The following is a 51,094-nucleotide window of genomic DNA, read 5'->3' as shown; positions in this document are numbered from 1 at the left end:
TTGGTGTTTACAGCAGCTATGTCAGACTGTTCTCTTGTCCATTATGGACAGCTGCAGAGCTGACACTGATAAAGACCACTCGGATTTTCTGTCTCTGGACCTACATCCCCTATATCTGTGCAAGGGGCTGATTTCGGCCAAGCTCTGTCTTTACAGTACAAAAGACCGGTGACATTTTACAGCATCTACTCCCACACTCTGTACTAATTTATTTGCATAATAACCCGGCAGCTTAGAAGTTGGCTCCTGTGCTGGGTTGTCTTGAAATTCAACAAAAAATAATTCAAGCTGCTACTTTAAAAAGGGCATCTCGGGATTTTCCTTGGAAATTAACTTTTTCCACGTCTGCCAATCCCAGAGCTTCCTCCTCTCCCTCTCCCCGTCCTGCCGGGAGGGGCAGCCGCAGGCCGTGCCTCTCCCGCCGTTCGCATCCCCCGTGCCCGGCCGCGACCCTCCCGCCCCGTTATTTCCGGCGGCTCCGAGCCCCGCCCGCGGCCGGTCCCAGCGCGGAGCGATAACGGAGCGGCCCCGGCCCCGCCTGGGGGGAGTCCGGGGGCGCCGTGTCGCTTCGTGTCGCCCCGTGTCGTGTCGCACCGTGTCGCTTCGTGTCGCTTCGTGTCGCTTCGCTCAGCTGCACTGAGCGCGCAGCCGCCGCCGCGGGAGCCGCCGAGTCCCGGCCCCGGGGAGCGCCGTCCGCTGCCGGGACGGAGATGGACCAGTCGGTCGCCATCCAGGAGAGCCTGGCGGGGGGCGAGACCTGCCGGATCGTATCCTTTGACGGGCCCCGGTGGCGCGGAGCCGTGCGGGGCGGGGGGGCCCCTCTCCCTGCTCCCTCCGGTTTGTCGCCGCCGCCCTCTGGCGCTGTCCCCGCTCCCTGCCGCTGTCCTGCCGTTCCTTGACCCGCGGCCGCAGGCGGTGCAGGGCCTCCTGTCTGCGGGGGAGAGCGCGGAGAGCCGGCTGCTGGGCCTGGTGGAGCACCGCGGGCAGCACGCGTGGGTACCGGAGCGGGGCGGGCGGGGAGAACATCCGAGAGACGCGGGAGCTCTGCGGGTCCCTCACGAGCCTCGGGAGCCGCCTGAGAACCCCCTCCCATCCCAAGGGCTTTCCCCCCGGGGGCGGTCCCGTAGGGCAGCCGTTTGAAGGCATGATGCCTTGATGTTATGGGTGGTTAGTAAGAAACCCCAGGCCGACGAGCTGCTCTGCTCTGCCAGTAATGTGAACACGTTATTTAAGTGATGGGGTGAGCAGGCGGGTGGTACATGGTTGAGAAGTTACTTTGGGGTTTGCATGAGGCTACGCTAGCAGGTGCTGCTGGTGGGATGGGGTCTGTGACTGCCTGCAGACATGCCAGAACTGAGGAATCTTTGCCTCCATGTCGGCTCCGTGCTTGCAGGATCTACGTGTACACTCACCGTCGGATGGCCATCACAGCTGAGGATGTCTGGCTGGAGAGAGTAATCCCCATCACAGATGGGTTTGCAGTGGAAGAAGGTACTGACACACTGTGGTGGCTCAGTGGCCACCTCCAAAGAAGAGGATGGAGGGGTTTGGAGCCCATACTTTGTTGTTCTACTTCCTTAAGTTTGGAATCTATTCTGCCTTCACATTTCTTCTTTAGTTTGTAATCCCTGGTGACACTTGCCCTGTGTCACATGGCATTGCTGGCAGGGCTGTTCAAGGTTCAGAGCACCCGTGTCCCACCGGGCCCCAGCCATGGCCCCTGCCTGGCAGGTTCGCTCTGCTGGCTCTGTTCCTGCCAGGAGTGTTTGGGGCTGGAGGAACTTGCTGAGCTCCCTGACCTCAGAGTATCAGCACAGTCTGCAAATCTGTTGCTTAGCTTTCAACTGAACTTTGTTTTACTTTTGCAGTTGTACTTGACAGTGACCGTCACATCATTGGTGAGTTCTGTGCTTGTTTTTAGTGCCTGTGTTACAGGCACTCTGGGCCCTGTGCCAGCTGCAAACAGTGAGGCAGGACTGGGGGCTCTTGTCCTGGGGGGGCTTGCCAGGGCAGGGATTGATGTCCTGCTCCTCTTGGGGCACTTGCCGTGCTGTTGGCCACGGTTACTTAGTGCTAACAAGCATTGTCAGCCCCATTCAACCAAGGGAATGATTTTTCCAAACGCTTTTAAACTGCTGCTGGAAGATTAATTATTGTCACTGAACGAGCAGAATAAAAATTATTATAAATGGTCGCCTTTATATTTTTAAATGGCATTCTCATGTAAAATGTTGGAAAGGAACATGTTAAGGCATCATGGGGAGATGTTGCCGAAGGCTGCATGCACGTGTGCATCCACCAGTGTAGAGTGGAGAAACGCTCGGTTTCTGAAGGCTTGGCAGCACGACCCACAGGAGCTCTTTCTCCTGATGTCCTCAGGCTCTGATGTGACTGTCCAGATGAGCTCAGCAGAGGACCGGCTGACCGTGCGGCTGCCCTTCGGCTCCCACACGCGCACGTTCCTGCAGGAGCTCAGCAGGTGCAGCCCAGGTACGAGCTCTGCGGGTGCGGCTGGGACAGGGGAGGGTCCGGCGGGGCAGGAATGTTGCGTTTGCTCGTCTCTTCTGCGTGTGCGAGAGCAGCGCTGGCCTCTCTATGCTGAACCTCGCTCAGCGCTCACCCCTTCCCCGTGACGATTCCCCGCCGTCGGACGGCTCGGCAGCGACGGTCGGTGTTTTTTTTGCGGGCAGAGGCGGGTGCTCTGTGCCGAGCCGAACGGGCTCCCGGGGGCGGGCCGGGGCGGGCCGGGGCGGGCGCTGGGGCCGGGCCGGGGCCGAGCTAAGGGCCGGCGGCGCCGAGCTGCGGCGATGTCCGCGGGCGGGCGGCCCCGCCGAGGTGAGCGCGGGGACCCGCCGGGGCGGGCGGGGGGGCCGCGCTGCCCCGCCGGCGTCTGTCCGGGGCGGCGGGACGGGGCCGGGGCGGGAGGCGGAGGGGCAGCGCCAGGCTCGGCTCCCGCTGCCCCGGGCAGGTCAGTTCCGCCGCGGGCGCGGAGCCGCCGCCGAGGCTCCGGCGGATTCGCGACCCGGTTCCTGTGCCCGGCTCGGCTCCGCCGGTGGGGACGGGCCGCGCCGGCCCCGCCGCGCCCGGGGCCCTTTCCCGCTTTGCAGAGTGCACGTGTGAGAAGATTCCGAGCTAAAGCAATTCCTGGAAGTCAGTGTGGGATTCAAAACCTGAGTGTTGCCGTGTCTGCTGCATGCTGCTTCGTTTAGGCTGGGCACCTCTCGCTGCATGAAGACTAATTTAATTCTCCCCTTTGGACACTAAGCATGGATCCTGCCTTATCCAGGAGATATGATATATTTTCTTGCTGTAAAGCAGTATACTATAATGTCACTGCACATTCTTAACAGGAACGCCTTTATTACTGCTTAAATCTCATTTAACTGCAAATCCTGTCCGAGACCTGCTGTAACCTCTGCACGTAGCTCTGCATTTCTGTGCTCAGTTCAGTTATTGAACAAGGTCATTATTCCACTTCAGAGTGCTACCCTCTGAAGATACCTCTGGCTACAGCAATCAGTGGCTAGATACACATTTATTTAAAGGAAATAGCCCTTTTCCAAGGCTAATCTCTTTCTTAGGAGAATCCTACCTAAAGCCGATTTCCATCCTTGAGGTTACAATGGAAGGTGTCATATGTGACTGTGATCTTTGGATCACGTAGCAGCTGTGTCAGCAGCAGGTTCACACGTCTTTCCATTCTGCACTAATGCCTTCTGCATGCTGCTGAGTGGCATCATCCCATGTGGGTAATAAGGCCTGGGATTCTGCTCTGTTCCTGGCACAAAAGTAACCATTGTCCACTGAGTTGAAAGTTCAGGTTGGTTCCTGTCACTCTCAAGGGATGTTGCATGGTCGTTATGGGGAGAGCTTGCAGAGGTTCAAGGAGCACTGACTGAGAGCTCAAGGCCCATGGAGAAAATGCTGTGTCCCAGCTCCCCAGGCCCACACTCCCCAGGGCATCTCCGTGTGCTCCTGGTCAATGCTGCGTGACTTGGGCTGTGTGATTTGCAGCGAGGCTTGAGTCATGTGCTCTTCTGCATCAAGCTCTGATAAATCCTCTTACACAGTCTATTCTCAGAGGGTTCTTGGGCAGGAGAGGTTTTTCAGGCTGAGAACTTGGCCACCTCTTGCTAGCTGGTTTATGTCCTGAGAGCCTGGGTGAAGTACTGCAAGTTCTATTTCTGGTTTGTGCTTTTGTCCTGCAGAATGTTCTATGACAGCAATAACATCTTAAATTTTTCTGGGTTGTGCTTTGAAGGAGAAGCTCAGCTGAATGCCTAGAATCTGACAATCTTAACGATTTCTACATCACCATTAGTGTGCTAAGGAGCATGATCTTAAGATTGCTGTTTGTGCATCTTAAACGCAGAGACTCACCCCTAGAATCCTCTTTGTTATTTTGTCACTTGTAGGAGCAGAATGTTGTAACTGAAACAAAAAGCTGAAAGACTGGTCAGATTTTGCTAAGGTAGTGTGATGTGATTCATGTCACACCTGTGGTGAGTTAGATTTGTGTGGTAGCAGCCCTGTTACTGTTTTAGGAGTGTGCAGTTTGCATTAAGGCAGATGTTTCTGCTGAGGTTCAGTGGGTCCGTGGGGTGACTGTACTGCCCAGCCTCAAGGGGGGAGACGCCTGTGCCTTGCTGGGTATTTGCAGACAGGCAGAAACCCTTTAAAGAGTACTGTGATTTTTTTTTGTTTGTTTGTTTGTTTCCCCTTTTTATTCCTTGCTTTGTACTTCCTGTCTTGCTTCAGAAAGGAAAAATCTGTTATTAACATACATTTTTCAGATTCCCAGGGTAAAGCCCTGGATTTTGTGCTGCTAAGTTCTGCTTTGGCTTAGCTGTGTAAGGGAGAGCCAGCAGCAAGCACTCCCATAGCAGGCAGAAGTTCTGCTGCTCTCTGAGGCTTCTGTGAGTTCTTCCTCTGCAAGGCAAGCTGCATCATCACAGAACAGTTGGGTCAAAGTAAGCTAAAACTCTCAGATAACTGAAGGAGAAACTGCAGGGCTCTTTGTTTTTCCACACAGATCTAAATTATATTCTGCCCACAGATTTTTGCCAGTGTTTGTATAATCGTGTTGATAAACTGAAGAACACTTTGTGTTTAAAGTGAAACTTTGTGTTTTTTTTTTTTTCCAGAAGTGGTTGGCTCTGAAGGTATCAAACAGAATGGAAAAAAGGCTGCATTCAGTGAGAGCTGCAGCCACAACACCACCGACAGAAGCTCTCCCAGGTAGGAGGTCTTGTGTGGTGTGCAGCTGAAGGGAGCTGTGCACATCAGCTCTTTGTGCAAGGTCGAGTGAGGAGTGATGGTGGAGGCCACATTTCTGTGCCAGTTTAGCCGTGCCTCCCTCCTCAGAGGGTCTCTGTGTAGGGCCAGCGGGTGAGCTCTGCACCCCCACATTGCAATTGTGTAGCTGCATTACCAGTTCCATCAGCTGTGGTGGGTCAGTGCACAGAGGAGGGGGGTCTAGAGCGGAAGTTGGCAACTTTTTGAGATGAGAATCTGCAGATTTAAGAGAGAAAAAAGTTCAGCATAAGCATGCTGTCAAAACGTTAGTGGAAATTTCATCCCAGTCCCTCAGAGACAGCCCTGCCAGTCCCCTACTTGGGCATACTTTGGCTGTTGAGTGGGACAGGACCTGCTAGCATTGCTTGTTTTGAATTCAGAGAACTTTGGCTTAGGGCCACTGTGTCTCATAGATACACTCTTAGTTACAGTTTCATTTTCCAGTTCCCAGGACTTTGTGGACCCTGCTGCATATCCTTCAGAGTCTGTCTGTGTGCTGTCCTTGGCACTGGTGTGCAGGTTCTGACCTTAAATTTATGCTGTCCACTTGCTGGTGGGAACTCCCAAGCTGTGGCATTATTGTTGTTGCAAAAGGAGTTTCAGAGCCAGGAGACACAAAGTCAAACCACCTCTACCTCCACCCACTCTGGGCAGAGCTGGAAGTTTTCCACAGAAGGCTTTTTAAACAAACACAGTTCTTCATTCTCCAGCTGAGGTCAGAAGGGCTGAGCAGAGGCACCAGGAAATGAGATTTCCATCTCCTTGCTACAATAAGCAGGGAAAGTGTACAGTTTTTGTATCAATATCCAAGTGTGAGTAAGGCCTGCTCTGCATTGACAGGCTGAACCAGAACAGTGAAAACCATTTGTTATTTCAGTTAGTTAAACTGGTTTCCTCTCGAGATCTGAACCTTGCTAAGAAATGCTCATTTCAGTCTTCTCGGCTTATCTCAAATATTATCTGTCTTTAGTGAACAGACAGAAAAATGTGAATCAAGGTCTCGGTGGAAGAAATAAGTTAGTTAAGGTGTGTGGATAGCCTGGGCTTCATCTGCAGTTTTGCTTTCATTTACAGGCAAAATAAACTCAAGCCTGAAGTGAGAACTGAACAAGTCCGGCCTTCCCACCTCATGGCTTCGAACAAGGCCTCGATCATATCAGAACCAAAGTTTGGACTAAGAGATACTATTGTTAAATCTCAGCTTGCACAAATGGAGGATTCCTACACACACATCCAGAACTACAGGTGATGATCATTCCTGAGAAGAATTTATTTTTGTGGGTTGTAAGTTAGCACAGTGTCAGAATAACTCATGTCCGTTATTTCATCCTGTGTCCCCGCAAACAGGAAACTCTGTACAAAAGTATGATCCATACCTTCCAGAATAGTTTTCTTTCCTCATTTACGCATTAGCAGAGCAGAATTTCATTCATGTCTTTGTCAAGGCTTGCCTCATGGTTCTTGTGGAGAAAATGGCCTTCTTGAAATCACTTTTTTCTGTGCTTATTTCAGACAGTCTCTGGAAATGCATCAGCTCTGTGCACTTCAGCCTTCTCCCTCTCCACTTCTGTCCACTACTTATCCATGTAATTGTTCCAATAAGCACATAAGAAAGATCTTGGATAAAATATATAAATAGGACCAAAACATTACTGTGTTTGAAATTGTTTTATGCATCTCATTCTGTGAATTTATCATTTCAAATTGCTACTGCGCAGCTCCAGTCTTATTTTTATTTTTTTCTTTAATTCTGTGTATCTGTGTATACAATGTGTGTCCTTCCGTAAAACGTGTCTGTAAAGATGCTGCTGTTGTTAAATCATTTTAGGGATTTAAACTTTGTCACATTTTCTTAATTTCCCCTGGAAATATGTTAGTTCTAGGTACCCATAAGTACTTGGCTGATAGCAGTGGTATTTCCTGTGCTCTGCAGTTTGTGGCTCTGGGATTCAGTCACTGTCTTTGCAGGGTTTTTGTCGGGACATACAACGTGAACGGTCAGTCGCCCACGGAGAGCCTCCAGCCCTGGCTGAGCTGTGATGCTGAGCCTCCAGACATTTACTGCGTGGGGTGAGTGTCTCTCCCTGGCCCAGTGTCCCAAACCTGGGCTGTGCTGGTGGATCTGTCACAGAGAGGAGTTCTGGCAGGACACCACAGGGATGTTGGCACTGCTGTGGTGCATTGCACAGCTCCAGGGCGGGTGTGTGCACAGCCAGAAAGGGCTGTTGGTCTGGCCTCTCAGTATTACAAAGTCCTTAGTGCTATTTGATGTAATATGACAGTAATTAAGCTTTACATTTAACATACCTCTACAATCAGCATAACTGAATTGGAGTTTTCAGTTATAAATTGAGTGTAAATTGATTTAGTTCTTTCCCAGAGGAAAGAGCTGGAGAGTTATAAACAAGTGCATGCATCCATGAGTTCCTTCCTCTAACACAGTTTCCAGGAGCTTGATCTGACTAAAGAAGCCTTCTTTTTCAATGACACACCGAAGGAAGAAGAATGGTTTAAAGCTGTAACTGATAGTCTTCACCCAGATGCCAAATATGCAAAGGTAAATGTGGCTTTTGGGGAGGTTTGAGCGTGGACTCATTTTCCACTTAGGCCTCTTTTCCCTTTGCTTTCTCTCATTCTCAATGGCTGTGTCTTCCAGAGGCTCATGGTCTTCAGGCTCTGCAGGTACCATAGGTAGTGTTGCTGTGCAGGTGCTGAGGCAGGGGCAGGACGCAGACCAGAGCCAGGCTTCCCCACATAAAGGGAGCTCCTGCTGTCTTGGGGGAGGAGAACAGGGAATTCCGTAGCTTCTTCCATGTCTGTCTCCACAATGCATGGTGGAATGAGTTGTGAAGGTATTTTGGGAGGAATACTGCTTGGTTTGGCTCCTGCTCCTTAGATCTGCTTCCTCTCTTATCTCTGTTGTTGAAGGGAAGCTCCTTTCATGTGCTTATCCTTGTGCTGAGACTCCTGCTTTGGGCTTCCTATACTGGGATATTGCTCCCTGACCCCTTCCTGGGCTGTGCTGCTGGGGGCCTGTGTCCTGTGAGCCCAGCTGGTGCATCGAATGAACCTGGAACTCTCTTCTTGGTGACCCATGTTACAAATGGGGAGCAATGTGCCTTCTCTCAGCAAACCTCTTCCATTCCAGCATTTAATGGACAAGGGTCTGTTTTTCAGGTGAAGCTTGTGCGGCTGGTGGGAATTATGCTCCTCTTATACGTGAAGGCAGACCTTGCTTTGAACATCTCTGAGGTGGAAATTGAGACTGTGGGAACTGGAATCATGGGGAGGATGGTAAGAATGGCAACTGTGCACAAGAGGGGGTGAGATTTGGAAGAGCCCCTCTCCTTGGATGCCATGGTTGTACCTCCAGCTAAAGGCTGTGGCTGCCTTTAGAAGCAGATAACCCTATCCCTGTGCCAGCTCAGGGCACTGTGAGAGGGAACTGCCATGTGCTTGCCAGTGCTCAAAGCAGTAATCACTGATTGGCATTTTCAGCCTTTTCCTTCCTCTGGAATTAAACAGCCTGTCTCAAAGTCTTCTGGCTTGTGCACTGCCAGTAACTCATTTGTGGATTCATCTGCGGTGTAGAAGCTTCTGACCAGTGTCTTTGTCTTTCAGGGTAACAAAGGTGGTGTTGCCATCAGGTTTAAGTTCCATAACACCAGCGTGTGCATTGTGAATTCTCACCTCGCAGCTCACACGGAGGAATATGAGCGGAGGAACCAGGACTTCAAAGACATCTGCTCTCGAATGCAGTTTTGCCAGTCAGACCCAAATCTGCCCCCTCTCACTATTGGCAAACACGAGTATGCTTCCCATCTGGCTTTGGGAATCATGGCATGTGGCAAGGGAGCACCTTAACGTGCTGGGGTTGAGGAGGGGTCCCCAGTGACCTGAATGTCAGCTGGAAGGGCCAGAAATGCCCTTGTTTGGAGAGTGCTCACCCTCATGGTTCTGACAGGCTGCTTGTTGCCTTATGCTCTCCCAGGCCTTGTTTTATTCTCAAGCATAGAGTGGGAATGGGGCAGTAATCAGCATTGATTTCCCCAACTGTGGAATGGTAACAGCACCAGTTATTAAGGGGTAGTGACAAACACGCAGAACAGTAATTAAAAATGGCAAAGGTAGAAAATGTAGTTTCTCTTTGAAGTGCTCACTCTTGTCTCTGAGAGCAGCTGCAGCACCCAGGGGGTTGTGGTGGGGAGAGCCCATGGAGCTGCCACCCATGGCCGGGCTCCAGGGGAGCCTCAGGTCTCTCTGCACATTCTGGGATATGTTCTCTCTCAGTGTGATCCTGTGGCTGGGGGACCTCAACTATCGGCTGGAGGAACTGGATGTGGCACAAGTGAAGCAGCTCATAGAGGAGAAAGCATTTCCAGAGCTTTGCCAGTATGACCAGGTACCGATGTCTCACCTGCCTGCACACGGTGCTGAGGGTGCTCAGTACAAACTGCACGACTCCTTGGCCTCCCTTTTAGCACGTGTGGGAATTGTGCTTGAGCTTACCTAAAATGAAACTTTTTGTCTTTTCTTCTTTCATAGCTGAAGAGGCAAATGAAGGCAAATGCAGCCTTTGAAGGCTTCACAGAGGGAGAGATCTCTTTCCAGCCAACATACAAGTATGATGCTGGCTGTGATGACTGGGACACAAGGTACAGTGATCGCCTCAGATGTGATGCCACCAATGGCTGGTGTTACCTCTGAAGGAATTAAAAACAAGGCTAAAAAAAATTGCAGGATCTCTTATTTGCTTATCTCTGCTGTACCTGCTCAGGTGAGACTAGCCAGGGTTGACTTGGAGTGTTTGTGCTGTTCTCTAAACGCATGTGAGAACCACAATTCCCATAATGCTCTGTTCACAGAGCAGCTCACCTGCTGCTACCAAACCAGGAACTTCAGCTGCAAGTGCAGAAATGAAATCTGTGCAGCAGTCAGTGAAAAAAAATAAATGCAAACTTTAAGCATAGAGCCTGAATTCTTGTTTTTCATGGCTCTTATGGTCAAAAATATCTGAGTATTGCTTTGTATGTTAATTGTATTTTGCACTTTTGAAGAAGAAGGAAGTAAAGCATGAGCTAGAGAGACCTCATAGTAGACAATCAGTTTTTATATCTACTCAAACAAACTGTTAAAAATACCACTTTGATAGAGAATGAGCTCCAGGCCATGGCAGGAAACCCTGAGTCTCTGGGAGAGCAGTGTTACTGCTCCTGAACTGTGCCTGGAAACTGTGATCTTCCCCTCTGTTTCAGTGAGAAGTGTCGTGTTCCAGCGTGGTGTGATCGCATCCTCTGGAAAGGGCAGAATGTTGCCCAGCTGAGCTATCGCAGCCACATGGCCCTGAAGCTCAGTGACCACAAGCCGGTCAGCTCCGTGTTCGATATTGGGGTAAGGAAATACCTCTGCTGACCTGGTCCTCTGTGTGGGGAGGGAGGTTCTCCTGCTGATTTCCCTCTCCTGCTTTTATGGCACCCCCAGAGAACAATGGCTTGAAAGGTGGGCTGGATCAGATACAGAGGTGGGATTGTTGGTCACAGTGAGCAAGGGCTGTGTGACTGATACTCAAGTTAAGCAGGACAATGCCTGAATATCTGTCGGTGTTCTTTGAGAACACAGTAGTGTGTTGTCAAACCTTTTTTTTTTTTCTGAGACTTAGAAAAAGGCTGATCTGATACTGAGTGGCTCTTGTTAGTTATGGCAAGGTCCTTTACTGTTGGATCCTGAGAAGATCTTGGGGCATTACTGCTCCAAGTGGCTCTGCCCGTTACGTGGGTTTTATACTCTAGTGTGCTGCTAGAATCAAACCACTTCCCATGTTTCCAGCTGTGTCCCAGCTGTCCTGCAGAGGCACAGCAGATGCCAGCTGGTGTGGTGTATGTCCTTTTCAGGTGAAGGTTGTGAATGAGGAGCTCTATCGAAAAGCCTTTGAGGAAATAGTCCGCTCCCTGGATAAGCTGGAGAACGCCAACATTCCCTCTGTGACGCTGTCCCGCAGAGAGGTGGGGCATGGCCATGTGCCAGCACTCCCTGAAGGAACTGAGCAACCCCAGACCCCAGCAGCAGAAGATGGATTCTAGAGCCTGGGGTCTGGTTCCAAAACCTAGAATATTTTGACTTCCAGCTTCTCTCTGTTTACAAGCCCTAGGAATCTTTGTTCCTGTTTAGATGCTGGTAAATTCTGATCACAGCCCAAGGCTGAAAGGCAGGGTGTGTTACTCCTGAGGCGGAGAGAGAAAAAGTAAAAGGGTAATTTGTGACCCTTGCTCAGACTTGTTCTTTGAAACGTAAAATGTAGAATCTGAACGATTTGGAGGTCAAAGACCAGCATTTGCTTTGTGTGTTGGGGACTATAAAGATGAGCCCAGGATACATTTGAAGCTACAGCTATCTCACTCTCGATTTCATGTTTGAGGGGAGTATTTGGTAATCCTCTGGAGTCCTGGAAGAGATGGGATGTGGGAGCAAAGGGTTAATCTGGGTGTCTTGCTGCTTAATGATTAAACCATGGGACAAGAATTGCTGCTGGGGCTTGGCAAGGTGAAATGGCTGATGATGTTGACTGACGTTTGTTTCTAGATCCATTTTGAGGATGTTAAATACATGCAGCTGCAGGTAGAGAGGTTTACAATCCACAATGGCCAAGTGCCCTGCCAGTTCGAATTCATCAGCAAACCAGACGAGAAAACCTACTGCAAGGAGTGGCTGATTGCTAATCCCAGTAAGGGCTTCCTGCTTTCAGGTGAGCTCCTCTTTGTTCCCCTCATGTTAATGAGTTGATATTGTCCACTTCTGGCTTAGTTCTCTCTGCTCTTCTGAGAGTGCTGTGCCTGTTGACAGGCTGTTGGTTTAATACCGGTTGTAACTGAGTCTGGGTTTTTTATCATCTTCTGGCAGATGCTGAGATCACAGTTGAGCTGGAAGTGTTTGTTAATAAATCAACGGCTACTTGCTTAAACTCTGGAGAGGAAAAACTTGAAGATATCTTGGTCTTACATCTTAACAGGGGGAAGGATTATTTTCTGTCTGTAACAGGCAATTATTTGCCAAGTTGCTTTGGGTCTCCCATCCATACTCTGTGTTACATGAGGGAACCAATCCAGGACATGTCAGCAGAATCCATTCGGAGACTTGTGAGTTAAAGACAAGATTCCTTTCCAAATCCACAAGAGCCATTAAAACTGAGGCATGTTTGTTGTTATTAACAAGTTTCAATTCTCAGGTATAAGCTTTGTGAAGTCTTTTTACTGAGCTGAATAAGAACTTGCCTAGCTGTGTGTTTGTCTCCCCTCCCCACAATGCCTTCCCTCAGACTCTGATGCCACTAGAGAAGAGTGATGATCCTGATCCTGCTCAAGCTGAAAAGCCTATGGACATCCCAAAAGAGCTGTGGATGATGGTGGATCATTTGTATCGCAATGCTTCCCAACAGGTTGGCAGTGTTTGTACTGGAAACACAAAATGAACTGCTTGGGTTTTTTGAGTTTTGAAGAAGATATTGGTAATAGCAATCACTGTGAGTTGGGGGTGTTTGGCCAAAGGCCTTCGGACATAAGTGATCCTGGTGCCCTGGGTTGCACTGTTTGATGCTGGTGCCTGTGCTCTGTGTGTGCAGGCATCAGCAGAGTCCTCCTGCACTGCCCTCACTGCAGTGCCACAGCCTTACTAGAGCTGCTCTTGGTGAGACTTGTGTGATAACCACCAGTTTGGAGAGGTTTTTCAGGCAGATTATAAGGATGCTCTATTTACCCAAAACCCTTCTATTTTCCTTGGACTGACCAAGGGTTGTCTTTGCAGGAGGACCTGTTTCAGCAGCCAGGCCTCAGATCCGAGTTTGAGCAGATCCGAGACTGTTTGGACAAGGGAATGCACGATACCTTCCGTATCCTTTTGGGTGATGCCCAGGCAGGCTCACTGTGCTGCAGTGGTCAAAGCTGAGAGAGGTTTTTAAATTGCTGCCTCTCCCCTGGGGTAGCTGAGCTCTACAGTTCCTGTGGCTCCAAAAACCTCCTCTGGGTCCTTGTGATGCTGATGAATTTCACAAGGGTCCAACAGCAGCAGCTCCCCATGTGGAGTCCAGGGCATTAACCCAAAGCTGGGAGCAGTAGGAGGAGTTTGGGGAGACCTAAGCAAAGGTTCATGTTTCAGCAGAAATAGGACCAGCTTAGATCCTGCTGTGCTTGCCTCTTCCTTAATCATGTTTGGATCAGTGGGCAGCAACCACTCAGTGGCAGAAGCCCTGCTGCTGTTCCTGGAGAGCCTGCCTGAGCCAGTCATCTGCTCCAGGTTCTACAGCACCTGCCTGGAGAGTGCCAGCAGCTACTGGCTGAGCAGCCAGGTATGGCCAGCTTCCCTGTGGGACTGGCTCAGATTCCGGAAGGAGGGGAGGCAAACTGGCCTCTGTCACACCACTCACAGGGTTTTGCTCTCAGTAACTCAGTCATCTGGTCATAGAAAGGATCTGGAACTGGTGTTTCTGGGTTATGAAGAGCTGTTGGCACTTGCAGAGGGGGATGTTTGGAGTAGGTAAAGCTGGAAGCCATTGCTGTGTCTGCAATATAAATGTTGGGTTTTTCCCTCCTCAGATTATCTCTAGCCTGCCAGTGTGCCATAAAAATGTATTTGAATATCTGATGGCATTTCTACGAGAACTACTGAAAAATTCGGGGAAAAACCACCTGGATGTGAATATTCTTGGTAAGGCAATCACAATAACCTCTCTGTTCAGAAGGGTGATAGAACATTTCCCACCTGAGTGCAGTCGTGGTCTACACTGCTTTGAAGCTTCGAATAGTCCATAGAAAAAAACACTAACCTAGAAAAGTGGGGAAGTGACCCAGAGGTGTGGGGGGCCGTGAGCTTTGTCCCAGCCCAGGCACCGTACCCCGAGGTTGGTGGGATGGCCACTGATGTCCTGCTGCTCTCACTGTGCCTCTGTGGCTTTGCCCTGCAGCCAGTGTGTTTGGGGGCCTGTTACTGCGCCCTCCCCCCGGACATCCCACCCCTGACATAGCCGAGAAGAGGAAAGCCCAGCAGTTCATCCGCCAGTTCCTCAAGAGAGAAGACAATTCACCGTGAATTCCAGATGCAGCCAATCTGGATTTTTGGATATTGAATTACTGTAAAAATATTTTTTGTACATTATACCGGCTTTTTGTTTTTTTGGATATCACAGTATTTTATACAATCTGTTGCTTTTGAAGGCACAGGTCAGGCTGTTTGACACCTGATTATGCTGTAAAGTATATAAAATTTTTAAATAAGCTGTATGTAGACAAGCAAAAGATATAAAAGCTGATATTTACACTGTATTTTATTTAACTTGTTTGAAACCTTGGGATTTTTAAGCCCTCGCTATTTAAATAAAACGCTCTGGAGCCGTTTCGCGTTGTGGGCCGTGACTCGCGCCCCGCTCCCAGGTGGCGCCGCGCCGTGCCCGCCACCTTCCCATGAGCCCCTTCGGCGGGCGCGGCGCTCCCGGTGGGCGGCGCGCGGCCGGAAGCGGAAGTGAGCGGCGCGATCATGGTGCCGCTGGGGCGGGGAGGGAGCGGCCGCCGGCGCCCGGTGAGCGGGGGGGAACCGAGGGGAACCGAATCGACCGGGGCGCAGGGGCCCATGCGGGGCACGGGAGCGGCTCTGCGCGCGGCCGGGCCTGGCGGGGGCAGCGCAGCGCTTGGGGCGGGCCCGCGGCGCTCAGGCCGACCCGGCCCCGCCGCCACTACCCGCCCCGGGGCTGCGCCCGCGAGCGGAGCCGGGCCTGGGCCAGCGGAGCCGCCTGACCCCCCGCCCGTCCTTGCGTTGCAGATGAGCCGTTGGGGCCGGAGCTCCCGGTAGCGCGGAGAGAGGCGCGGAGCCATGGGCGAGAACAGCCCCGAGGGCAACGTCATCTACTATGAGGTGGAGGAGGACGACCTGGCCCAGGATGACAATATGATGAGGTTTGCTGACAAAAACGGGCTGGTGTCCTCCTCCTCCGGGACGGTCTATGACAGGACAACTGTGCTCATCGAGCAGGACCACAGCGTGCTGGAGGAGGAGGAGGATGAAGGACAGTGTGGCGATCACTTGCCTTTTTTACCAGAGGGTCACGAAGAAGGATTTCACTTAATAGCAGATCATGAAGGAATGTCCCAGGGTTATGTGCAACATATTATTTCTCCAGATCAGATTCATCTAACAATAAATCCTGGGTCAACTCCCATGCCCAGGAACATCGAAGGAGCAACCCTCACTCTGCAATCTGAATGCCCAGAAACCAAGCTCAAGGAAGTGAGTAGCTAAGTGTGATCTGGGATTTGTGCTTCTTGTCAGTGGTTTTCACCTGGTGAACTAAAGAGTTTGAAAAGGTGTTTTTCCAGAGCTGTTTGCTTGGGGACAGGCTGAGTTCTGCTTGTTCTCCAAGGTTTTTGTGTAGTGGAGTGAATTGCCCTCCACTGAATCTGCTCTATGTGCTGGGCAGAACCATGTCCCAGCAGAGCTGCCAAGGTTGTCCCTTTTCCCTCTGACTCCACCTGGGAACCTGCCAGGAGGCACCACCGTGTGACACTGGATGGCAGGAGGGTGTGGCACTGACACAAGTCAGTGGTGTGATTTTAGTGATCTTCTGGTTTTCTTCTGGTTGGGTCATTGTTTTGTGGGTTCAGAGGTAACTGAAATACTCTGAGCTCTGTTACTCTGAGGTTGGCCACGTTCTCCAGAGAAGCACATCCAGGTCACAGTTAAGGGCCAGGCCATTGGTGGGAGCTGGAGTACCAAACTTGAGATGCCAAACTTTAAATTGCTTGTAGTTTTATTTTGCCACTCACTGGGAAACTGAGAGAGGAGAATAAGGGAAGCTTTAAGCTGCCATCTGTTGTATTTTGAAAGTTCGGGTCAGCTTACACAGTTAAAATGGAGTTTACTCTTAATTCTGTTTTCCTGATGAATTTTCCCTGCACACACAGTGGTGAGGGCTTCTCCTGGGGTTCTTGCATAGCAAGGTTGACTGTGACACCAGCATGGGGACAGCTTTGTGCTCCTTTTTTGGCCCTTCTGAGTTAGGCAAGGGTCAATGTGTCCAAATATTTGTGCCACTGTCAGTGGTAGCAGCATTGTGTAACCAACACTGAGAGTGAGAGAGCTGCAGCACCGAGCCCTGGCAGTGCCCACCGAGCCCTGGCAGTGCCCACCGAGCCCTGGCAGTGCCCACCGAGCCCTGGCAGTGCCCACCGAGCCCTGGCAGTGCCCACCGAGCCCTGGCAGTGCCCACCGAGCCCTGGCAGTGCCCACCGAGCCCTGGCAGTGCCCACCGAGCCCTGGCAGTGCCCCTGAGCCCTGGCAGTGCCCCTGAGCCCTGGCAGTGCCCTGAGCCCTGGCTGTGCCCACTGAGTGATTCCCATCAGGCCGGAGCCACCGTTACCGTGGTGAGGAAATGGGGCTGGCCGGGGTCAGCTCTGCAGCTGGGGAACTTGTGGACTGAGGCATGTTCAGCAAGCCCATTTGAGTCTCCTTTTGTCAGTTATCCATGTCAGCAGCTGCTGCAGCTGCTCAAGTGTTTCACTTTCTCTGTCTGTCATGTCGGTACTTTCTCTCCTCTCTGTGGAACCCAGAGCAGGGGGTGGCAGCTAAACAGGGTCAATGGCTGCATGTGCAATTAAATTGACTTCTTTTTGTTTTATTGTACATCTCTCACTGTAATTCTGTTGCTAAGAACAGATGTGATTACAGTTTTGTATTTCAAATTCATTAACTCTTTTTCAATGACGACACAGAAAAATCAGCCATTTAGGGGGAATGTTGTACGCTCGGGAGGAGTTAAAGGCAAACTAAGCAGTTAATGTAGACTTTGGTCAAGGGTGTCAGGTTCCCCTAGTACTTTTGGGTATTGCACAAGTTCCTGTTTCTGAGGTAAATGCTGGATTATGGCTCTTCAGCGTCCCCTGTGCCCCTGGCAGAGGCAGCAGCTCACTGTCCCTGGCCAAAAGCTGCAGCCTTTGGCCTTGAAGCACCTGATCCCTGTCTTGCTGTCCGGGGCTTGGCCTGTGCTGCCTTGTTTCTTTACTGTTGTGCCTGGGTGCTGAGACAGCCTGGAGCTCTTGCTGCTGCACCTGCAAGACTTTCAAACCAGTCTGTGATGATTTTGGATGTATAATAAGTGCTTATTTGATGTGCTACTGTGAGAAGAGAATTAAATGCTTCACGTGCTTCACAGAAAGGTTTGTTTTGCTCAGAATGTGGTGGTGCTGTTGCTGCTGCCTGTGGTGTGCTCGGGGGGGTGGGGGTGTGTGTGAAATGAAGGTTTGGCCCTTGAGGGAGGGGGAGCACTGCAAGGCCTTTGTCAGAGTTCAGGCCATGAAACTGTCTTCCTGTACATATGGGCATTGACAGCTGGGAACCAAACCCTTAATCTGTAACTAATATTCCTCATTTCCTTCTAGACCTAACTGTAAACACCTAGAAAGCTTAACAGACCTCTCCCTTGATTTTCAGTTCCTGCCTTTGTCAGATCCCTTTTGTACCATGGCAAGTACTGTGGACAATGTCCTGTAAAGTGTTAATTTCCAGCTGCCTTAAAGTTTTAACAGGGAACATTTCCATCAGTACTGATACAGGAATTGTACTGGATCTGGTGATCCTGGGGAGGATAATGTACCCCTCCTCATCCAGTACCATGTGCTTTCTGACCTTGGCATGTTACTGGTCTGGGCTCCTGTGTTGTGGCTGACTCAGCAAAACCAAACTTCCTAATTGTCTTGTAACTGTGCTGTAGTGCTTGGGCATTTATGGGTAACTTCCTGATTCAAACTATAAATTAACGGCCAGTTGCTTTACAATGATATTGTTGTTTCCTTCTCTGTATGGTGCATCTAAAGGTGCTGAGTGACCAGATAAAAACGCAAAGGGATAAATTCCCCACTTCCCCTGGCAGGCAGGAGCTCAGCCATGCCCAGGACAGCAGGGCTCTGGCATGCCTAACGGAGACTCAGGAGCACAAAATGTCCCCCCTTCCCTCTCCTTCCCCAGCTCCATGTACTGAGCATGACATCACGTGGTCTGGGATATTCCTGGAACAGTTGGGGTCAGCTGTCCCGGCTGTGTCCCCTCCTCACTCCCTGTGCACCCCTAGCCCCTTGCTGGCAGGGCAGAATGAGAAGCACTAAAAAAAAAAAATCCATCTCTGTGTTATCAGCCCTGTGTTCAGCACGAATCCAGAACATGCCCCATACTGTGAAGAAAATTAACTCCACCCCAGCCAAACGCAGCACATTACAGTATTTCTGTGCCTTGTGTAATGGTCCTTTGTATGTCCCACCTGCTTTAACATTCTCCAAATATGAAGGTTTTATTGAGGGAAGGTTAAGGTGGATACCAGCCTGTTGTAGGAGCAACAAGAGACCACAGATTGAGATACATGAAAGATTGCTCAGCTTTTATAGAGTTTTCTTAAAGGGGTCCTGCTAGCAGTTTTGTCTCCTACAAAACCACTCAGAAATAACTGGGAAACTATTCCTCTTTATTTTTGGAGAGTTGTCTAGAACCCAAATTATGCCTAGTGCGACTTGCTAAGTCCTTTCTTGGGCTCCTCAATCACTTTTAGATGTTGAGGTTTCTGAATTGCAACAGTCAAATTGGTCTGATAGTCAATGGTGAGGATAAATTTATTCAGGCAGATCAGGTGACATATTCCTTCTGCTTCACAAGAGAGGATGAAGTTTCATTTGGTGTTACCACTTGCACACTGGAAGCTTCTACATGGTCCCTTGTGCCTATTGCAGAAGGGGGAGAGGTACCAAATCTAGTTCGATATGAAACTGTCCTGGGAATCTCGATGGCTGGCTGGGAAATCTGTGACACCAGTCTTTGGGTGAAAAGCACCTGGTTTGATCTGGTACACTTCAGGCACTCACTGTTTCAGTGACCACAGAAAGGAAGAGCATAACTCAATGAGGTCTGGTTTTGGAATAAATTGAAGTAATAAATGGACTGGTGGTTAGACCATGAGAGATGGTGAAAACTGTGTTTCTCATTCAAGGTGCTGATGGGAATCCAGCACACAAGGCAGTGGTTTTGAGGGTTGTGACAGTGCATTTTCCCTTGTCTCCATTCTCCACAAATAAGTAGCTCTGCTAGGAACACCTGAGTGAAATTGCAGGGGCTACAGGGGGTAGTGGGCAGGTTTGATAGCCCCTGAATGTCCTTTCCAACTATTTTATCAGATTTTGAGCTAGAAACCTTTTGAATTCTGTTTTTCCTTTTTCCCCTTCTGTTAGGTTCCTGTTCTGCAGGGCCAGCTGCTTTCCCTTGTGCCACTCCTTCCTCACAGAGTGCAGCAGAAAGGTTGTTATCTGGGAATTAAACAGCAATAAATTTTTTTTCCTGGGCTTTGGGGTCAAAATCTGTTGCGTTGTCTTTGATGTCTGACTGCAGTTCTACCCTATCTGGGTTCGAGAAATGATTAAAAATTATTAAGCAATGCAGCGTTTTGTCCTCAGGTGAAGCGCTACCAGTGCACCTTTGAGGGCTGTCCCCGCACCTACAGCACCGCCGGCAACCTGCGCACGCACCAGAAAACCCACCGCGGGGAGTACACCTTCGTGTGCAACCAGGAGGGCTGTGGCAAGGCCTTCCTCACCTCCTACAGCCTCAAGATCCATGTTCGAGTGCACACCAAGGAGAAGCCATTCGAGTGTGACGTGCAGGGCTGTGAGAAGGCGTTCAACACACTGTACAGGTGAGAGGGTGTTCAACACTGTACAGAGGAGAGGGTGTTCAACGTGGTGCAGGTGAGAGGGTGTTCAACACTGTACAGAGGAGGGGGTGTTCAATGTGGTGCAGGTGAGAGGGTGTTCAGCACACAGTATGGTGGGAAGGCTCTGGCGAGTTCTCTCGTAGGTGTGACTGTTGCTGTTCCGCAAGTTGCATCTACTTTGTGTTTGTGTCTAAATACAATTGTTTTGCTTCTTCCAGGTACAGGTATGAATATAAACCCTTCAAATATGGCAATGTTGTCCCAAGAGTAGGATGGCAGAACTGTGGTGGCATGCTTAGCTTCTTTATATTCCAATAGCATTGAGGATGGTGCATGAACACAAAGGATTCTCAGACTTGCTGGAGGACTTTGGAACTGATAGCAGTCACTTTCATGAGCTTGTTACCTTCTGCTCAGGATATGTTAAGCCTTTGATCCTGTCCTGTACATTTGAAGGAATGGCTTGCTTGCCTCAGGCCAGGGCTGTCTCATCCTAGCAGTCCTAAGAGGGATTTTTTTGTCGTGTTTTTTAGGTTGAAAGCACATCAAAGGCTTCACACAGGGAAAACATTTAACTGTGAATCAGAAGGCTGCAGCAAATACTTCACAACGCACAGTGACCTGAGGAAGCACATTCGAACACACACAGGAGAAAAGCCATTTCGGTGAGTTGCTGGGTAGCAATTCTGGCTTCTTTGGGCCAAAAGGCAGCTGTTACTGCTCTGAATGGAAAGGTGTTCTCATGAGACATGAGTGAGGGTGGCTGGCTGGCACTGGAGCATGTTTGTTCTTGAGCTCCCACAACTGCCTGTGGGTGCAGAGACTGTCCTAAAAGATGAGAATAGTCAAGGTATTTTTTTAAATGTAAACTATTGTGTGCCACAATGAGCATCTTTTGAAACACATTGCTGCTCTCTGCTGTGATGCAATGTGTGTGTATTCCGTGAGGAGGCCTCCCAAATGCTGACTTCATACTTGGATTTTAAAGTCCTGCTCAGAGCCCTGCTCCGGTCTGTGTGGCATGCACAGCAGCTGCTGGGAGGTACAACAACTTAGCTTTGGGCCTACTTTTCAGAGTCCTGGGACTATGCAAAACATGATCTAAGGTTGTAGCTAATGCATCAAAGCAGGCTGATGCTGACTCTCCTGTGATGCCTCATTCAGGTGTGAGCATGATGGCTGTGGGAAGGCTTTTGCTGCAAGCCACCACCTCAAAACACATGTTAGGACACATACTGGTAAGTCCTAAGAGTTTTATTTATTTTCTTTAATTGAGCTCATTCAGTTTATACTAACACTATGAATCCTAATATGAATTTGTAGTTACATATAATATGGGGATGACACCAAGTGAGTGACTCAGGTGACATGGATAAGGAGGGGATGGCATCCAGGGGGATCTTTGCAGGCTGGAGGAGTGTGCCCCTGTGAATCTCACGAGTTTAAGAAGGCCAAGTGCAAACTCCTGCATCTGCGTCAGGTCAATCTCAATATTCAGTTTATGAAGTTATATTTATGTTTGGCAAGTCTTGAGTTTAATGAAGGTGTTTCACAAATGTGTCAGTAATGATGCATAACAAACGTTGTGTTGTGTGTCAGTTCTCATGGTGAAATGGAAGCCTTCACCTCCAGAAATGCTGAATGCATGAAGGTGCATTAAACATCATGTTTGTGTGAAATATGATTGCTCTCCTGGGTGCTATAAAAATGTGTGTCTGATAGGATGTCTGTAAGTCTGTTACATGTTTTTTGTGCTGCCTGTAGGGGAGAAACCCTTCTTCTGTCCCAGCAATGGTTGTGAGAAGACTTTCAGTACCCAGTACAGTCTCAAGAGTCACATGAAAGGTCATGAGAAGGGACATACCTATAATGCACTTCCCAATAACAACGTGTCTGAGGTCAGTAGCACTTCTGCCTAGTGCTTTTCTGTTAGGTAGATATGAACCATATCTCGGGGAAGACATCATTTGATCTGCAGCTTGTTCCAAAGTTATAACATTTAAGACTGGGGTTTTCAAAGGGAATTGTAAGTACTCACTTTGCCATGTGTGCCTGTGGGCAGCTGTATCCATCAGCCTGCTCCCCTTGTGTGTGCTTTGGTTGGAATCAGTACTGTGGGATAAGCGTGTGAAGCTGAACAGATACTAACTGTGAAGGTTTAATTTTTTTATTTTCTATAGGCTGATTAGTTCCTGTGTTAATTTAAAATTCCAGGTTATATGACTTTTTGGAAATAATGTGACAGAGATGTTAAGAATTCTTGAGAGCTACTAAATATCCTTTGTTTAGAAATCTTGCTCCTTTGGTTTTAGAACTCAGTCCTGGTTTCCCATATAGGTAAAGAAATTCTATGTAGGTGGAGTTGTATGGACTCTAAGAAGTAATTTAAAACGTTTCTGACATTATTCTTTTAATATGTAATTCAAATTGTTTTTTTCTTTTTCACAGGATACAAGCCACTCACTTTGTCTGAGTGATTTAAGCCTCATATCAACAGATTCAGAATTGCGGGAGAACTCTAATCCAGTGAGTTACTGTCCTGGAGTTGCCTCATCCTCATTTGAGTTTTGCTTTTTTCCTCCAGAATGTGCAGTGCTTAGTTCAACCTGCTGTTGAAGGCTCTGCATCTGATTTTACCATAATAATGCTCTTGCTTCTTGATAACTGTTCACTGGGCTTAAGTTTTACACAGGGGAAAATTAAATGCACGTCATTTTGCGGGAGCAGGGTGCAGCTCTTGTGTATGTACTGTTCCTCGAGCAGTGTGGGTGACTAGAACTGCATAGTCCAGGATGCAATCTAAGTTGAGCTACTCTTTTCCTGCTCCAGAAAAGGTTCCGCAAGCAGCCAAGAACAAATTAATGTCTGTTTTCGACCAAGTACTACAAGAAATAAGGGTTAAACTAAGTGTGGATGCAGAGGAATATATTTTACTTTTGAAGGAGTTAATTTATTTTTGTAAAGATTTATTCATTAGGTTGGTAAATTTGATTATGGGTAATAAAAACTAGATGTCATTTTACAGCAGGTAAGTAAAATATGTTGCCTTACCTGAAGGTGGCTGGTTCACTGGAGAAGTGTTTCTGACATGCATACACTGCTTGACTGGGGTTTCTGCAGAGTTTATGGGAGGCCTGAGATATAACATGGTCTGATGTCTTCCTCTTTTGTGCTCTATTTGACAGACGCATGGACAGGACCTCAGCACAATCTCACCAGCAAGCATCTTTGAGTCTATGTTTCAGAGCCCAGACCACACTGCAAATCAGGATGACTCTCAGCAGACAGGTACCAGTTGTATCTGCACTGCTGTAAGAGAAAAGTTTTTGACAGCTCTGCGTGCATGTACTGAATTCAGCATTTCAGACTGAAGCTTAGTGTAACTCTAAGAAGCAAAAAGAACTTCAGTATTGAAATTTGTTAGTGTTGGGTGCACAGTGTGCACAGACTACGTGGCACTCAGTGACAGGGGAGGTGACCATCGTGTTGTCCTGCAGTGCTGGCATTGGAGCTCTCAAACTGCCACACCAGCCTGTTTTCAAGGTTTTCTCTTGACGTTGCTTCACAACCAGGCTGATACAAAGCTTCTCAGAGAGAGCTTGATGAGGCTGTCAGGCTGTGTGTGGGGCTCACTGGTACCGGCCGCTTGAACTGACACATACTGACAGCTTTCACTGTCTAGGGTTGCTTTTGAGCACTAGTCTGAAGATGGGAACATGGTAATGCGTTATTAGGCAAAAATCCATCAATTAGCTGATAAGTTCATTGAAAAAGCTGTTTATTCAGACCTTATGAGAACTGATGTATTTGTATTTTTTCTGTTTCTTTCTTGGCAGCTGCCTTGATTGAAGGGTTTAACGGCGACACGGACTCGGTTGCTGCGGTCCCGCCCCCGGCAGGAGACGCGGCATCGTTGTCCCTCCCCCTGGTCCTGCAGCTCGGCCTCTCCGAGCCCGCCCAGTCAGCACTGCAAGCCTCAGCAGCACCTGCTGCTCCCTCCTCCATAGCACCCAGCTCACAGCCTGCATTTGGGAATCCTGCAACTGTTTTACAATCCCCAGAAGTGCCTGTTCCTCACAGCACACAGTTTGCAGCCAGTCACCAAGACTTCCTGCAGCACACCCAGCCGCCGCCGCAGCCCATCGTACAGGGACTGTCAGTGGTTACTGGGGCTCCTGCCCCGACAGCCCCGAGTGCCGCTGAGCCCCTGCCAGCTGTGGTTCAGACTGTGCCTGTGGGTGCCAACCCCGTTCTGACCAGTAACCCCACTATAACCATTACTCCTTCTCCGAGCACCGCCATTCTGCAGTCTAGCATTGTCATGGGAGAGCAGAACTTACAATGGATCCTGAATGGTGCCACTGGTTCCCCACAAAGCCAAGAACAAATGGTCAGTACATCCAGCATAGCTTTGGAACAGCTGGAACCATCCCTCCTAGAGCCCTTGCTTTTGAAAAGGGAGGAGGTCAAACCTGTAACTCTAAGATAAACCCCAGGATGCAGTGTTGTATAATGCTTGTCATGTTAACCTGTAGAAACATGTCACCAGTGCAGCCCCTGGAACAGACAGAGAAACAAATAGAGCACAGAGAAACCCAGGGTGCAGAAAAATCTTTCTTGCTTATTTCCCCCAGTATTGGGCTTCTGCTGGCAGGTATCAGCTTGGTTTATCCAGGACAGGGCAACACCCAACCTGAGGATGTATGGGAGACTTAATCAGTTACTTTTGACACATAAAAATGCAAAAGACTGTAAAGGTTGTCTTTAGGCATTTTGTAATCTCTGTCTTTGCCTAATTTACCCTGATAAAGATAATGATTTTTTTTTTTTTGAAAAGAGAATGTTTCTGGTTCTCCAGTAACTCTGGATAGCTGAGACTTCAAGGGTTTTGTCTTTGACAATACTGGTGTCACTTCAGGCTCTCAGGTGCAGGTGGACTCGAGTGGCTGCAAGTACAGCAGCGTTTAAGAATTCAGTCAGTCAGTTGTCAAAACTCACAAGCTGCATTAGCAAGCACATAGCGCAGGGGATGTTACTCCCCGACTTTAGGATCACTGAAACAGTACTTTGGGATAGCCAGAACCTAGTCCACTTCTCCTGTGTGTTCTTTTTGGAATATGTGTATAGCTGTTTAGAATTTGATCAATAGAAATTTGATTGGAGTCGATTCACAGATTTTTCTTGTTTTTCTTTTTTTTCCCTTAAAGCCACAAGTTCCAAAAGTAGTAGAAAAGGTGTTTTTTACCACTGCATTACCAGTAGCTGGCAACACAGGTAAGCATGACACTGAGGTAATTTAACAAAGCTGCTTTGTCTCCCTGCTGTGAAAGTATGTAGTTCCATTGTGTTTTGTCTTTGTTTCACCTTCAGGAAACCCTGTTCAGCAGATTGGTCTCAGCGTTCCTGTCATTATTATAAAACAGGAGGAGGCCTGCCAGTGCCAGTGTGCCTGCCGAGACTCTGCCAAGGACAAAGCCACTGCCACTGTTGAGAAGGAATGTTCCTCACCTGATTCAAAAGCTTTGGAGCAGCCAGCACCCCAGCTGCAGCCTCAGACCTTTCCTTCCTCCTCCGCTCCTCCTTCCTGTGGGCAGAGCAGTCAGATAGTTAACCCTTCAGACTCCCAGACTGAAACATTAAGTGCCATGGATGTATCGGACTTCCTGTCCCTCCAAAGCCCTGAAACCCCATCTAATATAATTCCAATTGAAGCACTACTACAGGGTGAGGAAGAAATTGGTTTGAATAGCAGCTTCTCTAAGTGAAGATGTTCCAGATTTTCCTTTGCACCTGGAGGATAAAACCCTTCTCCTTAGAAGCAGAAACTGAAGGATTGATTCTTATTCCTTCCTCGCTGGAAGTTTTGTGGCTTATTTCTGCTTCACAGGTGGCATCTTAGTCACATCCCAGGTACATCCACCTTCGAGATTCTATCTAAGAAAAAAAAGGTAAAAAAAAGAAAAAGAAAGAAAAATCTAAGTTATATATGAACTATTTTGGCTGCACTGTCTGTCACTTTTGCTTGTCATATGTGAACACAGAAGATTACTCGTGTGCAAAAACATTTTAAAAAGGAAAAGGGGGGTTAGTTTGTCTCCAATTGCACATCACATGTTTGGGATTAAGGTACTGGCAGCAAGTGGGTCTTTGTTACAACCTCTTGGGTCTATAATTTTCTCCTGTCTCTCATGTCTATACTAACCATGCACTAAAGGGGAGCCCAGGAAAGGAGACTGCTGGGGGAGGAAATGGCATTGCTGTGGGAGAGGATTTATCTGCAATGTGATTGGAATGCAATTGTCACATCCCTGATGGGGGGCTGCTGCCTGGGTTTGCTGTACTAATGCTGTTACTAAAGCCTGCAGGAACTTCGGGGGAGTTTATTTTGGCGGGGCACAAGTACCTTGTTCCCCTGTTAGATCTGTTCATTTAATCCATTAGGACTCAAGTGTGTTGCAGACACCGTGTCACACACGGCAGCGCGGTCGGAGCTGCTGCTGCCTCCGGCTCCAGAGTCTGTTTTCTGTGCCTGTCTTCGAAGGGTGCAGTGAGTCCCAGGTGTGGTCAGGTTGGTGCCTGCTGCTCTTTTAATTTCTTTGGCTCTGTTCAGCAACAAGTCATCATCCTAACCCCAGGACTGTTGAATCAGAAGCACGGTGCCTTTGCTGGTTACTCTCATATTTTGTGAAGAACAACTCTAGGAAAATTTTCAGAAAGATTCAACATAAATTAATTTTTAATTCAGTGAGTCTGTCCTCCAGCTGTCCATAAATGCTTCCTTTTTTTCTGGTGAGCTATATAATTTCTGCCTGACTCTGTCTCCAGCCTACTGCAATGCCAGCTTTTTCTGCAACGGGGCTATTTCTTGACTAAAAGATGTTACGCAACAGAGTAGTTTTTCATATCAAACTGAGAGTCTATATTCTAACCTACTCAGGGTAAATCAAATCCAAACCCCCCTTCCACCAAAAAGCCTGTAATGTTGCAATAAATGCAGTCTCATTCTAAATGGTTTATTTATGCTGCATTATTTTAAAAGATGTAATTTTATAGTGTTTCATCCATCTTTCTGGCTTTGGCTGTCAGTCTTCTTGTGTTAAAGGAAAGAATATTAAATAGTTTTTATTCAGTTTACAGTGTTGTTGTTAGTGAGATACAAAGATAATGACTGTAAGCCAATTAGTGGGGAGTGTCCCTACACTCAACTTAGGAATGCAAACTGTAGTGGATAGAGATGTTTCACTCTTTGTGTTTGATCAGAGCTGCTCTCTGTACCTGTGTGGGAGAACCCTGTGAGTGCTGCCGGGCGATCAGCAGGTGTTTAACTCCTCTGTGTAGCCTGAGGACACACTGTCACCACTGAGGTGGGACAGTGGCTTCAGCACATCCCTTGGGAATGTGCTGCCCCAGCATGGGTGGAAAGGGGCTGAAGGGAACTTTCCCCTCTTGGACAACTTGCTTCCAGTCCAGTGCAGAAGGGTAAAGCTGTGTCCCGTGAGGGTGAGCAGCTGTGTCAGGAGTGCTTCGTGGCCAGGACGCGCCATGTGGCTGTGCTAGGGCAGAGCTCGGTGTTGGCAATCGCAGGGACAAACTCGGGGGCACCAGATGCACTGGTGGTGTTTCCTCTGGAGGTGTGGCACTCTGCAGGGCTCTCACTCTGGGTCCTGCAGCAACAAGGGTTTTATCCATGAAACACGGGTTAACAAAGCATTTTGTGTTTTGTTCCTGTAATGGCAATCTCTGGAGGGGCAGCAAGGCGTTAGGCCCCTTTGCTTTTCTCCTTCGTTTTGTGCTGCAGTTGGGTTGCAGGTAGCAAGAACTGCTTTGAACACAAAAAAAAATAGTCCCAAGCCTGCATGGCTGGGACTTTCCTCGCAGGGATGAGTCTCCTGCCAGCTCTCGTGCACAGAGCTCCACTTGGAAGGGGGGTGAGGAGCGCCTGAAGCTGTGTAGGGGTCCTTCTGGTGCCCCTCACTGTGGCCTCATGCCTCTCCTTTGGCACAGTGCAGCAGTGGTGTTCAAGGATGAGTGGGTATGGGATGAGTGTGCCTGTGGGAGACTGCTGATGCAGGAGTGTGGAGAGTCCCCTGGAGTTGTGGGGTTTTCTCTGATGGGGACAAGTGTCCCAGATGTGGCCTGCACTGTGACAGCTGGCGGATTTAGCAACCTCTTCTGAGCCTTTGCAGCCTTCAGGGTGGCGTTTTTACTTTTGCTACTTGTGACTTAGTCCACCTAAAACACTCTTGGTTGGACCAGAGAGCATCTTCAGGAACTCTTTTGTGACAGAAATGAGTAGAAGAAACTACCAAAGTCTCTGAACTGGGAAACTCAATGTGGAGCTGCAGAGATGGGCAACAGTGTCTGGGGTCAGTGTCTGCTGTTTGTCTTCACAGCTACTGTTTTCTTTTGGTATGTTCCAGGAAAAGCACTGTGTCCTGCTGACTCTTTGGTGCACTGGGTTTGCCACTGCCCTCTTTTAGGTGCATCAGGCAGGCTGTAATTCAGGTGGAACTGGTTAGAGATTGTACTGAGGCAGGAGCGTGTGATTCTGTGAGTGCACGGGTTGCGCACCCGCCCAGCTGTGTTGTACAGGTGTGTGCTTTTGTTGTTTCTCATTGGTCTGCTTTCCAGAGTGTTGGTGTGGCGTGTGTCTGAGATGTTTTCACATTTGCATTATCCCCAGTGCTGTGTGATCAGACGTTATGCTCCGGGGCATTGGTGTTGTGCTGGGATGGGAGGAGATCCAAGGGCAGCTGCAGCAAAGCCCTGAGATTCCACAAGGCCAGAAAATTTCATGTCTTCCCCTTTCTGCCCCAGCATGTAGCATATTCACAATAACATGGTTAATAAAGGGGAAAGTTTCTGCCCTTGCAGATTTGGTGAGGTGTTGGATTCCAAGAAAGGGGCGCGTCCCATTAATAAGCCAGAGCCTCCTGGAACAGCGTGCCCACCTCTGCAAAATCTGCATGAACCCCTTCAATTGTCAGTCAGAGAGCAAAACTGCACTGCTTTGGGTCACCTGTGTTAAAGGCTTTTGCTGGTTTGTGCTAGTGGGAATTTACTTGGTCACACACAATTTCTAGGTGGGTGCAGAAGCTTAAACATGTAGAGGGGGTCAGGTTACCAGCGTTGGTAGCTCTGATAGCCAAGCAGGAACTTGGGTGAGCAGACTTGGCGTGCAGCTGAAAGCTGGAGAAGTTGCTTTTCATGCTTGTAGATGGTGGAGAGATGGAAAATCAGCACTGATTGAATGCTGGTACTGAATTACATTGAACAAAGTACGAGCTGGGCACTTGTGTAAGGCTGAGGGTGCCCAGGAAGACTAGTTCGCAGAACCTCATACTGGTATCTAAAATGCACTTTAGGTTATTTTATCTTTAACCCAATTGCTGCAATTTCTTTTGTATATACTTTCACAAAGTTTATTTTTGCTCTGAGTAAAAGTTAACAGGGGTGTGCAAAGATGAGCACTTAACTTGGTGCAATACCTGTAGCTAAAGATTCTTGTCCCATGTGGGTCTGTGTGTGTCTGTCTGACAGAACAGGTGTGGTTGGTGCCGTGCTGCCCTTCCCCCATGCCCCAGACAAATTATGCATCGTTAGTAAACGTCCAATCTATGCAAATACCCCACTGAGAGCACTGTGCTTCATCAGCCTTTTCTCTCACGCTTTCTGGGGGCTGCTTGTCACTCCTGTTGGACACGCTGTGTCCCTCACTGTGTGTCCTTCCTCCCCTGTCCTCGGTTTGCCACCCACGTGGGAACACAAGTGACAAGCTGCTCTCAAACAGGCATGTTGCACCTTTGAAATTTGTCTTCAGGATGGTTTCTGATGTCCTGTTACTGCCTTATTCCTGGGGGTGGCATGGCCACAGCCATCCACAGCATTGTCCTTGACCTGCAGCAATGCTGTGAGCTGTTCACAGCACTCCTGCTCCAGGATAACCCGGGCTGGGAGCCAGAGCCAGCGACCAGCCCGTCGGTGTGGAGCATGGGGGAGGCTGAGCTGAGGGTGGTTGTCCTCAGGTGATTGGGGATGAGCAGCTGTCCCTGGCTTGGTTCCTGAGTTGAGGCAGCCAGGGCAGTGGGGCAGAGCAGACGGGACCTGGTGTCACATTCTCGCCTCTGCTTCTGGCCGGGAGACACCGGGCAAGGCACGGAACCTGCCTGTGAAATGAGGACAGGGGAGTTGTCTCTGTGAAATGATTTGAGATCTGTGGGTGAAAACTTCTTGGCATGAGTGATCTGAGCTAGCTGGGCAGAACTGCTGGAGTCAGTTTGGACTGTAAGACAAAGAAGAGCATGTCTTTAATAAACCCTATAAATTTCTGACTGCAGAGTTTTTAATTGTACACTACTTTTTCCGTAACATATTTTGGAAGCAATGTCAAGTTTTTATAAATGTTATCTGTAGTCAATACTCATGGACAGGGCTGAACTTTTAACTTTTTTGTGTCTTGTCTTGGGTTCTATCACATGTTCTAGAAGTTGGATTCTGTGTCTGCACTGAGAAATGCAAATTAAACTGGATATTTATGTAGTAGTGTACATAGTCTGAGTGTGTGTGTTCTTGGAACTAGTTGAAAACCCCACCCCATGCTGTGGTGGTGTGCAAGCTGGCCAAAATTTGGTTCATTATGCAGTGTACACTTTCTCAAATAAATGCAGTTTCTACTTTTTCTGAAAATTTTGAGATTTTTTTTTTCACATAACTTTTTTCAGCAGACTTGAGGGTGTGTTTGCAGTGCTGTAGTTGCAGTTGCTGGTGTTCCTGGTTTGTGACTCTTGTCCTCCCACTGCTCAGGCCGACCCTGCTTTGTTCTGCCTCCCCTGACCCAGTGCTGGCAAAACCCAGCCTGGTTCCACCCCGGGGCCTTGGAGGTGGCTGAACTAAACCCCAGTTTCTCAAGAATGTGTGTAATGTAATAAAGGAATTTATTTAACTCTGAAACATGGGAACAAACGTGCTTACATTGAGCAATGTGAAGATGTTAGTTACAGGTACAGTACTTCCAAAGGAAGAGCATCTCCAAAACCCAAAAAAGAGTAAATATGAATTTGTATTTTTTGAAGAATGTGAAATAATGGTGTTTGCTTAATTGCTCATTTTGTATGAAGTTAATATTGTACTTTGAAATATCTGCAAAGAAGTGGAAATTAACCTTTTTGGAATTGAAAGCAATATTAATACTAATGGAATCCTAATTAAATGCTTATTTAAATACTGTGTTATAATAGTTTTTCCTGAGAGTATTCTGTGGGAGATGAGTGTGAGCATCCTGCCCTGCCCCCTTTGGAAGACATGGGGGATGTGGAATTCCAACCCTAAAAGGCAGCATTTGCCTTTACAGCCTCCTCCCTCTCCCAGCACTGGCCTTCACCAGCTTCCCCCTCGCCGGTGCCCTGGGGTGCGGGTGGGAGTTGGGTCCCACCCCACCCTCCAGCCTGGTCCCCGGAGCTGGTTCCTCCTCAGGTCGTGCTCCTCTGGCTCCAGGATGTCGCTGTCGGCAGGGACCGAACAGCTGCCACAGACCAGCACAGGTTTGTGTCTCTGCAGCCCCTCGAGCGTGGGCACACGGGGCGATACAGACCAGGCCCGTCCCGCCTTATTTCAAAGCGTACATTTAATGCGATGAGGCACCAGCAAAGCGACACCGACCGAGCTCCAAGGCTGCGGCGGTGCCGCCTTTACCAGTCCCTGGGCTCCCCCGGCACCGCCCGGGCACTCCCGGAGCCCCAGGCCGAGCAGAGCCCTCGGTCCCTCGGCGAGGCCTCGATCTCCCGGGGCTCTTCAGGGCCCTGTGGCCCCCGGGCCCGGGCCGGGGCCCAGCGCCGCCCGCAGCGCGGTCATCGCCGCCGTCAGCTCCTCGCAGGCGGCGATGCGGGACCGGAGCTGCCGCTGCCGCAGCTCCAGCAGCTCCCGCAGCCTCCGCGGCTCCTCCAGAACCTGCGGGGGGAACACGGCGGGGCACGGCGGTCACGGCACCCCCGGCCCCCCGCTCTGCCCCGGTCCCCTCGGCGCTCCCCCGTCACCCCGGTCCCCTCCGCACCCGCCGCTCTCCCGCCGCCTCCGTCCCGCCCGCGCGCGGCTCCCGCTGCCCGCCGGTGGCCATGGGAGCGCCGGGCCCGCCCCGCCCCGGCTCTTGCGTTGTCTCCCGGCGCCGCGCTCGGAAGTGCCCGCATGGCGCGGGCGGCGCGGGCTCTGGCGCGGGCGGCGGAGGGAGCGGCGGGGCCGGGGCTGGGCCGGGCTCGCCTGGTGCCGCTGCCGCCCGGCGGCGCGGCCGGGCCCGACCCGCACGGTGCGCGCGGGGAATCGGCCGAGGGAGGCGGCTGGGCCGGCGGGGAGCGGGGAAAGCGGGGGAGGCCGGGCCGAGCTGGGCTGGGCCGGGCCGGGCCGGGGGAGCGGAGACCCCGCGCGGCGGGTGCCGGGTCGCTCCGCTGACCCCCCGGTGTCGCGCAGGCTGGAGGGAGGCGGTGGCGGCCGCGGCCGGCGCGCTGCAGGCGGGCGGGCTTGTGGCGGTGCCCACGGACACGGTGTACGGCGTGGCCTGCCTGGCCCAGGACTCGGCCGCCGTGCGCAGCATCTACAGCCTGAAGGGGCGGAACGGCGCGAAGCCGCTCGCCATCTGCCTCGGGGACGTGGAGCGGCTCTACAGGTGCGCGGGGCCCGCGGGGTCCGGAGCCCCCGGTCGGTGCCGAGCCCCGTCCGCAGGGTAGGGCTGCCCCGAGAGCCCGGCGGGGAGCGGCCGCCTCTGCCCGCGGAGCGCCGTGGAAGGGAGGGAAGGGCCGTGCCGGAGCTGCCCCAGCCCCGCCGTGCGCGCCCTGACCCCGCTGCCTCTGGCCCTGCAGGTACTGCCACGTGAACGTGCCGGACGAGCTGCTGCGGGACCTGCTCCCAGGACCGGTGACGCTGGTCCTGCAGCGTTCAGAAGAACTGAATAAAGACTTGAATCCTTTCACATCAGTAGGTCTTGGCTAAGGATGGATCTCGAGGCTTGGGGGGCAGTGGGCTGGTTTTGTTCCAGCTGCTCATACTGCTGTTCTGTTTGTCCTTACCTGTCCCCAAAGCTGGCCCCTGTGCTGGTCCCGCTCCCCAGGACTGATGTAGACACGGAGAGTTATACTCAGCGTTAGGGCCTGACTTAGGTCTTGTGCTATTGCTGGTTCAGCGGGTGTAAAAGTATCAATTCTCTAGAGCATCAGCTTTAAGCCAAGAGGGCTTCAGGCAATGCGAAATTAAAACCAGTTTCTGTGTGTAAAACCCTTGTCTCCTTCCCTGCAGCTGGTTGGTGTTCGTATTCCAGACCACTCCTTCATGAGGGACCTGGCACGTGCCTGCTCGGGACCACTGGCTTTGACAAGCGCCAACATCAGCTCGCAGGGCAGCACCCTGACCGTGTCGGTGAGGCTCCTCTGCCCCTCAGGGACGTCACTGGGGCACTTTGGCAGAGCCCCAGGCTCTCTCACAGTTGAACTCAGCTTTAGCAATAAACCAAGGGATGATCTGTTGCTATTTTTTTTTTTTAAATGATACTCACAAAGCACTGTCAGGACTGTTACCCACAGCTCTCTTGCAGGAATTCCAGGACCTGTGGCCTCAGTTGTCCTTGATCATCGATGGAGGCCCCATAGGAGACATCTGGAGCTCAGAGTGTCGCTTGGGGTCGACTGTGGTTGACTTATCTGTGTCAGGGAAGTTCTCCATCATCCGTCCTGGCTGGTGAGCACTGCTGGGCCTTTTTCTGTGCTTCAAATGAAATGAAGCTTTTGAGTGAGGGTGGGTCATACTTTACTTTGTTTCCCACAGCAGTTCTACATTCCTGTTAATGTTGTTTAACTTAATTACCAGCACACTCAGAAATCCTAAAGAGCTCTCCAAATTTCCCTTTCTCACAGCTTCTGTGTGAAACTCTAGTAGTTTCTGGAGTTCATGTTCTGTTTGATTCTAAGTGCAGTCCCGTGTCTCATTGATCTTCCCCAGAAATGCAGTTTAATCCTCCAGACCTTTTGTTTTGACAGTTCTGGTTCTCCCCACAGTGCACTGACACGCACAGTTGAAATCCTGAGGCAGAAGTATGGCTTGGTACCGGAATCTTCCTAACCCTTGGGACTGGGAGCTGATGGAGCTGGGCACCATGTGCCTGTGCACTCAGAAGTGGGTGTTTGTGGCCTTGTTTAATAAGGTCGATGGGTTATGTCAAGGTAAATAAACAAAAGATTTAAAAAAAACTTTAAAAAGTCCTTTTGAGCTCTTTGTGCTGCTGTACCGTTCCCAAATGTCTGTTCTGTTATCCCGATTAGGCCTTGTGAATACAATGATTGGAATGTTGGACTGATGGGGTGGGGAAGGCCCTGTCTGCCGCCCCCTCCCCGAGCGCTCATTCCATGTTTGTAGTTGTTGCATCTGCACTGTAAGGAAAGCAAACGTGGAATGGAGGGGTTTGGAGCTTTCAGGGTGTTACAGCTGTGATGTTCTCTGGTTGCTTTTCTCTGTTCTAAATGTGATCAAAAGCTACAACTGAGATGATACTTCCAGTGCTTCTGAAAATTCACAATATTCAGGTAACCTGGAGCTGCTCAGAACAACCTGGTTCTTCCTAATGCAGAGAATGAAATGAACTCTTGGCACGATGATCTTCCTTTGTTTAAATGTGGAATTCCCTCTCTTGAGTTTGCCCTGAAACAGTGCTAAGCTGAAGTAAACAGGGAATGGATGAAAGTGCGTGCTGGTATTTATTAGTCATTGAAAAGTCATTGGGAAGCAAGGAGCAGGCAGTGTGGGGTGTGGAGCTGGGATCCTGTACTGGGATGGGACGGCTCCACCTGGGTCCCCAGTGCTGCCCATCTGGGATGGTTTTTCCCAGTGTCTGAGGGCCATGGAGGGGTTTTGTGTCATTGTTGTTCATGAGCGGCTGTCTCGGGTGCTGCTGATGGACATGTACTGCACACAGAGCTGACCCCAAAGTCATCTCTTCACACTAATTCCCTGTCTGGAGCTTCTACTGTAAAATCCCTGAAGCACCAGGCTGGGTGAGGTGCTGTTGTCTGCAGAACATGTGCTTGCGGGGTCTCTGGGTGCTTCCACTTCTCAGCATCTCTGCTCTTACCTTTCCCAATCAGGTATTCCGTGGGCTGTAGGGTCTGAGGGGAATAAGAGGGGTCACTTCCTTTTGCCTGCAGAGGATCCTCTGCCCTGCCTGCCTGTCCCTGCAGCGTTGACAGCACAATGGGGGTGATGGTCCCCCAGATGAGGCACAGCCCTGAGGCAGAGCAGCCTTGCCTGAACGGGGCTGGCTCTGGGGTCTGCTCCAGGGTGCCTGAAGCAGCATCTCTCTGCCACAACTTGGTGTGACCTTTGTGAGCAGCCTTGGTGGGCAGAAAACTGGCCAAACATGTCAGCATCTCAGCTGGTGCTCACGGCTCATTCCCTGCTGCTCATGTTCAGTGTCCCTGCAAGTGACAGCTTTATTTGTGCCACCAGCATCGAGGATGAGCTACACATCAGGCATGGGTGAATGGGCTGGTGCCCCCATTCCCTTGCAGGAACTGCAGGCACTATAAATTTCCTCTTTCCTCTGGCTTCTGGCTGTCTGCAGGATGTTGTGCTGTCAGCGTGACATGCTTGGCACCAGCTGAAGTGACCAGCTTGTGTGTCAGTGTCAGGGTATGTCAGCACCTCTGGAATGTGCCAGCACGGAGCAAACCTGGGCTTTGTTGCTTATTTGGGTGTTCTTGGTACTTCCCAGCCTGAGACCCTGCTGCTACACCCAGTGACTGTGAGGATGTGGTGCCAGGAGCCACAGGGCACATGCTGGTGCTGAGTCACTGGGACACAGCGAGCTGTCTGCAGGGACACAGGTGAAAATACACCCCTGCTGGGACATGGGGATCCGGCACAGCTTCTGCTGGAGTGGGGAGGTGGCTTTGGAGATCTGGAAGGTGGAACTATAAACACCTTCATAAACAAATTCACAGACCAGGGTGACCCTTGTGTTTGCTACCCTTGTGGAAATCACATTGGCATGAGCACTCAGAGCAGGAGATACATGGCTTGCATTTTAATTAGCACTTGCCCTCCAGATAAAAATGCATCTCTAGAACCTGATTAGCAGAGCCCGTTCAAATTCATGGAGTGATGGTTCAAACAAACAACACCAGGCCAGTGCCTGGGCCAGGGTTGGTACCAGAGGTGAAGCTGCTCAGTGTCTGACCCTTTCCAACCCCGTTGAAGCCATGGGGATTCTGCTGTCTGAGGAGTCCAAGAGCCCCAGCCAGGGACAGGTTTTCCTCCATCACCACAAACAGAGATCTGTGATGCCACTGCTACTGCCCTCGTTCTGCTTCCTAATACAGCAAAAACCAGACTTGGGCTAATTAGGCTGGAAACACAACATTGCAATTTGCAGCTGATTAAATCTTTCAAACAATGTTTATGTTAATCTCCTCCTGAATTATTTTCTTGTAATGCCTTGACTAGGAGATAGTCCACTGCATGGGGAGATGCTTCCAGATGGAGCCCAGCCTGCCCTGCCAGATGCTGGGAGCTCAGAGTGAGGGTTTTCACTCACTGTGGTTACAGTAGGAGAGATGATCTTGTCTGTCTGGGCCAGGTCTGTACTCAGAGTGGGATGCTGAGCTGCAGTTCTTGGTTTTGCTGCAGGAGTGAATCTGTGGCAGGAGAGGGCTGTGAAACACCACGTAGGAAGGCACATCCTCGGACAGCTCTTGGCTGAGGTGGTTCTGTCTCTGCTGTACCTCCCCACCAGGGCTTTGCTGTCACACAAGGAGGCTGTTGGGAAATGCTCCTTTGTGTTTTTCCCTGGAAATTATAGGGAGGGACCTATTGCAAAAACCCAGTTTCCTTCTGCATGCTGTGCATGCATACACACTTACACTGTCCTCCAGCCCTTCTTCCAGCTCCAGAGTTGGCAGAATGCCTGGCAAATTTCCACAGGATGCTGATTTAAGGAATTAGTCTGTAGAGACAGAAGGGACCTTGAGGCCATCTGGAGAGTCTGCTTCCCCAGACAGCATCCCCTCTCCCATGTCACCCCAGGCACATTTGTCAGATTTGCTCACAGCTCCCTTTTCTGGAGGAAATTCTGCCTGGCTGCTCTTTATCTTTTTCCCATTTTCCAGTTCCTTAAAAAAATATTTATTTGGACTGGGATATTTTGGGGTTTTAAAGGCAACATGGTCTGTGTACACCCACGTCTTCTCTGTTTATTCCCTTTTTCAGAAAGGCTGAGGTTTACCCTCCCTGGTCTTGACACCTTGGGGGTGGCATCAGGGAGTCCCTGGGGAGGGGACTCTGGGCAGTGCAGGCCGAGGTGGGACAGGGGTGTGAGGGGTGTCACCACTACTGGAGCCGGGAACAGCCCCTGCATGCAGGGAGGAGAGCTCCGGAGGTCGAGGGATTTTCACGGTGGAACTGTTAAATTAACTATAATTTTAATCAAATTAGATGCTCTTTTCTTGTTTTGTTTTGTTTTTAATTTCACCAGCAAATGATTCTCCATAATTATTTCTGGCTGAGCCTGCTGATTCCCTTGCTGCTGCTGCAGGACAGAGCATTTGGTTGCAGTCTGAGCTACATGCTGGGTTCCAGGAGCTGCCCTGCAGGAAAGGCACTCCTGGCCCTGGGGAGCACTCCTGGCCCTGGGACAGGGAAAGCACTGGATCAGTGCTTGCAATAAAACTATTAATTTTTATTGATAAGCCTGCTCTCCCTGGGGTCTGGGTTGATGCTCCCCATTAACTCTGCCCACAGCAGCTGGGAGTGTCCTGGCTGCAGCTCTGTCAGGTGTAAGTTCTTCATTATTCCATGATGCGAATTGTCATCAGCCACAGCTTGTTTGGATGAGATTTCTGGGGAACCAGGAGCTCCTAAGCCTGTGGGAGCTGCCTGCCCGATGTGAGCAGAGGAGAATTTTCAGGCTTTTCTCCTTGATGTATAGTCGTATACACCAAGCTGACAGGCTTCCTGAAGTTTGGAGAGAGCACTTTCGTGCCTCCAGGTGTCTGAAGGCAAAAGAAATGGTAAGTCCACAGGGATTTGGGGTTTTAATCATGAAACATTACCTTTTAAAACCTACGGTGTGAGCAGGACAGTTGGCTTCATTATTCTGAGCATGTTTGGCCAAAATCCTGTGCCTGTTACCAGCTGAGCATTCCCCTCTGCTGTGTGGCTGCAGTTATGGGGAGACAAGTGGTGGAGCAGTGACAGAGGTGGGACAGGGATCACTGACAGGGCAGGACCCACCAGACCTGGCTGACCTGGGGGCCCCAGGGCTGGAGGAGGAGCAGCTGGTGGAGCTCTGCAGTGCCTGCCTGTGGGTAGCTGGGTCTGCAGTAAAACTGAGCTCAGCACCAAGCATGTTCCTGAGGGGCACTGTCAACGTGCTGCTGGTGTTGGGACAGGCTGGTCCTGCAGCCAGCTGGGAATGCTGGCAGTGCTGGGCAGCTCAGCTGAGGTGAGGGTTTGGTGCAGAGACTGTGTTTGCTCTACTTGTGCCCTCCGTGGTTAACACTCTGCAAGTAACTTCTTGGCAATGACTCCAATTAGGCCAGCACATCTCCCTGTAATCTTGATCCCTGTTGTGCTGTCAGACTCAATTCAAATTTAATTTGTTGAAAGTGTATCTCGGGCAGCTTTTTTCCTTAGCACAAAACTGAGGGGAAGGTATCGTTGATGGAAAAAATAATACAAGTTTATATTCTTCTTACCTTAAGGAAGGAAAAGAGGTGCCAGAAAACTTGGCCAAATTTACATTTTAATGGGAAATGTTCTGACTGCCTGCTCCAGGAGACATAAATTGCTTTCCGGATGGGACCCTGACTTTATACCAAAGTGCAGGGAATTAAACCCAGCAGCCTCTGATGAGATGAAAGGGATATCTGTGGATCTGCAGCCTCTTGCTACCAGCCAGTGGTGAGGACTGGCCAGGTGCAGGAGGCAGGGCCAGGCCATTGTCCCCATCCTGCTGGGGACACAGGCTGAGTGGCTGCTGGGGCTGATGGCCCCTGTCTCCAGGGGCTGGAGGTGTCACGCTGGGGGCTGGAGGGCTGTTTGCAGAGAAAACCCGTGTGTTTCAAACCCTGAAGAAACCCTGCCCCCCCCAACGTATCCCAGCCCATTTTGGGGGTGCTGATAGAGGGAGGACTGGCTCAGAGGGGTCTGTCCTCACTCCTGTGTTGTGAGGTGGCATCTCAGCAGCAGTGACTACACTGGCACAAGCATCACCTGCTGGCAGCTGCCACTCAGGCAGGAGCCCCTTGAGAGCCCGTGTTCGGGGCAGCTCTCTGGGGTGTCTCTGCCCTCTTGTCTGATTGTTCCTTGTCGGAGCAGCTCTTGCTCACAGACAGGCTCCAGCAGTGTCTCTGTGGTGCCAGCCTTGTGTCTCAGACCTCCACGCAGTCAAAAGCTGTGCCCAGGAGAAGCTGCTGTTAATTTCTTTACATCTTAAACCTCTTTGAAGATGAAAACACAGTGCAGTGCTGCATAGTCTTATCTCTGGTAGAGCCTGTCACCTGCAGCTGTTTCTGGCATATTCACAAGCACAGCAAAGACTTGTCCCTGCTGGGACTGAGTTCCTGGACTGTGTCCTCTCCCCATACGGTGCTTTTCCAGTTGTCAGAGCAGTTGTGTGCAGTGGATGGGATGTAAATTCAGTGTCGTATGGCAAAGGCATCACTCAGACAAGGAGACAACATGCTTATTGGGGATGCTTCCAATCCAATAAAATAAGCAAAATCATCCCTGTTAGAGGCCCAATCAGAGCAGATGTGCTGGCACTCATGAGGCTGCTTCCCTGGGGGAAACAGTGTCACTGTCTGGAAAGCAAAGCAGTGATAAATTGTAGGTGACCTTCAGTAATTTGTTGCTGTCTTGTGCACAACACTGCTGCTCCTCCGGGCCAGTCCTGGGCGTCTGCCTGGGATCACAGGAATTCCAATCTTTACCGTCTTAATGGGTTTGTTGTGGGTTCGATATGACGAAAGGCTGGGGATGCAGGGGAACACGGACGTGGAGCTGCTGGAAGCAGAGCAGAGCCAGCACCAGCAGGAGGTTCCACCAGCGCTGTGGGAAGAGCTGTTCTGGCTGCTGAGTGTGCAGGGCCGTGCAGGATCCCTCAGAGGCCCCGGTGGCTCTTGTGTGCTGGGACATAGAGGTGGTTTCTTACGTTTGCAGATTGCCAGGTGTCAGCAGGGTCAGTCCTGCTTTGTGGTCTGTTGGAAGCAGCGGGACAAATGCTTCAATTGTGAATAAAAACTTATGTTTTGATTTTGGAAATCAGTGGCAATTCACAAATAATTCTGTGCTGCTACAGGTCATCCATCAGCACTGACCTCTGCTCGTTAGGAGCCATCACAGGTTTTGTTTGGTTGTTTGTTTAATATTTGTGGTTTGTTCAGCTGTTCTCCAGGCTGGTACGGTAATGACAAATTACAAACTTGTCCGTCTTTTTTCCAAACAATCTTAGAAAATGCAGATAGATGACATCATCACAGTGCCATTGAGCCAGGGTGCACCAGGAGCAGCTGAGCACACCTGGGATGAAGCAGCTCTGGGGAGCAGAGCAATTCAGGATCACTGTTGCTTCCCCGCTCTGCCCCGTCCCTTGCCCTCATTCACATCCTGGCTGTGCTGGAGTCACCTTTGCTGGGGATTCTTTCAGTGACTCATTTGTGACACTCTTGCCATGCTGTGCTGGAGAAGCACGTGCTGGGTGGTGATGGGCTGCACTGAGTGCCCTTCTATGGCAGTTTTGGGCAGTGGAGCAGCCACAGGGGGACACAGGTGAGTCCCAAGCTGGGATGGGGTCCCTCAGGAAGTGTCTGTGACCCTGGCACTGGAGCCATCCCAGACCCACAGATGCAGGGCTCTTTGCCAGCACCAGGCCTGTGCTCTGATGGGCAAATTACCTGTGGAATGCCTTTTTAATCCCGAGAGAAATAACTTGATTAGTAATTATTGGTGCAGAACACTTGGGGAGTCTCTGCAGAGGGTGAGGACTGCTGGTTTCACTGGAGCTGCCTGTCAGTTTTGTCATCTAATTATAGGACTGTTCCATGCCAAGATTCTGGACAGACAGAGGAAAAAACCCTCAATGTAATTGCATTGGTCATATTTTGTAGCCACTAATGACTTGCTTTGCAATTAACATTTTCTCTGGCTGGTTGGGGAGCTGTCACAGCCTTGGCTCATGACACAGAGCTTGATGCTTCCTGTGGCACAGCTTCCAGGGGCTGGCAGGGAAGGGGATCAGCCAGTGCCTTGGCCGGCCTGCAAGCCCCACAGCACAGGAGGGAGAGCGGGGCTGGCAGTCACTGAATTCCAGGCGTGGGAAGTGATGGTGTCCAAATCTGTGACAAGGTGCTGGGCCTGGGGCTGATGGCTCCACCTGAGCTCAGTGTGCTCATAAATCAAAATCCTGACATGAACTTTAGCAGCATCCATAAATTCTTCATTTATCATTATTAAAGATACTTTGACGTTCAAAACCTGATTTATAGCTGGTAATTTAGATTGTGGATTGCCTCTGATACAGTAAATATTCCTGTCCAAAGCCCATCAGGCAGTTTTCTACTTATTAGGAATTAATGACTCATAAACCGGAGCCAGAACAGGCTGTTGGTGTGAGTGAAGGGAAGGCTGTATTTGTTGGGGTTTCCCTCCTGAGGAAGCACGAAGGGACCCCAACAAATAACTAATTGGGTCCATCCACCCATCCATCCATCCACTCATCCATCCATCCAGCAGGCCCTGGGCTGGGCTGTGTGTCACGGTGGGTCCTGGCCCTGTGTGGGACGTGGGGGCTCAGCTGTGCCAGCCCAGTCAGGCTGCACCACCAGGTACTCTCCTCTTAATCTTACAATACACATGTTAAACCTCCATCCAGTTCCCTCTGCACTGGCAAAGCTTTGAAATCCTTTATCTCTGGGAAAGACCATCTGCTGCCTCAGCACCATGGATACAGCTTTTGGCAGATGAAAACTTTGGTTTATTATTTTAATTCAGCCCCAATGCCACAAAGTCAGTAATTTATCATGCCATTTGTAAGGTGTTTCTCTAAGCCTCTGTGTGGCTGGTGTTCATTTGGGATGTTGTAGGGATTTTGCAGTTGTGCAAGTGCTGTGTAGTTGTCATGATATGGTGAGAGAGCTCATCCCACCTGAAATTGCCCTGAGCTGATGTGCTGTGCTGACACTCCTCCATAAAAAACACCTCAAGCACTAAACTAGAACTCTTCTAACAACTAAATTAATTGGAATCAAAGCTTAGATTAGCCGTTAAATGCAGCTGCAGGCGTGGTGCTGCCGTGGGCAACGGGGCTGATGCAGCGGCAGGAGCTGCAGCTCAGAAGGCTCAGAGGGGGCACAGCTCTGGGAGGGGTTGTACTGAATCATTTGCCCATTTGTTGGTTCCCTTTGGCTTTGCAGAGGAAGTTTTGCATCCCAGTGCCTGATTTGTAGGGCTTCTGCTTACCCACTGGGACAAACTTGTATTTTGGTTAAAACATTACAGAGTGATGCCGGTGTGATAGATCATGCAATGTTATCTCTAATAAGCAATTATACTTCATAATATGAATTAATTAAAACTTTACACTTAAAGCAAGTAGCTAATTACAGACCTTTCAGCTTAATAAAGATAGAGTGTGGGAAGGGATAATATAAATGGTAATTATTGAGTTAAGCAGAACGTAATGTTTGTCTGGGGCTCGCCTGGGACATCTCAGTCAATACTCAATTACTTCACTGTTCTCTGAAGTCTGCACGGGATCTGAATGCTCGGCTCATGCTCGTCTCCTGTGGCATCATCACCACTGTGATTTTCCCGTGGCTGTGGCCAGTGGGTGAGCAGGTTCCAGGGCTGGAGGACACGTTTTGTGGGGCCAATGTGCTGTGGCAGGTGGCAACCAGCTCTTGTCTGTGCCTGTGCTGCGCTGACCTGCCCACCTTGGCCCAGCCACCCGTCCTGTAGCACGAGCTGCTGGCCTGGCTCTGCCTGGCTCCTTTACTGAGGCCTCTGCACAGCTCTGGGCTCCAGCCATGGGCATCCCTGGGTGCTGCTTCCTGAACCTGCAGAACTTCTTGAGGTTTCTGCCATCGTTCTGTTCTGCAAGGAGGCAGAAGTGTTTGAGCTGTGGGTCTGTGCCGCTGGCAGAGCCTCCAGCCCCACGCAGCCTGGCAGCTGGCCATGCCCTGTGAGACCCTGTGCTTCCCTGGAGTGCTGTGATCGAGCGTCGTTCCCGGCATCGCACAGCCCTGACGGTAACACGGAGGAGAAATTCATTTAGCAAGGCTTGAGGTCAGGTTCTGAGAGTGAACAGTTACAGGGTCAGGAACAGAGAGTTACAGGAGAAAACAAACCACAAACCGCAGCCCTGTGTGGAGTGCAGGGGCCAGGCTTCCCCTCGGCTCTGCTCTCAGTGCTGCAGGGCTCTGGCTGCTCTGGGCCCGTGTTAGTTATGCTTGTGGCCAGTGAAGACAGAGGCAATGCTCCTCCTGGGATGGATGGGAAGCCGTCACAGACCCAACTGCCACATTTGCTTCTAAGGATGTCTGGTGAGACTGAGCCTTTCTGCAGGCACGGGACAACCCTGCAGAGGTGACAGTGCTGACCACAGCCATCCTGGCGCTGCAACAACGGGCTGACAGCTGATGTGAGCTTAATGACTGGATGTGAACGTACTGACTGGCAGGCACTGGGACTTGCTGGCTGGGGAACTGGAACTTGACACAAAGCCAGAGGTTTCCGGCTGGAAAATTCTGGCTTGTTTGGGAAAGGCCACTGTGATGCTGCAACACTTCAGCTAGTTGGATTACGAACAGCTCCAAAAAAACATCAGTAAATGGAAAGTGGAATAAGATGTCCCGCAGGTTCCTCAGCAGGTGACCTGGGCAGGCTGGAGGAGAGCACTGTGACTGCCCTGAGAGTGGGAGGGCAGGATCCAAACCCACTGCAGTCAGATGTGAGACAAGCTGTTGGCCAAAACAGCGAGCTGAGAGCAGGGACACAGGGCAAGGAAGGGCTGGGTAAGGACGGCAGCTGTGGGCAGCTTGAAGGCCTTTGGGCTTTCCGTGTTGAGCGCTCTGTCCTGTCCCTGGACATGGCCATGGCAGGGAGAAGTGTTGGAGGGAGAGACCTGCCAGCTCCTGACACAGTGGGGATGGGTTCTGCTGGCCCCAAGCCCTGCAGCAGGAGATGGCACTGCCTCTGTCCCTTCAAAGGCAAAATGCTAATTTCTGTCTGAGCAAGAAGAGTCACAAACTGTATGTCAGGCTCTTCACGTGTGTCCTCCATGCAGTACCCCTGTGAAGGCTTTGAACAGGGAGGAAAACTCCCTATTAAGAAGACAGGCTGGTTAAATACCTGAGTATGGCATTGGCTGGCAGCTGCTCCGGGCCTGTGGTGGGTATGTCAAAGCCTGGGGTGCCATCAAGGGACGCCAACCATCTGGAAGGGAAGAGCTTTTTTAGAATTACTAGCACTGGCATTCTGTGTCCTCTTTGGTCCAAGCTGATGCTTGCTGAAGGATATTGGAAGAATTAGTGGATCTATTTCTCTCTAATCCTGTCCCAAGCAACAGCAAAATCAAACTAAAAGGCAGGAGAGCATGTGCTGTTGTTTTAGGCAAGAGCACAGTGGTGTTAATGAAGGGTTTTATCATTCTGGGGGCTGTTTGATTTAGAGAACGAAATATCCAAGGTAACAAAGCTGATGAATTAAAAGCTTAATAGCATGAAAAGGTGCTAGAGCCCCACAGGTTCTTCAGGGAATTTGTCTGGGCTATCCCACTCCTTCCTGAGACTGGTGACCCTGCCAGCCAGCGCTGTCCTTCCCTCGGGGGCTGTTCAGTGCTTGGTTGCGGGATTTGCTCTTTCTAGGAAGGGGGTTTTAGGGGCAGGCAGACACTGGCTTTTGGCAGGGATGCGGTGTTGTGAGGCTGTTGGGGGGGTTCAAATAGCCAGAAGAGCATTTCTCACTGTTTGAGTTTTGGCTTATACTTGATGAGCCAAGGGATATAAATAATTGCACTGTGTTTGCAAGGGTGATGCTTCTGCATCTCTGACTGGCAAAAAAAGGGCTGTGAGGGAGAATAGCAGGGGGGAATATTTCTGAGAATCTTCTTCAGTCTTTGCTTTCCCTTCCTGGCAATATCAGCAAGCTCTCCAGCACCTCTGCTCTCTAATCTAATCAGTCCTGGGGAAACAGGATTTGCCGCAGTGTCTGACCACTGAAATACCCACCACAGAGTAAATACCAGACATGTTTGTGAGAACAGTCAAAAGCTATTTCAGCCCCTTTTTGCAGAGACACGATCTCTAGAACCTGGACCTCTCCTTCTTTGAGCTGCTGCTCCAAATTCCACCACTGCTGGCTTTGAACAACACTCTGCAGGTGGGTTCATCGACACAGAGGAGGATCTGTACGTGGGGGATTCAGAGCAGGGGGTGTGCAGCCCCTCCCTCCTCATGAGCATTTATGGGTGCCTTCCAAGTTTTTTCCTTTATGACTCTTGATTAGTAGATAAAAGGCCCATTTCTTCTTTTAATGGAGTCTCTGATGTTAATGGCCACCCTCTAGTAAGATTAAGGTGCTTTGGTGCATTTTACTCTAATGGAGGATGGTTGAGAAACGTCTGGTTCACAGCTGGCTCCTCACGTTCTCACTGTGCTGCTGCTTCTACTGCCTGGAAATCAAAAGAAAAAGGCTGGAGAAGCTCACCCCCTCCCTTCACAGGGGCTTCAGCAATCCTTCCTCCCAGCCTCTTCTGTGCTGCGGGCACATCCTGGGACCATCCCAAGGAGCACACGGAGGGTGGGGGAAAGGCTATTTCGGGGCTGTGCCCATCCCCCTGAGCTCCAGGGCAGCTGGTGCTGCAGAGACTGCCCTTCCCTCATGTAGTGGGAGCTGTGCTGCCTAGTCCTGCCCTCCCTGCCTGTCCTCCCTGCCAGCCTCTGCCACGTGCCACCCTCCAAGGGCAAAGTAAAGCGCTGGAGTCTGCTGGATAATCAGAGCTATTAGAGGCACTCCTGTGTGCAAGAGGGTGTGAAATACAGATGGATGGAGGGCCCTGGGGAGCAGGAGAGAACAAGTGGGGACGTGCCCGTGTTCCCACTGAGGCTGGAGTGGATGGAGCACAGGCTGTGGGTGCTGGCCTGGGGGTCCTGGTGTTCCTGTGCCCTGCTCAGCCACGGGCATCTCTGACTTGCACAGAGCAACTCCCCAGGCTGCGGTTGGTCCCATTGTATTAACAAGGCACCATTGCTGCATTTTAAGTGTGTGCTCCTTGATGTTCTCCTGCCTCTAAATGATCCTGGAAATGTATTGTCTACTTAACTACTTTTTAATTAAAAGTCAGGGATATTAGAAGAGGGAAATCAATTCCTGTCACAATTAAGACTTGGTTTGAACAATTGCAGTGTGTTTCAGTGAAGGATCCTCTCTGGGCTTATTGATCTGTATTGTCATAATGTCTGCATTATTGCCATGGCTCAGATGGTCTTAAATGAATATTTCACCTGAATTATGTATGTTATCTGGCAGGCAGAGGAGGCTGCCTCCTGTCACTCAGAGCCTGAAATGCTCCCTGGGGCCCTGTGCCTGCTGTCCGGGGCTGGGATGAGCACCTACCCCCCCAAGGCTCCTCTGTGAGGGTGATGCTTATGCCAAGGGCCTGGTGGCTGCTGGGGCAAGTCGGGCAGTGTCAGGGTTTGCAAGCCCAGGAACCATCTCAAAGCTCAGGGGCAGCTGTGGGGCAGCCAAAGGCATCAGTTGAGCAGGAACTGGTAACTGGCAGCACCCACAGAGCCTCCTGCACCCAGCATGGTGCTGCATTTCCCTAACGGGAGCAGAAGGACCAGGAGTGCAGGCTGGCACAGGGGCTAGAGCCTCCCCCAGCCAAGGAAGCCTCCCTCTCCTTCTCCTTTTCCCTCTGCCCCTCCTTCTCCTTGTTCCTCTTCCTCTCTCTCCCTCTGCAGAGAGGGGCTGCCAGGAGGTCCCCAGCACTCTCCACTGTGGAACTGATGGGAGAATAGGAGGCTGATTAATCAAAATCTAACATGATGAAGAACCTTTTTAAAGGCAGATGTCCCAGTTATGGTTTCTCTGTCCTTTAAAAGGTCTTGAAAACTAGGGGGTCTTGGAGGAAGAAAAATTGATTTCTCGTCGTTTCTCTTGTACCTCGGGGCAGAAAGTAAATTCAAAGGGGCCCTGCCATGAAAGGTCAGAGTCTGCTGCTGCAGCTGATAATGAGATCTCTCACAGATAAATCAAAACACCTGGATTTCACCACAGAGGATCTACTAGTTTAACCCAAGATTTGGGATTAGGAAGAAGAGAGGGCATGTGCTAACCCTTGCTTGCTGTGGAAGCAGAGATGGCAGCAGTAATGCTTCAGTCCCTGTTACCCTGGGGCCAGGGCTCTTCCCTGCTGCCTGGTGGTGCCTCGCACACCCAGCACCTCCCTGCAGTTGGTGCAGAGCCTCCAGCCCCCACCAAAGTGCTTCTCACACCATCATTGCTCCCTCTCAGCTGTGGCCCATCGGCAGCAGCTCCTGCAGCTGTGCTCCCTTCTCTCCTGTGCTCTCCCCAGTCCTGAAAGCTGCATCCCCCAGAATGGGGACTGGGGAGGAGAACCCCCATGGCCTTGACAGCATTCCTTGTAAACCAATGGCCATGGCTCCCAAGGCTGCAGCCCACTGGATCCCGTTTGCTTTGTGATAAATAGGATTCACGTAATAATTTCTGACTCTTATTCATGCTTTTAATCTGCAGACCTTAGGAAGAGGTGAGCCAGAGAAAACAGGGAGAGATGCTCAGAATAAAAAGGAAAGAAGCAGAGAAAAGTGACTAGGATGAACTTCTTACCTCTCTATCCCATTAGCACATTCACCACGGATTGCAAAATCCTGTTAGGCACAGGCAGCCTGCAGAGCTGGAGGCAGTGCAGGACCTGGGGTACCAGTGGTGGCTTTGGCTCTGCAGCGGTGCCCGGGCTCTCCCCGCATGCCAGCTGCCCTCAGGATGTCAGGGAGGGCTCCAGCTCAGCCTGCCCCCAGCTCCAAGTGCCTCCCCCTCACTGATAGCCTCTGGCTCCAATCTTTGCTGCTCTTGTGTTTGGGTTCAGTGACCCTCAGGCTCCATGTTCGTGCCTTTGCTCTGTGACTAATTGGAGAACTGTCTAATCCTGTCCTCCACCGATGTCACCTTTATGCAGTCTGTGATTAAACATGCTGTCAGCTGCTGCTGTTTACAGATAATAATGCTGCTTTCTCTCATTCCTACACTATCAGACTCATTAGGAAGGCTTATGGATAAATTAGTCAGTCTGGGATTGACTAATGTCTGAAATGCATGCACTGAGAACTGCACCCTCCTGCTCTGGGCGGTCAGATGTGACAGTGACCTGAACCACTGCACGGGGCAGAGACTCAGCCCCACACTAGGGTGACCCCCAGGTCCCGAGCCTAACTGCTGTCCCCGTGTGGGCTCTCTTCATGGAGACCTTTTCAGGGGTGAGCGCCCCACTTCTGGTACCAGGCTGGAGACAGCAGTAAGTGTCTGATTGATAAAATCCTCTCTGATGCTTCATTACAGCAGAATCTGCAATACACACAGAAGGAGGCTCTTTTCCCACTCTTATTGCATGAAACAATTTCCAGACAAGGCTCCTGGTAGGCTTGGTGCACGGCTGTTTGGATACAGCAGGAACAAACAGCAGCTGCAGATGGGAACAGGTTGTTTCTGCCATTTGTTATTCTTTTCCCTAATTATGATGCAGATTTGATGCTCTCTCCAGGATTTCTTCCTTTTCCGTTTATTTAAGCAGGATTTTTGTGAACCTAAACCACAATCTTGCCCTGGGCTTTGAGCACACCTTAGAGTGGAGCAGAATTTATTGCTTCCCTGAGCTGCAGCCCTTTCCCCAGCCCCCTTCCACCTCTGGTCAATGCTGAGCTGGGATGGGAGCAGGGCTGAGAGCTGCCACTGAGAAGGGTCCCTCTCTCCATCATCAGGACAGAGCTGGTGGGACCCCCATGAGAGGTGTCCCGGGGGCTGCTGTGGCCAGAGGCAGGTGGTCCCTCTCCAGGGTCTGCATCCCACCCTGGCAGGGTGGTGGGGTAGCAGAGGCACCGCAGGCATGGAAAGCTATCCAACTCTCTGCTGTGCACCGAGCACTCTGTAATTACTGGAGAGCTCTAATGGAGCTGGACACACCGTGCTGGTGCCTTATTTAGAGTCTGCCCGAGTGCCAAGTCCTGGAGCGCAAAATGCATCTAGGAATTAGCCCCAGCTGGAGCAAATTGCTAATTATCATTTGCAAAGTGTATTCCCCTCTTCTATCATGGACAAATGGAAAAGACTCACTCTGTGTGACCTCCCTGTCACCCTCACCCCATGACTGGGGGATAATTGGCAAATGTCTTGAGGTGATTGAGTTACAGAGCGTGTCCTGAAGTGTCTTTCCTCATCAGTGTGCCATGCAAGTTGCATCTCTGATTGCCTAATGAGTAGGAGCCAGAACAGCATCACTCCATGGAAATCCACGGCAGCTCAGTGCTGCAACTTCAGTGCCTTCGTTGCTATAGGGCATTTACTGTTATGTTGTTGAGGGGCCAAGAAAGTTAGAAACCTTGGTAATTTTAAGTGATGATCAGCACAAAGACTTAAACATAAAAAAAGCTCTTAATAAATAGGGAAACACCATGAAACTGGGAAGTCCAGGCCCAAGGTGCACTGGCACTTTGGGGTTCCCCTTTGGCATGTTCCCCTCAGGAGCAGCATGAACCAGTCTTGCACTTACTTAGCCTTCAGATTAACCAAGGTTTGGGTTGCAGATGTGCAGCACTGCTTGAAGCCACCAAAGGAGGCCTGGGAAGAGCTCAGGATGTGGTGGGAGCCTGGCACCAGGGCAGCCACTGGCCTCTGCTGTGGCCACTCTGGAACTTCTTCCCTGGTGCTCAAGGCCAGATGGTCACCTCAGCAGCCACACAACCAGCAGATCTGGCCTGTCTGAAATGCCTCCAACCATGAGTGATGGCCACACGCTGCAGATCCCTTCATGAAAGGTAACCAGCCTGCTGTAAGATCATTTCCAATGCCACTGAAAATGAAAATCCTGATGACAGCACTTCAAACAGAACTGCTGCAAATCTCTGTAAGTGGTTTTAATGAAACCAGACAGGAAAAAAAGGAGAGCAAATCAAAGGTAGGACAACTCCTTTGTTCAAATTGGTGTCAAAATTACTTTAGTGGTTGTTTGAACCATTACACTTGAGGTACATCCTCATTCCTCCCTCGGCTCTCAGAGGCTCACACACCTGAGCTCTCATTCTGCACCTCTGCCTTTCAAGCAGCATAAGTGAAGCCACAGCAGAGGGGCAGGCTAAAGGGGAAGAAGCCTGTCTGTGCAAAGATCAGAGTGCTGCCATCCTGCCATCAGCAAAGCACGTCTGCAGGGCAGGACCTGTCTCCCCAGGGAGCTGGGGCTCCCTCTGCTCAGGCCCCCCAGTGACTCTGCTGTGCAAGTCTCCATCATGAAGGTCTGTGCTGGCTGCCAGCAGTGAAGGGGCAGAGCAGCTCCAGAGCCTCTGGGTCCTGCTGGGGATGGGGTGGAATTTGCCCAGGTGCTTGTGCTCACTGGCCATGGGAGCATAGGAGGTCGGTGTTTCTGGCCATGCTGCTCAGAAGTGACTGAATGGGGGAAGTAGGACACAGTCCCAAATTCAATATGTTTACTTAAAGTAATTAGACATTAATTAGCACTGAATTATGGTTGGATTCCTCTGGAGCTCTAAATTACTTTTCTATTGGCACCAAAGGGTTTCCTCTCACTCAGTGCCGCCCACGTGAACATCAGCACCGGGTCACTGCCCCGTCAGCAGTGACCAGGCCAGGGCACTCGGGGAGACCCACTCCTGCAGAGGGGTCCCACTTCCCTCTCTCTCCCCTTGGGCAACCTCTGGCTCAGTGTAGTGGGAGGCACAGCATGGCATCGCCCCCCGGGCCCTCCCGCTGCTCCCAGGGCGTGATCCAAAGGGGGAGATCCCACACATGCTT

The 51,094-nt window shown here is 50.5% G+C and overlaps 3 protein-coding genes across 5 annotated transcripts; all 3 read left to right on the top strand.

Annotated features, from left to right (window-relative positions):
* Positions 1 to 674: 674 nt before the first annotated feature.
* On the top strand, positions 675 to 14,672 carry INPP5B (inositol polyphosphate-5-phosphatase B). 3 transcript variants are annotated; one of them, XM_017828419.1, is made up of 22 exons: positions 675 to 767; positions 913 to 992; positions 1,394 to 1,491; positions 1,869 to 1,898; positions 2,380 to 2,490; positions 5,145 to 5,238; positions 6,370 to 6,540; positions 7,264 to 7,365; positions 7,738 to 7,852; positions 8,473 to 8,589; positions 8,917 to 9,104; positions 9,586 to 9,697; positions 9,841 to 9,950; positions 10,551 to 10,686; positions 11,187 to 11,297; positions 11,875 to 12,037; positions 12,193 to 12,428; positions 12,608 to 12,727; positions 13,093 to 13,177; positions 13,506 to 13,633; positions 13,881 to 13,992; positions 14,249 to 14,672. In XM_017828419.1, the coding sequence occupies exons 1-22, from the start codon at positions 711 to 713 to the stop codon at positions 14,371 to 14,373; spliced, it is 2,601 nt and encodes an 866-aa protein (XP_017683908.1). In that variant the 5' UTR covers positions 675 to 710; the 3' UTR covers positions 14,374 to 14,672. The 3 variants fall into 3 exon arrangements, with proteins under 3 accessions (XP_017683908.1, XP_017683909.1, XP_017683911.1); XM_017828420.1 differs by lacking the exons at positions 675 to 767; positions 913 to 992; positions 1,394 to 1,491 and having other exon boundaries at positions 2,240 to 2,490; XM_017828422.1 differs by lacking the exons at positions 675 to 767; positions 913 to 992; positions 1,394 to 1,491; positions 1,869 to 1,898; positions 2,380 to 2,490 and adding an exon at positions 2,772 to 2,835.
* Positions 14,673 to 14,769: 97 nt separating this feature from the next.
* MTF1 (metal regulatory transcription factor 1) lies at positions 14,770 to 30,819 on the top strand. The gene is made up of 11 exons (XM_017828364.1): positions 14,770 to 14,859; positions 15,100 to 15,564; positions 19,767 to 20,005; positions 20,557 to 20,688; positions 21,188 to 21,261; positions 21,788 to 21,921; positions 22,472 to 22,549; positions 23,209 to 23,311; positions 23,860 to 24,413; positions 25,231 to 25,297; positions 25,394 to 30,819. Exons 2-11 carry the CDS (start codon positions 15,151 to 15,153, stop codon positions 25,786 to 25,788), a joined length of 2,190 nt encoding a protein of 729 aa, XP_017683853.1. The 5' UTR covers positions 14,770 to 14,859; positions 15,100 to 15,150; the 3' UTR covers positions 25,789 to 30,819.
* Positions 30,820 to 32,203: 1,384 nt separating this feature from the next.
* On the top strand, positions 32,204 to 34,741 carry YRDC (yrdC N6-threonylcarbamoyltransferase domain containing). Its single transcript, XM_017828260.1, is given in 7 exon segments — positions 32,204 to 32,321; positions 32,386 to 32,477; positions 32,479 to 32,678; positions 32,872 to 32,986; positions 33,305 to 33,424; positions 33,600 to 33,742; positions 34,060 to 34,741. Coding segments are annotated over 7 exon segments (852 nt in total). The 3' UTR covers positions 34,124 to 34,741.
* The last annotated feature ends 16,353 nt before the right edge of the window (positions 34,742 to 51,094 follow it).

The sequence above is a fragment of the Lepidothrix coronata genome, unplaced genomic scaffold (assembly GCF_001604755.1).
Source record: "Lepidothrix coronata isolate B3197 unplaced genomic scaffold, Lepidothrix_coronata-1.0 Scaffold147, whole genome shotgun sequence".
Classification (NCBI taxonomy): Eukaryota; Metazoa; Chordata; class Aves; order Passeriformes; family Pipridae; genus Lepidothrix; species Lepidothrix coronata.
Note: the sequence above shows the minus strand (reverse complement) of the source record. Positions and strands in the feature narration are given on the sequence as shown.

Bases quoted from the DNA above. Each gene is read 5' to 3' on its own strand.
- INPP5B (XM_017828419.1), top strand. From the start codon at position 711: ATGGACCAGTCGGTCGCCATCCAGGAGAGCCTGGCGGGGGGCGAGACC. The intron at 1,899-2,379 runs GTGAGTTCTGTG...TGATGTCCTCAG, and splicing joins CAGTGACCGTCACATCATTG to GCTCTGATGTGACTGTCCAG. The intron at 9,105-9,585 runs GTATGCTTCCCA...GTTCTCTCTCAG, and splicing joins CTCACTATTGGCAAACACGA to TGTGATCCTGTGGCTGGGGG.
- MTF1 (XM_017828364.1), top strand. From the start codon at position 15,151: ATGGGCGAGAACAGCCCCGAGGGCAACGTCATCTACTATGAGGTGGAG. The intron at 23,312-23,859 runs GTACCAGTTGTA...CTTTCTTGGCAG, and splicing joins GGATGACTCTCAGCAGACAG to CTGCCTTGATTGAAGGGTTT. The intron at 25,298-25,393 runs GTAAGCATGACA...TTTCACCTTCAG, and splicing joins ACCAGTAGCTGGCAACACAG to GAAACCCTGTTCAGCAGATT.